We start from the raw sequence: 72,089 nt of genomic DNA, 5'->3' as shown, positions 1-72,089 counted from the left end.
ATGTGGCAGACAATAGAGGTCTAACCCCCCCACCTCTATTCAAGACAGTCAAGTACGTGTTTTGGATAAGGAGGCCGATTGGCACAAACTAGGCGTGAAGGAGGCCATCTACGTAAAAATGGAGAAGCCAAGCTTGAATAGAGGTGGGGCGGGGGGTTAGACATCTATTGTCTGCCACATACAATGCTGTCTTGACACCTTTTTCTGGGAAGTCTTTATCACCTACTGACTCCAATTAGGATAATGGAATCAACACCTTTGACCCAATGCTGGGTATAATTACCAGATGTTGATTCAGTTACATATTTATTCCCAGAATTTTTGTACAGTCACTCAAAACTGAGAAAGCTCGTTGGAAGAACGAGTGAAACGTTTTCAAGAAATCAACAGTACGTCCAGTTGCCTTGATTTATTCTTTACAGATATACCATGACCTGGATAAATGAGAACCTTCACAGACAAAGACAGCAAAAGTAAATAATGTCAGAGTGACACTGACACATATAGCTACAGGTAATTGCATGCTTGATAGTGTTTAAAAACAAGGTGCACCATCAGAATTATGCTTTTTAAAATAGAAAAGGTTCCAGAAACAGTTTGTCACAGGTTTTCAGACAAAAAAAGGCTGGTTTATACACAGAAAAAAAGAGTACTGTTCAGTAAGTACTGAACAGTACTCTTTTTTTCTGTGTATAAACCAGCCTTTTTTTGTCTGAAAACCTGTGACAAACTGTTTCTGGAACCTTTTAATAAATAGCCAGCACCTCATCTGCAGACAGCTGTTTGGGGGTGATTGCCCCTCATCATTGCAGAGCTGAGAATACTGGCTTAAGGCTGTCTGCAGATGAGATACTGGCTTATTTATTATCCAAGTCTCAAGGCCTAGTTAAAGGGTTGAACCTTGACTTATAGGATAGCTACCTTATATCTGGTGGCATTACAGGCAGAGCTTGCTAAGAGCTCATTTGTATCCCTCCTTTTCAGAATGCCAGAGGAGCATGTTTGGCATATAAGCCTCCTCACGCTAATTAAGGCAATCTCCACAAAGAAAGATAGTTACCCCCAAATCCTGACCTAGCCCACTCACCCAGTTAAGCCAGTACTCTCTGCACTGATGAGGGGCAATCGCCTCAAAACAGCTGTTTGCAGATGAGGTGCTGGCTTATTTAATATCTGAGTCATGTCTCAAGGCCTGTTTAATGGGTCAAAAATTGATTATAAGATAGTTGCCTTACATCTGGTGGCATCAGAAGCAGAGCTTGCTAAGAGCTGATTTGCATCCTTTCGTCCCTAATGATAAAATCTGACTCTCTACCTAGTAATTTAATCTTCCTAACTAAATATATCTTCTTCAAAATCCCTGCAAAACTCTAAAATGGTTGGCTTGTATATCTAATTGTTGGCAGACATGTCCTATTACATCAGGACTGAGCTCACAATGATGTCTGTGCTTTAGAGTTAGCACAGAGCATGACAGACAAGCCAATATTCTCTGTCCTGATTGGCAATTTGACTATAAGGCTGATGGCCCCGCCTAGGGTCATGTTATCCTCCATCTTCATCTTCCCTGCCGAGTTTCCCTCGTGTGTTTCCTAGTGTAATTTTAAAAGTAAAATGGCGAACGCCATTTTCGAAATTCATCCAAAGTGAATCGCCAAAACTCAGTATTTGTTTGGAAGAAGATTTTTTGTGAAATTTCAGACAAATCTGATTAGTTTAGAATCAATTTGCCACATATATTACAACATAACCAGGCAAGTTTCTCAGTCCTTATTGTGCGAAACTTATGTGATAACGTCTGACATGGAGACATGGCTACGTAGAATTTCTAACAGCCTGAAGACAGCTCAAGGACTTCTGCAACAAACAAAAATAATAATAATATGTGTAATATAATGATCTTAAGTAAAGCAATGAATCTACATTTTTCTATTTGAAAAAAATAAATAAAAAAACACTTTACAATACAGCGTACTGATTTCCTGTCACCAGGAAGGATATTTCTTATTATATTGGCATATTTTAATGCTTCGGTAACTGTACAAGTTCCAGTAACTGGACTTTGGTAAATTGTACCTGAACCGTCAAATAATAAAGCATTGCTTATTTTAACCACTTTATTCCTGGCAGGGGTATTAGCACTTTCCTGATTTAATAGTTTGACTGACAATATCTGCTTTATTATTCATTTATCCACCTTCATTTAGGATTTTTGTGGGAAGCAGCACTTCATTATTTCACCTCAAAACAATAAATAGCTGTATTTTTAGAAACCAATAAGAGAAATAAATGGACAAAAATTCAATACATTTTTATTGCTTTAAAACTTCTAATATTTCAGATGTCCTATATGTTTTACTTGCTTGTCCAATGAATGTTTTCCATATCTCTGAGATAAGGGCCCTACGGACTGAAGGGTTATACTAATGTATATCGCTGCTGTATGAATGATCGTTATGCTAGCAATGATATTTTGTACTGTATAAATTAATTACTCAGCCGACAATTAAGTAGTTGCTGGTTTGTTGGTTAAAGGGGTCATTCGGGAATTATTTAAAATGGCCACCATGAACATGTTCTAGAATGTGAACAGGACTGGTTGCCTCCACTTGCAGAGATGCCTAAGAAGGAAATGAGGTGGAGGCCTCACTACACTGCTCCACAATAAATGGTAAAGATGTGATCCTGTCTATGATATGTCATCATGGCTGAGCAGCCTGACAGGAAACTCACCAATGTGTAGTATATGCAAGTGCCAGAGCATAGTGTGTAATGAGGCTTCAACCCCTTAGGCACCTCTGCAAATGGAGAAAACAAGTCCTGCTCACATTCTCACATTTTAAGTCATTCCCAGAGAAGCCCTTTAATCATGGGCACACTAACAGGGGCCAATGATCTGGGTGCTTATTTCTGATAATTAGACCTGTCATTGATCCATGTCAAAGGGCTCTGAGCCATCGGTGTTTTATCACAGTTGATGCAACAAGCATTGCACTCCCATCATCTGCTAGAACAAACTGGGTAGGGAAGCATTGCGTCTGTTGGACTCCTATTGGTTCCACTTAGATTCGTTTAGAGGCCACATAGACGGATATAAACTATAATGAGCTAACTGTGTAGCCTCTGGAAATTAAATACAGCAGCACCAACAGGAACTGTAGGGGTAAAATACTTTTCTAAGCTCTACTGCCACTTCATTCTAGCGATCAGCAAATGGAATGATCTGCAAACATATCAGCCATTGACCATCCATAGATTACACATTGATGGCATGTCCTAGTGATGTCATTGCTGTAACCATGAAATACAGTGCAATCTGCAAGCAGGATGTTATTGAGCAGGAGGAGCTGAGCAGACAGATATAGATAGTTGTGTGGATAAAAATTCAGTAAATGTGTAATTTATACATATACAGTAAGTCTCTGCTTTTTCTGAGCTCAGTTGTACACAGGGATATCTATCAGTGACTGATAGCAATGCACAGGGGAGGACTTGAGTATAGAAAGGGCAAAAATTTTAATCAGTGGGGTCCAACTCCTGGCACCCCTGCCAATCAGATGTTTGAAGAGATGGATGGTGCTGTGCTTGGTAAGCCGTGAGGAGGTTGCAATGCTCACTGGAACACTGCAGCCTATACATACATATGATGGGCAAGGGTGCCAAACTTCCGACCTCAACTGATCACATACTAATAACCTATTCATCAGTATTAAAGGGGTTGTGCAAGGGTTTTATATTGATGACCTATCCTCAGGATAGCTCTTCAATATCTGAATGGTAGGGCTCCGACACCCCTGCCGATCAGCGCTTGAAGAGAAGGTGACGCTTCATGTAAGCGCTGCTTCCTCTTCATTACAGCTGCTTGGCACGGGTGCCGGGTATCAGACGCCTGCTGATCAGATATTGATATAAAACCCCTACACAATCCCTTTAAAAACTTGGACATCCCTTTTAATGAAATGCTCTAGCAAAGTAGATTCATTGGATTGCATATACTGTTGCTGGGCAGCAATGTGTTCATAACTGTGTACAACTGCATCAAAGGCCTTTTATCTAGCCAATCCAGTGCCCTGCTCTACACTGATCAGAGGCAAAACTTTAAGAGGTTGCCCTGCAGATAGTTATTTTTTATTATGGGAAAGATTTTGGTATTGGATTATATCCATTTTATTTAAAGGGCCAGACACTGATTTTATAGGATAGCCATCCAATAGATGGCACAAGAGAGCCGGCTTTTGACCTCCTACTTAAGGGTTTATTTGCAATGTGTACAGCTGATACATACACATACATTCGTATGCTACATGGGACATTCTTTCCTGGTTGATCTTGTGATAGAAGGCAAAAAAATTTCAACGTGACATCTCCGATTATCAAAACCAACGTGTATTCCGTTGGCATTATAAGCACAATACTGATCAGTCCGCCTCGGGTTCGGTCACGTCTACACGGAGCAACTATTCTCAGCATGCACAAGGATCGGCTTCAGCTGCTCCCATTGCGGCTCCATCAAAAACACCTATAAAACGGAAATATAACAATCTGGAGGACTCTAGGAGTGGGGAGTTAAAGGTAATTAACCTTTCAAATATCCAACTATCTAGATCTCAACTAGAGGTCTTATCATTGGGACTCTCTTATAGTCCTGTGTCCCTGTATGACAACTTTACAGCAATTAAAGATCCTTTTCTTTTTGCTAGAAAGCTTGTCTTCAGGAAACATTTTTCTAAATCGTGTTCTGATGATATCTTTACAGCCCCGCATGAACTGGAGGCGCTTTGAATATTTGAGGACCTACTGATGGAACAAGAGATGAGCGAGTCAAAATTTCCGGCATTTACTTGCAGTCGGCCGGTCACGTTTCCGTCCTTGTCACTCAGTCCAGCAATTGAGACGTTTGTTAAAATGGTGGTGAAGGAATTATTTTCTCTTCCCGCAAAGCGTCCATATGATAATCTAATCCATTCACAAAGATTGGCATTGAAAGAACAACAGGCAATGAAAAATGTGGTATTTAAACTGGCTGACAAGGGCGGAAACATGGTCGTGTGGCCTGTGGAGATGTATGAGGCAGAGGCGCATCGTCAATTGCGCGATATTGTTTGTTACAGGAGACTTACATCCAATTCTACCAGTAGTTTCCAGATGCAGATACAGGGTATTTTGACGGCAGCAGTGGAGTCAGGGACTATCAATAAGACCGTATTTCATGGCTTGGTGGTGAAACATCCAATTACCCCTACGTTGTATCTGTTACCTAAGGTCCACAAATCACCCTCCAAACCCCCTTGTAGACCAATAGTTTCAGGGTGTGGGGGGTTGTCTGAACCTATTTGTCGTTTTTTGGACTTTTACCTCAAGCCATGTGTCGAATGCTTACCGTCATATGTGCGTGATTCTACTGACGTGCTCAAACGTCTGGAAAGTGTCCAGATGGAAGGCGATATCTATCTCGCAACATGTGACGTGGAGTCGCTTTATACCTGCATTCGACACGAGCTTGGATTGAAAGCCTCCACTTTCTTCATGCAGATGAGGAACCTGTCACCTGATCTAATAGAGTTTTTATTGACTCTGTTGGATTTTGTTTTGACCCATAATCACTTCCTTTTTATAGATCGGTTTCTAAATTTACAATTGCGGGGAGTGGCGATGGGGGCGACTTGTGCGCCCTCATATGCCAATTTATTTATTGGCTTTTGGGAACGCGAGTATGTACAGCAGGCAATGGATGAAGCGGATGGTCAGGTTATATCCTGGATGCGTTTTATAGACGATACTCTTTTTATTTGGCAAGGGTCTAGGACAGCATTAGATTCATTCTTGATACAGCTTAATATGAATGATTGGAATATCAGGCTGACACAGACCATATCTCAACATCAAATGACGTTTCTGGATATTAACATCAAGACATTTGCAGATGGTACCCTGCTAACTGGAGTTCATCGTAAAGATACTGCCGTTAATGCTCTTTTGCATGCCTCTTCGTTTCATCCTCAACATCAAAAACGATCTATACCAATTGGACAGTTTTTGAGAGCTAAAAGATTATGTACAACAACAGAGGACTTTGAAGAGGAGTCAATGTTGCTTCGGCAACATTTTAGGCACAGAGGAAACCACCCTGTGGTTACTGAACGAGGGTATCAACGGGCCTTAAATACATCTCGCCAGACCCTTCTTACAACCAAACATGAGAAAGTGTCAGATAGTACATCTAATAGGACATGATCAGTCTGCATGATCACGGACTATAATGCACAATGGAATAACATCAGGAAAACCTTTGTGAAGTTTTGGCCGATTTTGCAGACTGACCATGTTCCTAACTCAGTGCTTACCTCGACTCCCACACTGGTGGCCCGACGCAGTAAAAATCTTAATGACATTTTGGTATATATTTTTTTATCTATTCATCACCCTTTTTGGTGTAATCACTTTTCTTTCACAGGTATTCAATTTTCTTTTCTTCCTCTTTTCATAGCATTACATATATATTTATGTGTAGGAAAGAAGGAAGCAAAGAAGAGTACTCTATTTTTCTTTGGTTTATTATGACATTTATATTGACTTATTATTTAATTGGTATATATATTTTTCCACAGGTATTTAACTATTTTCCCATTCACAGTATTATATATATATATAATTTCTTTGCACATGCTAAAACTTTCTTTTGTTTTGTTCCTTTTTTCCGTTGATAATTGATACAGTAGTTCACCCCCATAAAGAAGGATCCGGAACTATCAGGAAGGTTTGCAGACCCCTCAAACATTGGAGCGCTCCATTCGAATACCAGGTTGAAATCGTCTCAAGGAGCGATTAACCTGAACTCACCAACGGACAAATCCCGCAAGACTACTATCACATGGTACGGAAGTCTCGAGCAGACGCTAAACAGTGAGAGGAAGGCCGCACAGCGTGGAGAGGTGGCTAGAGAGCGAAATCTCCCACCCAGGAGGGTAAGAAAAACGACCATACCTTAATACCCCACTCCCCACCTGCAGCCTTACAACAAACAGTGTTGTGTGTTAACGTGTTTTTGAACCACACACCACCTAGTTGTGGAACTAGTACACAATTACCTTACCAACCCCGGACTATCGATTGTCCTTTTTGGGGAACATACCCTAAGGAGGATAATCATCTAATATAGAGCGTGTTCTCTTCATGGGTCTTATTATGTAGTTTGGAGCCATAGTGGTTTGGTGTAATACACCTTTCTACTGATGACCAATCAGGATTATTGCACTTTATAAATATATACCAGCAGTCCACCATTGGTCCTCTTGGTTTTTAATACTTTTATGTATTGTGACCTGTGTTTAATGTCTCTTGTGATTTGTGCCAATCATGTCTTGTTGTGATTTTCAAATAAAATTATGTTATTTTTTTTATTACTTCAGTATTATAAGTGTTTTTGTACTTTATTGACCCACTCCTTCTGGTTGTTTTTTTATGCTATAGTCAGGGGTGGGACTTTATTTTGGGCTATATATAGGTTTCTGATCTTGTGATAGAGGCAAGGAGATGTGATAAAATGTCTTCTGGTATCTCAGTGAAATGAGTTGGGAAGGGCATCGTCCTACCAGAAAGTTTCCCTGTAGGGTCTATGGCCAGTATGTCAATGGTCAAGTCATTGGACGATGCTGTACTTGGTGAGCTGTAAAGGGACAGCACGATCACTGGAGCACTGCAGCCTCACAGCTGATTGTCAGGGGTGCAGGACATCAGACCACCACCGATCACATACTCCTAACCTATGCTTAGGATAGGTCATCAGTATTGAAAATTCAGACAACCTCTTTAATTAAGAATCTTTCCCCTTATTGAAATCAATTGTCTTAGTATGCTTTCAACTTTTTGTTGCCTATAGCTTATAATAATTCATTTCTGGCTCTGCATGCATTGAATTCCTGTTGTGCTGAATTTCGGCTTCTTCATCTTAATAAGGCTATCTGCAGTGCGATGCAGAGGGAAGGAACGACGTAGCAACTTGAGCCTCTGTTGAGGTGGATGTAGGACTATAGTAGTTGACAATGCAGTCAAGCTGCAGTTCCTTAACATAGCTGTCCCTGCCAGAAGCAGTTAAGAAAATAAAACATGTGACGGGGGGCTTATTAACACAAATGTGTACTGTGGCCCGCAAGCAGCAGGTCCGCACTATACGGTCCTCGGCCATTTGTGTAACACATCACGGATGCGGACCCATTCCTGTGCGGAACAGAGGCACGGAACCCCATGGAAGCAGTTGTTCCATCACACGGATGTTGCTCACAATGCATGGAAGGGCCGTCACACGTTTGGAAATTTTTAGACCACAAATCCTGCTACTGAGGTTCTTTTCATAGATGCATGTGCATAGAATGCAGAGATTGACAGGGTTTACAGCAGTTCTTACAACCCATCTGTTTGGTTGTAGTCTTTGCCATTAAATAGACTAAGTTACTAAAACATAAAATACTTGCCTCCATATACATTGCTGCATTTTAGCAGAGTCATAAAGATCATAAATAGTGACCATATCTCCATCTAACGGAATGTAGTTCCTCGGTTTTAGCTGGACGTAATCATGTCAGTAAGGAGCATTGCAGTCCCCGGAAATTATTGGAATGAATTATATGCCACACAAAACCATTATGTTACAAAATCAATGTGCATCTTGAGATGCTGCAGATATCCCATACTCCACAGCCGCACAACCATGAAACTAAACTCTGCAGAGAATGCAGGCAACAAAAAGCCATTATTTTGTGATTCTCTCTATACTGTGGTGAATTGAATGATCAATAATGTTTGCTTTTCAAAGGCTGAGGAGGTCCTTTGAAGTTAACATCACAATCTGACTTCTTGATACAGTGCCAAAGACTGCAATATCTCCCAGGCGAGCTTCTGACAACTGAGCGCTGATAACTTACAGAGAGAAGAACAGGCCCATGGTTCATGGCAAGGTTTTAAAATAAAAAACAGACTGGTGATTCACTCATCTTCACATTATATATGTTGATGTGACTTGTTTAATATGTTTTATGTTTTCTTTGCAATTACCTTTGTGTTTATTTGTTTATGTTTTAACAATAAAATGGATACAGTAAAGTGTAACCTCCACTGTTTATCTCCTGTGGATAGCAATCTAACCTGGTCATGTGATGGGCACACAGGGGCCCGACCCATTACAAGCTCTGATAACCGTACTGTCACTGTACCAAACTGTACCCCCTTGTAACCATCACACGACCAGGACAGATAGTCATTGAAAGTAAATAATAATGGTTCCTATTGAGTGACTGCAGGCAGTTCTCTTATAATACGGAAAATTGCCCCAACCCTAATATTCTGGTCACAGCAAGCCTTTAACATTAGGGCCAAGGACATAAGTGCCTGGCAGAGAACAACATTTTAAAATGCATTTTGGAATTACTATCTACTGTAGTGATCCTGGACTATCAGGATTATTTACACCTCGTGGAAACTCTAAAAACTTATTAGGGGTCACTTATTATGGCTCGCCACATTTTGATGTAAAAAAAAATAAATCACATTCCTTCGTTTTTAGAATTTTGAGAAACCAGTGATGATTTCATGCTGTTTCCTACACTGGAGAGGGAGGGGGCAGTGTGTGTGTGTGTGTGGGGGGGGGGGGGGGGTAGTTGGCGCCAGAAAACTGGCATAAATGACGATTGGAATCTACTCCAGTCAGGGGCTGGAGTAGATTTTAATCTAGGCGCATGATCTGGCGTGCCTCCTCATAAATGAAGGGCATCCTATAGTCTTTGACAAATGACCCCCCATACTGTCACTGCTTTTTGTTGACCAAACCGTCTCTTTTAAACAGGTTGGGGTTTGTTGACTAAAAGGAAAGTGAAGGGGACCTTAACATGTGAGAATACAAAAATCTTGAAATCCCATTAATATATGCATTATTCTGATTAGTGGAACAAATGCTTGTTCCTCTAATGTGTTATCATTGTACTAGCATAGGCTCTGATAAATGACTTTATATTGCTGCATGCACCTACCTATGTGCAGTAGTTACTGACAGACTTGAACTCAATTGGTATCGTTACTTGCCTTGATACGTTTGTGCAGGCTTCTGGATTTCTAATAATAACATGCTTGTTGGTATCTCTGTGCATGTGCAAAAACCTCTGGCAATGCAGGGGCAGTGTACACTTGTGACTCCTTTTTACATCCTCCATGGACTTGCGCAGTAAGTTTCCTGCAGACTCCAAGTTGCAGCACAGTAAGGCCGCTTTCACAAAATCAGTGTTTGGTCATTTTGTGGCTAATGATTTCTATCAGTGATTGTGAGCCCAATCAGATGTGGCTCAAAACCATAGAACATATATAATACTTTAATGTATATACCTTATACCTTATCTCTGCGTAGACTCCACTCTTGGGTTTGCTCACAATTAGGGATGATCGGACCCGTGGATGTTCATGTTCGCCGGGTTCGGCCGAACTTCGGGTCAAAGTTCAGGTTCGGGACCGAAACTTGAACCCGAACCCCATTGAAGTCAATGGGGACCTGAATTTTGGTGCACTAAAATGGCTGTAAAATAGTCGTAGTAAGGGTAGAGGGCTGCAAATGGAAGGTAAGAGCAGGACAGTTGCCCTGCAAACAATTGTGGATAGGGAAGGCAGTGTAGGTGAAAGCAGCGGTGGAGGAGGAGGAGGTAACCAACACTTTTTGTTGTTTTTTATTTATTTATTTCCTAAATTTGGGAAGACCCCAAAACATTGGGAAATAGAAAAGAGAATGCAAAGAGAAAGTGCGCTGGAGTATAACAATGGCTGGGTGCAGCCGGTTTACATGTCTACTCAGCACAAGGTACGGACAAGTCCTGTGGGATCCATGCCTGGTTCATTTTAATGAACGTGAGCTTGTCCACATTGGGTGTTGAAAGGCGGCTGCGCTTGTCTGTGATTACCCCCCTCTGCCGTGCTAAACACACGTTCGTGATCGGAAGATACGCCCGTACAAACGCACGCTGGTAGACGTGCTGCTTATGGCATTCACACCTGACAGCGGGGGCTCAGTGGAAGCACAAGGCGAAGGCAGAGGACGAGGAGGAAGAAGTCGCCAACGCAGCTGGGGCAGGCCAGCACCTCCAAGGCATAAAGTGCAAGCTTAGGTCATGTGCCCAATTTGGAGACCCAGAAGTTGAATGGGGCAGACCCATCAGTCAGTACGTGTAGGCATGTGCACACGCACTGTTCCACCATGTTGGTAAAATGCTACCTCCTGCTAAGACGTTCCATATCAGCTGCTGGTGCTGGTTGTTGTAGTGTGCTGACAAAGCTTTTCCACATTTCAGCCATGCTAACGCTGCCTTTTGAGGTACTGCCGTTGCCCCTGCTGCGTTGGCGACTTCTTCCTTCTTCTCCTCTGTCTTGTGCTTCCACTGAGCCCCACTGTCCCGTGTGAATGCCATCAGCAGCGCGTCTATCAGCATGTGCTTGTAGTCGCGCATCTTCTGATAACACTTGAGCGACAGAATTAAGGACAGCACGTTGTCCTTGTAGTGGGGATCCAGCAGGGTGGCCACCCAGTAATCAGCACTGGTTAGAATGTGGGCAACTTGGCGGTCGTTGCGCAGGCACTGCACCATGCAGTGTGCCAGGCTGCCCAGAGGCAACAACAAGCTGTACTACAGTATGGGTATGAAAACATAGAAACATAGAATGTGTCGGCAGATAAGAACCATTTGGCCCATCTAGTCCGCCCAATATACTGAATACTATGGATAGCCCCTGGCCCTATCTTATATGAAGGATGGCCTTATGCCTATCCCATGCATGCTTAAAGGGGTTATCCCACCTTCTTATTTCCATGCCGTGGCTGCTCTTTCATGTTCGAGAAACTGCTCAGTCAGGGGGGGTTAACTGACTCCGCCTCCTTGTTTGGCGTGCGCGCTCCCGTGTGAGCAGGAAATCATTCGCTCAGCCGCCGCAGCTATAAGCGCAGGAGAACTAACAAGCGCGCAGGCGCAGAGAGTTCTCTGCAAAAAAAACACAGGACGAACTAAAGGAATCCACCGCGCAGGCGTGAAAATGCGCAAGCCCGAGAGTCAGGTCGGGCTGCGTAAAAAAAAAGAAGAGGATATCGCGCAAGCGCGACAAATGCTCCGATGTTGCTGGGGTGGCCGTAACCTATAACGACCGGCAGTAAACAAGGCTACAAAAGAAGGTCAAATATATAAAAAGGGAGGACGAATCTCTAATAACTTCTATTGGGTAAGTTGATACTGGTGTCAAAAACTACACATTTAGGCAGACTTCAAAAGATGGGATAACCCCTTTAAACTCCTCCACTGTATTTGCAGCTACCACTTCTGCATGCAGGAAGGCTATTCCATGCATCCAATACTCTCTCAGTAAAGTAATACTTCCTGATATTACTTTTAAAACTTTGCCCCTCTAATTTAAAACTATGTCCTCTTGTAGCAGTTTTTCTTCTTTTAAATATACTCTCCTCTATTACCTTGTTGATTCCCTTTATGTATTTAAAAGTTTCTATCATATCCCCTCTGTCTCGTCTTTCTTCCAAGCTATACATGTTAAGGTCCTTTAACCTTTCCTGGTAAGTTTTGTCCTGCAATCCATGTACCAGTTTAGTAGCTCTTCTCTGAACTCTCTCCAAAGTATCAATATCCTTCTGGAGATATGGTCTCCAGTACTGAGCACAATACTCCAAATGAGCTCTCGCTAGTGCTCAGTAGAGCGGCATGAGCACCTCCCTCTTTCTACTAGTAATTCCTCTCCCTATACACCCAAGCATTCTGCTAGCATTTCCTGCTGCTCTATGACATTGTCTGCCTACCTTTAAATCTTCTGAAATAATGATCCCCAAATCCCTTTCCTCAGATACTGAGGTTAGGACTGTATCACTGATTTTATATTCTGCTCTTGGGTTTTTACGTCCCAGGTGTAATATCTTGCACTTATCAACATTAAATTTTAGTTGCCAGATTTTTGACCATTCCTCTAGTTTTCCTAAGTCCTTTTCCATTTGGTGTATCCCTCCAGGAACATCAACCCTGTTACAAATCTTTGTGTCATCAACAAAAAGACACACCTTACCATTGAGGCCTTCTGCAATTTCGCTGATAAAGATATTAACCCCTTAAGGACTCTATTTCACCTTAAGGACTTGGCCATTTTTTGCAAATCTGACCAGTGTCACTTTAAGTGCTCATAACTTTAAAATGCTTTGACTTATCCAGGCCATTCTGAGATAGTTTTTTTGTCACATATTGTACTTCATGACACTAGTAAAATGAAGTAAAAAAATTATTTTTTTTGCATAAAAAAAGACCTAATTTACCCAAAAATTGGAAAAATGTACAAATTTCAAAGTTTCTGTTTCTCTACTTCTGTAATACATAGTAATACCCCCAAAAATTGTGATGACTTTACATTCCCCATATGTCTACTTCATGTTTGAATTATTTTGGGAATGATATTTTATTTTTTGGGGATGTTACAAGGTTTAGAACTTTAGAAGCAAATATTGAAATTTTTCAGAAATTTACAAAAACCCAATTTTTAGGGACCACTACAGCTCTGAAGTCACTTTGCGAGGCTTACATAATAGAAACCACCCAAAAATGACCCCATTCTATAAACTACACCCCTCAAGGTATTCAAAACTGATTTTACAAACTTTGTTAACCTTTAGGTGTTGCACAAGAGTTATTGGCAAATGGGGATAAATTTGAGAATTTCCTTTTTTTGCCTAATTTTCCATTTTAACCTATTTTTTCCAGTAACAAAGCAAGGGTTAACAGCCAAACAAGACTGTATCTTTATTGCCCTGACTCTGCCGTTTACAGAAACACCCCATATGTGGCCATAAACTACTGTACGGCCACACAGCGGGGCGTAGAGTGAAAGGTGCGCCGTTTGGTTTTTGGAAGGCAGATTTTGCTGGACTGGTTTATTTACACCATGTCCCATTTGAAGCCCCCTGATGCACCCCTAGAGTAGAAACTCCCTAAAAGTGACCCCATCTAAGAAACTACACCCCTCAAGGTATTCAAAACTGATTTTACAAACTTTGTTAACCCTTTAGGTGTTGCACAAGATTTAATGGAAAATAGAGATACAATTTCAAAATTTCACTTTTTTGGCAGATTTTCCATTTTAATATCTTTTTTCAAGTAACAAAGCAAGTGTTAACAGCCAAACAAAACTCAATATTTATGGCCCTGATTCTGTAGTTTACAGAAACACCTCATATGTGGTTGTAAACCGCTGTACCGGCACACGGCAGGGCGCAGAAGGAAAGGAATGCCATACGGTTTTTGGAAGGCAGATTTTGCTGGACAGTTTTTTTTGACACCATGTCCCATTTGAAGCCCCCCTGATGCACCCCTAGAGTAGAAACTCCAAAAAAGTGACCCCATTTTAGAAACTACGGGATAAGGTGGCAGTTTTGTTGGTACTAGTTTAGGGTACATATGATTTTTGGTTGCTCTATATTACACTTTTTGTGCGGCAAGGTAACAAGAAATAGCTTTTTGGCACCGTTTTTTGTTTGTTATTTACAACATTCATCTGAAAGGTTAGATCATGTGGTAATTTTATAGAGCAGGTTGTCACGGACGCGGTGATACCTAATATGTATACTTTTTTTTTATTATGTAAGTTTTACACAATGATTTCATTTTTAAAACAAAAAAAGTTTTTGTGTCTCCATAGCCTAAGAGCCATAGTTTTTACAGTTTTTGGGCGATTATCTCATGTAGGGTCTAATTTTTTGCAGGATGAGATGTCTGTTTTATTGGCACTATTTTGGGGTGCATATGACTTTTTTATTGCCTGCTATTGCACTTTTTGTGACGTAAGATGACAAAAAATAGCTTTTTTTTAACCGTTTTTTTTTTTTTACAGTGGTCACCTGAGGGGTTAACTCATGTGATATTTTTATAGAGCCGATCGATACGGACACGGCGATACCTAATATGTATACTTTTTTTATTTATGTAAGTTTTACACAATGATTTCATTTTGAAACAAAAAAAAATCATGTTTTAGTGTTTTCATAGTCTAAGAGCCATAGTTTTTTTTCAGTTTTTGGGCGATTATCTTGGGTAGGGTCTCATTTTTTGCGGGATGAGATGACGGTTTGATTGGCACTATTTTGGCGTACATGCGACTTTTCTGATCACTTTTATTACCTTTTTTGGGAAGTAAGGTGGGCAAAATTTCAATTTTCTCATAGTTTTTATTTTTTTATTTTTATGGCGTTCACCGTGCGGGGAAAGTAACATGACCGTTTTATAGATCAGGTTGTTACGGACGCGGCGATACCAAACATGTGTAGGGAATTTTATTTTTTTCATTTTTAATTAGTGATAAATGTGTTTTTTGATTTTCACTTTTTTTTCACTTTTTCTTACTTTTTTTTTACCCAGACCCACTTGGTTCTTGAAGATCCAGTGGGTCTGATGTCTGTATAATACAGTACAGAACCCTATATAGGGTTCTGTACTGTATTTTACTTACACTGAACAGATCTATGCTTTTAGCACAGATCTGTTCAGCACCATGGACAGCAGGACGCCTGAGAAGGCGTCCTGTTGCCATGGGAACCTTCCCCCGCTGCGAAGTTGTGGCCACAACTTCGCAGACGGGGAAGGGTAAGGACTGGGGCTCCCTCCCTCTGTCACCCCATCCTGTCGGGGGGCTGCAAAGGCACAGCAGCCCCCCGATGGGAGAGGGAGGGAGCCGCATCTTACTGTTAACTCTTTCCATACAGCGGTCCGTACGGAGCGCTGTATGGAAAGGGTTAAACGGCTGACATCCATTCACAGATGTCAGCCGTTTATACCAGGGTGTCAGCAATGTGCTGACACCCTGGTATACCCACTAGAAGCCAACGATTATTCGGCGGGAGGCGGGCGGGGGATCGCGATCCCGCCTGGCGCACTGCCCGCCTCCCACACCGACCGCAACACCCCCCCTGCACCTCCCACCAGGCTAAAATCATGCAGCGGTGCAGAAGGGGTGATACATATATATTTGTGCCACACTAAAGTTTCTGATCTGACCGCGGCGATCAGAAACAGCAGAAATCGCAACAAACCGCAGGTCTGAATTGACCTGCGGTTTGCTGCGATCGCTGATATGGGGGGGTCATATAACCCCCCCAAGCGTTGTGACAGGATGCCGGCTGAATGATTTCAGCCGGCATCCTGTGCGGATTAACCCCTGGGGCGCCACAATCTCAATTTAAACTCATGACGTACCGATACGTCATGGGTCCTTAAGGACTCGGGATCCATGCCGTACCGGTACGTCATGGGTCCCTAAGGGGTTAAACAATATGGGTCCCAGAACAGATCCCTGAGGTACCCACTGGTAACAAGACCTTGGTCTGAATATACTCCATTGACTACAACCCTCTGTTGCCTGTCCCTCAGCCACTGCCTAATCCATTCAACAATATGGGAGTCCAAGACCAAAGACTTAGTAAAGTCTAGATAAGCGATGTCTACTGCACCTCCTCCATCTATTATTTTAGTCACCCAATCAAAAAAATCAATAAGATTAGTTTGACATGATCTCCCTGAAGTAAACCCATGCTGTTTTTCATCTTTCAATCCATGGGATTTTAGATGTTCCACAATCCTCTCCTTAAAGAGGACTTTTCACTTGTATAAACTATGTGAACTGGGTATGCTGCCATATAGAGCGGCGCTCGGGGATCTCACTGCACTTACTATTATCCCCGGGCGCCGCTCCGTTCTCCCGTTATAGGCTCCGGTACCTTTGCTCCTTAAGTTATAGTAGGCGGGTCTTCCCTTGTCCTGTGGGCGTCTCCTTCTCCTAGGCTGCAGCGCTGGCCAATCGCAGCGCACAGCTCACAGCCTGGGAGGTTTTTTTCTCCCATTCTGTGAGCTGTGAGCTGCGATTGGCAAGGAGACGGAGACGCCCACAGGACAAGGGAAGACCCGCCTACTATAACTTAAGGAGCACAGTTACCGGAGCCTATAACGGGAGAACGGTGCGGCGCCCGGGGATAATAGTAAGTGCAGTGAGATCCCCGGGCGCCGCTCTATATGGCAGCATACTCAGTTCACATAGTTTATACAAGTGAAAGGTCCTCTTTAAGTATGGTTTCCATTAATTTCCCCACTATTGATGTCAGGCTTACTGGCCTATAGTTGCCCAATTCCTCCCTACTACCTTTCTTGTGAATGGGTACAACATTTGCTAATTTCCAATCTTCTGGGACGACTCCTGTTGCCAGTGATTGGTTAAAAAAAACTTTTAATGGTTTTGCTAGTTCACGCTGAGCTCTTTTAATAGCTTTGGGTGTATCCCATCAGGCCCCTGTGACTTATTTGTATTAATTTTAGACAGTTGACTTAGAACCTCTTCCTCTGTAAAGACACATGCATCAAAAGATTCATTAGTCTTCTTTCCTAACTGAGGTCCTTCTCCTTCATTTTCCTTTGTAAAAACTAAACAGAAGGTTTCATTGAGGCAGTCAGCTAGTTCTTTATCTTCTTCCATATACCTTCATTCTTTTGTTTTTAATTTGGCAATTCCTTGTTTTAGTTTCCTTTTTTCATTTATGTATCTGAAGAATGCCTTATCACCTTTTTTCCCTGACTGAGCTAATTTCTCTTCTGCCTGTGCTTTAGAAGCTCTTATAACTTGTTTGGCCTCTCTCTGCCTAATCTTATAAATTTGTCATCCTCGTTTTTTTTTTTTAATAATTCCTAAATGCTATCTTTTTGTTTTAAATGATTTTGGCCACTTCTGCTGAGTACCACAGTGCTCTCTTCCTTTTTTTGCTTTTACTGACAAGCCTAATGCAATTTTATCTTGCCTTCAATAGTGCCACTTTTAAGTAGTCCCATTTCTCCTGGACTCCAATGAAACTATTCCAGTCTGATAGGGACTCGTATACCACTAATCTAATTTTAGAAAAGTCCGTTTTTCTAAAATCTAAACCTTTCGTTTTTGTGTGGTGTGACTCAGTCACTGTACTTATAGTAAACCACACTGACTGGTGATCACTAGATCCCAAGCTTTCCCCTACAGTAATATCAGATACCAAATTCCCATTTGTGAATACTAAATCTAAAATAGCCTCCTTCTGGGTTGGCTCCTCCACTACTTGCTGTAGAGATAATCCCAGTAGGGAATTTAGAATATCTGTACTCCTGGCAGAACTAGCTATTTTGGTTTTCCAGTTTACATCTGGAAGATTGAAGTCTCCCATAATGATAACTTCCCCTTTCAATGTCATTTTAGCTATTTCCTCAACTAGTAGATCATCTAATTCTTTGACTTGGCTCGTGGTCTATATATCACACCTTATGATTATCAAGCTGCAAGGTAGCCCAAACTGACTCTAAATTGTTCTCGCTAACTTGTATCAAATTAGATTTTATGCTATCTTTCACATACAGGGCCACCCCTCCTCCCTTCTTGCCTTCTCTGTCTTTCCTGTATAGAGAGAACCCTGTTATTGATATATGCCAGTCATTACTCCCCTTGAACTACGTCTCAGTAACAGCCACTACATCTATATTCTCAGATGCCATTATTCCCTAGACTGTGAGCATTTGTAGACAAGACTCTGAGCTTGTCATTTCTTAACCTTTGTGCTACTGGCCTCTTCTGGCATTGTTCCGGGGGACAGTTGGACTGCTAGATTATCACTCGTTTGCCCCCCTTTCCTAGTTTAAATGCTTCTTAGCAAATACTTGGAACTGTTCACCGAGGACATTCGTTCCCTTTAGAGAAAGATGCAAACCATCTTTCTTGTACACTTCTTTTCCATTCCAACAAGAGCTAACATGAGACACAAAGCCAAACCCTTGGTTCAGACACCATTCACCAAGCCATACATTGAATTCCTTAATGCGCATCTTCCTGTCATGCTGAAGCCTATGCAGAGGCAAAACTGCAGAGAATAAAACAGTTGATGCAACCTCCCGTACATCCTTTCCAAGTGTGTGAAAAGCTTCTTTCACCTTTGAAACCTCATTGCAAGCCAGATCGTTTGTCCCAAGATGGAGAATAACATCCACTTTCCTTTCCTGCTTTGCTTGCCTAACAATATTAAGGATCCATCGTCTATCCCTGCTAGCGGTAGCACCAGGGAGACATCTAACAACACCATTCTCCTCAAACTTCACACCTCTTATGATGGAATCGCCCACCAACAGCTGCTTAGTATCAATCCTCACCTTCTCCTTTTTGTCTTTGGCTGCAGTCTTACATACTTTAGGCATGGGAGATGATTGTTTCTCATCCACTGTGCTTGATCCATCCTCCATGTTGCTCTTGCACTCTGAAAGTGCTGCAAATGAATTATGGAGAGCCACAGACAGTGGGACATGCCTTCTATCCACAACTCTCAGTCTACCAGAACCTACAGTAACCCATCTTCCATTTCTAGGGGGCCTCTGTGGCAGTGGCATTGCAATGTTCTCAGCCTGAGTTTGTTTAGTGGTTAATTAAAAAATCTCATATTTCAAAAAGGTAATTTCCTGCTGCATTATGGAGAGCTGTCTACAGATCAGACAGTATCCAAACCTCTGAAGAGTGGAACCTGAAATAAAAGCACAAGAATTCCTGCACAGAACCAGGTCTGCCATTGTAAAGAGGGGAAAGATTTTAAACAAACAAATCTTACTTGTTTAGATTGTATCCACCTCCAGATTACCTCCTGAGTATCTCCTGAATATCTCCAATGCTCTTGTAGATCAGCTCTTGGTAAAGCAGTCTTGGAAAAGCAGCATAGTGTTTAAAGACAACATAGTGTTCAAGCAGGACAACGACCTGAAGCATACATTGAGAGTGGTGAAGAAATGGTTCAATGACAATGAAGTAGAGGTGCTGGATTGGCCCCCACAGTCCCCAAACCTCAACCCAATCAAACACCTGTGGGTAGAGTTGAAGAAAAAGCTGTATTCGTACCCAAGTGAGTCGACCAGCATGCACCAACATTGGGAACATGTAGAAGAGACCTGGAATCATATTTCGGTCGAGACATGCTTGAATCTGATCATGAGCATGCCCAGAAGAATTCAGGCATAGAAGACTTATCAATAAACTGCAGTCATTGAGCATGGACTCCCATATTGTTGAGTGGATTAGGCAGTGGCTGAGTGACAGACAACAGAGGGTTGTAGTCAATGGAGAACATTCAAAACAAGGTCATGTTACTAGTGGGGTTCCACAGGGATCTGTACTGGGGCCAATTTTGTTTAATATCTTCATAAGTGATATTGCAAAAGGCCTCGATGGTAAGGTTTGTCTTTTTGCTGATGACACATAGATATGTAACAGGGTTGATGTTCCTGGAGGGAAACGCCAAATGGAAAAGGATTTAGGAAAACTAGAAGAATGGTCAGAACTCTGGCAACTGAAATTTATAGTGGATAAGTGCAAGATAATGCACCTGGGGCGTAAAAACCCAAGGGCAGAATATAGAATATTTGAGACAGTCCTGACCTCAGTATCTGAGGAAAGGGATTTAGGAGTAATTATTTCAGAAGACTTAAAGGTGGGAAGACAATGTAATAGCGCAGCACGAAATGCCAGCAGAATGCTTGGATGTATAGGGAGAGGTATAAGCAGTAGAAAGAGTGAAGTGCTTATGCCGCTGTACAGAACACTGGTGAGACCTCACTTGGAGTATTGTGCGCAGTACTGGAGGCCATATCTCCAGAAGGATATAGATACTCTAGAGAGAGTTCAGAGAAGAGCTACTAAACTAGTACATGGATTGCAGGATAAAACTTACCAGGAAAGGTTAAAAGACCTTAATATGTATAGCTTGGAAGAAAGAAGAGACAGAGGGGATATGATAGAAACTTTTAAATACATAAAGGGAATCAACTCGGTAACGGAGGAGAGCATATTTAAAAGAAGAAAAACTACCACAAGAGGACACAGTTTTAAATTAGAGGGGCAAAGGTTTAAAAGTAATATAAGGAAGTATTACTTTACTGAGAGAGTAGTGGATGCATGGAATAGCCTTCCTGCAGAAGTGGTAGCTGCAAATACAGTGAAGGAGTTTAAGCATGCATGGGATAGGCATAAGGCCATCCTTCATATAAGATAGGGCCAGGGGCTATCCATAGTATTCAGTATATTGGGCAGACTAGATGGGCCAAATGGTTCTTATCTGCCGACACATTCTATGTTTCTATGTTTCTATGAAAGGCAAAGGTGGATTTACAAAATACTAACAAAATAATAAAATAAAAAAATTCATAGCTTATCATATGCTAAATAGTTGCCACTTAATCCAATTTATTTATGAGATAGCCAAGATGGTTGTCTATAAAATGGTGGTAGTCTCATGTTTGAAGCTGTAGTGGATGGTGAGATATGGAGCCTGAAAGTCAAAAGTTCAAAACAACGTTACCCTTTTGCTCATCAGTATAAAATTATTGGTGTCTATACACATTTCCATTAAAATATTGCCCTATAACGTGATTCTTTTGAATGTGTCCTACATACATCATCACTAGAGATGAGTGAATCGAATCCCACAAAGTGGAATTCAATCCGAATTTCAGGATAAATTTGATTTGCCTGAAAGCCAAATTTCCTCATGCTTCATGTTAGCAAATCAATTTTACCTGAAATAGTGTAAAAAACAAAAAAATGCATACTTACCTCCTTCATTTGCTCACCATAGCCGCCATCTTGATTGAAGATCTCGGCCAAAATCCCATGTGTTGTAACCATTGTCGTCACCACGCCGGCCGGCGTGATGACGTAATCTTGTGCTACACAAGATTTTGCTCCAGATCTTCAAGCAAGGTGGCGGGGGCCTGTCACGAGCAAATGGAGGTGGTAAGTTTGATTTAAAAAATGTTATGTTAATTTCACACTGTTCTTACACTCAGATGCTGCAATCATTTATGAACACAGCATCTGAGGGGTAAAATGACGGGGGGCAGCAGCTCCCTATCATTGCACCTGCTACTTACAAAAAAATTTGTCAAAGTAATTCGTCACGGAGTGAATTTTTTTTAAAATTCGGCGAATCAACCGAATCAAACTTTTAAAAAATTCGCTCATTTTTAATCATCACCTTGAAAGGAAAAAAAAATAAATCACCCTAAAAACAAAAAGTGATAGTTGTGTTAACATTTCATCACTGTATTGTATACTGTTACACTGCATCTGTCCATTCATTCATCCTCACTGAGAAACAAAGAATAGCATACTAGGCTGTCTCCCTCTTCCTCTATCAGAACTGATTAGTGCCTGAACCATATTTCTTAAAACAATTCAGCAAACCTGAAATTAACCAAATCTTAAATGCTTTGTGTAATGCCCCAGAGTGGTATTACCACCTTTTCACCTCGTTACCGCCTTTATTGGTTAATCTCATATCATCATGTGTATTTATTTCAGGTCCAAAACAATGTGCATTTCCCATTTTGCAACTGTTTATGTTATGTAATGTACCTGGTTCACCAGCAGGTGGCAGCAAGCATGGCAGAGCTACAGTTAGAGAGAATTGAACCCTTCTTTCCATTCTAACTCTCCCTCTAAGGAGGGGAAGGGCCTAGTTAGTTAGAAGCAGTCTAGCTTACCCCCTGCTAGGAAAAGGAAGCAAGGGCTGGGCACGTTGCCGTTGGACCTGCCCCAGCTAAGCAAGGCAAGCCAGCTAGAGCACCTTCAGCTCTGCTGGACATGGAGGCCACAGCTTAAAGCCTCAGATGCCAGGAGGAGTTTTTCCTGGACAATTCTAGAGACGGAGCAGACTACAAAGTGAAGTACAACATAAAGAAGAAGCTGAGTTCTATAGCCAGCCTGTCAGTACAGCAGCTCAGAGAGCAACAGATGTAGCAGTGACGAGTAGTGATGAGCGGCAGGTGCCATATTCGATTTTGACGAAATTCGCGAATATTCGATAGAATATTAGTTTTATATTCGTCGAAATCGAATATTCGTCATTATTTTTGTTATTGCGATTAATATGCGATTTAAATAATCGCGTATTGCGATTGTAACTTAAAGGCTACTCTCCTATTGGAATAGCAATGCGATTAATTCAAGTTATAATAATCGAATTTCGATTTTAACTTAAAGGCTACTCTCCTATTGAAATAGCAATGCGATTAATTCAAGTTATAATAATCGAATCTCGATTTTAACTTAGCACTGCTATATTCCATATTCGTTAATTCTAGCCTATTCGATTAATCTAACTTGAATTAATCGAATTGCGATTTCAACTTGGACCTGGTTTACTATGGTTGGCTTGGTAGAATTAGCGAATATGACGAATATATTCATTATATTCCACAAAACGAAGATAACAAAGTATTCTGCATCTTCGTTTTAGCTACCTATTAGTCAACTTCGCTAATTCTAGCAATCATATAGGAAAGTTTACTATAGAGACAGCTAAGTTTAATTCGCTATGCGATTATATGACTGCTTTTTAAAAATAAAAAAAATTGAATAATACCTGATAATTATTATAATTATTCTATTTATAAAAAAAAGCTAAGTAATATTATTGCATAGCGAATTAAACTTAGCTGTCTCTATAGTAAACTTTCCTATATGATTGCTAGAATTAGCGAAGTTGATGAATAGGTAGCTAAAACAAAGATGCAGAATACTTCGTTATCTTCGTTTTGTGGAATATGACGAATACGATCGTTATATTCGTTTTGTGGAATATGACGAATACACTCGTCATATTCGCTAATTTTACCAAGCCAACCATAGTAAACCAGGTCCAAGTTGAAATCGCAATTCGATTAATTCAAGTTATAATAATCGAATTTCGATTTTAACTTAGCACTGCTATATTCCATATTAGGCTAGAATGAACGAATATAAAATATAGCAGTGCTAAGTTAAAATCGAAATTCGATTATTATAACTTGAATTAATCGCATTGCTATTTCAATAGGAGAGTAGCCTTTAAGTTAAAATCGAAATTCGATTATTATAACTTGAAATAATCGAATTGCGATTTCAACGTAATTCTCAAATCCGACAGTACATTCTAGTATATGGAGACGTTCCCATGGTGATGGGGACGCTCCATGAGAACGGAAGTCGGCAGAAGCGGCAACGGGCACTGACTGGAGCAGCCAGGAAGCCAGGAATCCAAAGGACAGGTAAGAACAACTTTAGGGAAGTGGGAAAGAAAAAAATATAACAATAAAAATAAAAAATAAGAATATTTGAAATATCGAATTTATATCACTATATTCGAAATATTCGCGAATTAGCGAAGTGCCGATATTCGCGAAAAAAAATTCGATATTCGAATATTCGCGCTCAACACTAGTGACGAGTTTGCCTGACACAGTTTTAATGCTAAAGCCATCTGGGACCAAGATAAAGTCTGTAAATTGTTTGGAGAAACGTTTATGCCAAGTAAACCTGTTATTGAACTTCATCACAAAGTCTGGACTCAATTTATTGTTCATCCCCAAGTTAACTAGCTCCCTTATTTGCTGCTTCGGAAGACAACGCCTGGGGTCCAGCGTATCCAGGTAGGAGCACCCTGACACATACAAAACAGTCAACTTCCATTCCTACACCTGGGTACCACCAAAAACACAATTTCTTAAAAGAACTCTGTCCTGTTGTTGCTTCACTGCAACTGGCGTCACAAATATTTCTTAAAGGGATCCTTTGCTGCTGTCGGATGATGCATTTGTTTATCTCTAATGCTTAACAGTTAACCCCAGTATACTGAGGGTAGGCAGCAGGGAAGGGAAGTGGGTGCCGTCACCCCAAAACACATCCACTTACAGCCTCATGCATTCAGATGTACGGTGCAGTGATATAGTCGTGTGCATAGGTCCAAACTTTTGAATACTAGAGAAAAAGGAGGTAGAAATATTCTCATTTCCCACGATGACCTTTTACCTCTTGAGAAGTTTGCTGCTTCACATGGTGACATTTTCTGTGGCCACCTCAGTTCTCCTTCAGCCTGAATCCTCAAATTAACCTATTAATCAAGTGACAGAGAATCAGATGTAAATGTGGAAGAGAATATCTAGGTATAATTTATCAATGTGGCTTCACACAAATGTGCAAATGTAGACAGAGCGAATAAAACCAGTGTTAAATATTGCACAGATGGCTTTTTCGGGAATAAATATGCTAGAAAAGGTTGCAAAATAAAAGCTGAATTCAGTGAAGATCGAACAGATGAAGTGACAGATCTTCACCGAGTCAGTAGTAAAGAAACTATACAAGGCTGGGACATTTCATGTTTGTTACAGATTAATCAGGACTCGGTGACTAAATGTTCTTTCTGGGATAATTATCTAAACTACATTGAAAATTTAACAGGAAAAGTCATCACATATTACATATTACACCATAAACATATGCGACTAGAAAACAAGCCGGCTTCCTGGATATAAAAGGGAATCTGTCACCAGCGACCTCACAATCCCTTTTCTCTCAGATGCAAATTGGGTTCTTGGTGCAATAAGGGCATCATTATTGCTCTCGTTGCACCCAAGCTCGGCTCCTTTCTGTGGCCAGCCCCTCCCTCACTGCTTTGTTTGACAGGGCCAAGCAGTAGCAAAGCAGCGAACAGGGGCTGGCCACTGAAAGGATCAGAGCTTGGGTGCAACAAGAGCAATGGTGACACCCTCATTGCACTAAAGCCCTAATTTGCATATGAAGAAAAAGTATCATTACTTAGGAATAAATCCTCAGATCAACATAAGAAAAACAGCATTTTATTCAGATGAAATAGAGCTAACAGTTTGATTGGGAGGTTTCTGAACCATTTAAGGCCTCTTGCACACAAACGTATTTTCTTTCCGTGGCGGTTATGTTTTTTTCCGCAGAAGGCACCCCGTGTGCATTCCGTTTCTGTATTTCTATATTTCCGTTCCGCAAAAACATAGAACATGGGAATATCCTGTGTGTATCACCAGTGTTATTGTACAACTGGGATAAGTAGTGCACATAACCAAATATCACAGTGCAGCACAATATACTGCCCCAACAGAACCAAATATCACAGTTCAGCACAATATACTGCCCCAGCAGAACCAAATACCACAGTGCAGCACAATATACTGCCCCAACAGAACCAAATACCACAGTGCATCACAATATACTGCCCCAACAGAACCAAATACCACAGTGTAGCACAATATACTGCCCCAACAGAACCAAATATCACAGTGCATCACAATATACTGCCCCAACAGAACCAAATACCACAGTGTAGCACAATATACTGCCCCAACAGAACCAAATACCACAGTGCAGCACAATATACTGCCCCAACAGAACCAAATATCACAGTGCAGCACAATACACTGCCCCAACAGAACTAAATACCACAGTGCAGCACAATATACTGCCCCAACAGAACCAAATATCACAGTGCAGCACAATACACTGCCCCAACAGAACTAAATACCACAGTGCAGCACAATATACTGCCCCAACAGAACCAAATATCACAGTGCAGCACAATATACTGTCCCAACAGAACCAAATATCACAGTGCAGCACAATACACTGCCCCAACAGAACTAAATACCACAGTGCAGCACACTATACTGCCCCAACAGAACCAAATATCACAGTGCAGCACAATATACTGTCCCAACAGAACCAAATATCACAGTGCAGCACAAAATACATCCCCAGGGGAAACCAAATACCACAGTTTAGCACAATATCCTTCCCCAGCAGAGCCAAATACCACAGTGCAGCACAATATACTGTCCCTACAGAACCAAAATATCACAGTGCAGCACAAAATACATCCCCAGCGGAAACTAAATACCACAGTTTAGCTCAATATAGTGAACCAGGGAAAACCAAATACCACAGTGCAGCACAATACTCTGTCCCAACAGAATCAAATATCACAGTGTAGCACAATATACTGCCCCAAGGAAAATCAAATACCACAGTGCAGCACAAATTACTGCTCCAGCAGAACCATATAACACAGTGCAGCACAATATACTGCCCCAGCAGAACTAAATACCACAGTGCAGCACAATATACTGCTCCAGCAGAACCAAATACCACAGTGCAGCACAATATACTGCCCCAGCAGAACCAAATACCACAGTGCAGCACAATATACTGCCCCAACAGAACCAATTATCACAGTGCAGTACAAAATACTTCCTCAGCGAAAACCAAATACCACAGTTCATCACAATTTACTACCTCAGCAGAGTTAAATACCACTGTGCAGCACAATATACTGCCTCAGCAGAACCAAGTACTACAGTGTAGCACAATATACTGCTGCCTCCACAGCAGTATTCAACTGTATCACCATCCTGAAGGTGGCGATACAATTGAATTCAAGAGGGCACCTGTGGCCTCTGGTCAGGTGCATAAGTACCTGATGTACCTATCATTAATTGCAGCCATGAGGAGGGCTCAGCTGTCCCCTTCCCTATGGGCATCTGCCCACCAGGAAATTTCTCTGTGGGGTCTATGGCCAGTCCACCCCTGTCTACCACAGGTGTATAAACTGTGGGGCACATTTATTAAGTCCTGTTTGTCAGCTTTTAGCTTAGCGAAGCAGAAACAGGCTCCGCTAATTCTGGCATAGTAAATGGTTACATGGTACCCATGTGCTATGCCAGCATTTAGCAATGTCTGCTCCTGCCCATGCTCCTGTGCTGTGGTCCCATTCATAAACTGTAGAGCCCTCCATACATGCAGAGGGAATGGTGTGCTTTAGGAAGGGAAAAGTCTATTAAAAAAATAAAATGTTATGGCATTTGGGACATTTTACCCAGAAATGTATCAAAAGTTTAAAAAAGTCAAATAAATGTACCATATTTTGGGTGGGCGAATCCATATAGCTCAAGATAACATCAGTGTTGAAGAAATGCTTGTATGGATGCTGCCCCAAGTTAAAAGCAGGTCATCCATGCAGCATCCACACTACACCATGAATTATCTGAAGAGTTTACAAATTGAAAAGTATCTTTCCTCTCATGAAGACACAAACAAATTTCCTAAAGATGGTGACTATTTCGACCTATTTTGAGAGGACCATGGGAAATCAGGGTCACTTAATGTTTCACACACAATTTCTGAATAAGTGTTCCTCAATTTAAAAGGGGTTGTCCGAATAATTTTTTTGTTCTTTGTATGTTTCTAACTAATCAAATGTAAGGGGTTTACAATCACTTCATCTGCAGTGGCTCCTTTCTCAGATTTCACTGAGGGTCACATGACCTGTGATGTCAGCTTCTCTCTCCCTTCTCTGATGATGTTTTGTGCACAAGCCTTGGGAGCAGGTCTGTGTCTGTGCACAAAATGTCACTGGCCACATACCCTGCACTGCCACCTGCTGCTGGCTGCCCTGTGTCTCCCTCCTAGTGCATTCTTTAGCAAAGTTTAACCCCTTCCACCATCAGCAGCACAGATTCAGAGCTAGAGGCTTTGCTGAGCAGCTGCAGGCAATGAAGAGACACAGGATCTGCCCTCTGCATCCTGTAGACACTGAGCTTACAGACTGGAGGAGTTCTGCAGAGCATTGCACAAGAACAGGTAGGGGGAATATCCTGTGTGTATCACCAGTGTCATTGTACAACTGGGATTTGTAGTCCTACACATACAGCACTGTTATTCACTCCCTTTGCAGAGCAGGGGGAGGGCCAGTCTTTTTTGATGCCCAGAAATATTCATAAAGAAAACCTCAGAGATTGTTGTTAAAAAGAACTAAGGCCAGAAAAGAATGAGGGAAATTAGGAAATAGAATTTTGCCTAAAACTTGATTAGCTCATGTATATATGGCTGACCATCATATTTGCAGTGCTATTTTATTTTTTTACATAACTCCCCAACCCATGTCACCTCTTATTCAAGAATAAACAGTATCTTAAATTTAAGTGTTAAACCTTTATGCCTTTGTTACCTTTCTTAGTATATACTAAAACACAACAGATTTTTCTTTGGTTCAGTTCCATTTATGTGAATGGGGTTGTTTTTGGCACATGTAAATCCTGCCTGGCTTACATAAACCCATTAGATAGGAATATACACAAGAAAGTACAGCATAATGAAAGTAAATTTGTACTGCCGGTATGTTTTTCTAGTATAGGAAGAAACAAATGTACCAATAGGGAACCGATCCCAAAGTTTGCGCATCCCTAAAATATCAGTGACATCCAGTGTACTTTTTCCGTAGACGGTGTCCGCTGCAGACAGTTAAATTATCCGTGCCACATCTCCAGTTTAAAGTGTACGTATCCAAAAAATATCTGTGACATCCAGTGTACTTTTTGAATAGACGTGTCCACTGCAGACGGTGAGATTAGCTGCACCACATCTCCAGTGTAAAGTGTGCGCATCCAAAAAATATCTCTGACATCCAGTGTACTTTTTCAACAGACAGTGTCCACTACGGACAGTGACTTTACCTGTGCCACATCTCCAATGTAAAGTGTGCGCCTAAAATTTTTATCTGTGACATACAGTACACTTTTTACGTAGACGCTTTGGACAGTGACATTACCGGTGGTATCTCTCCTGTATAATGTTTCCTCATCCCAAATACCTGTCACATTCCCTGTAATTTTTTATGAGCCGCTGGTGACAGCATTGACATTATCTGTGGAATATCTCCTGTGTGACGTTTCCACATCCCAAATACCTTTTTTAATTTTTTTTGCGCATACACTTCCAAATCCTACGCTACTGCACGTATGACATAGTATCAAGCAAATATCACAGTTAAAATGAAGAAGGCGAGCAGTAAGGGACAGGGAAGTGGCGGTGGGACGCAGAGGCGGTGGCCCTGGGCGTGTGAAACTGTGCCTGCTGCCAGAGCACAAGAAAAACAGTCATCCACGATACCTAGCTTCATGTCCCAGTTTGCAGGGTGACACAGGACACCACTCTTGAAGTCAGACCAGGTGGTCGGTTGGATTGCAGCAGATAATGCTTCCAGTCAGTTAAGCACCACCCTGTCATCCACCAAGTCCAGCCTTCATACTCCCTCCTCCCACCATGGAGAGTCTGGCCAAACAAGTGATCCCAGACTCGGATATTCCGAGGACCTTTTTTCCTCTCCATTCTTTTCTCCTTTCGCCAAGCACGCTTGAAGAGGGACAGATCTTGTACCCTGATTCCCAAACTCTTGAGCATCCACAGTCTAAAGAAGATGACGGTGGGGAACGGCAATTACTGTTTAATGAGGTGGATGATGGTAAGACACAGTTGCCAATAACTCAACGGCAATTACTGTCCCAAGAGGTTGAGGAAGAGGATGAGACACAGTTGTCAATCACTGAGGTTGTGGTTAGGTCAACAAGTCAGGAGGATGAGCACAGTGAGGAAGTGGAAGAGGAGGTGGTGGGCGATGAAATCACTGACCCAACCTGGGAAGATACAAAGCCATGTGAGGACAGCAGTACAGAAGGGGAGGAATCTGCAGCACCGCAACGGGCTAGAAGAGGCAGTGGGGTGGCAAAAGGGAGAAGGCAAGCCACACTAGACAGACCCGCAACTGTTCCATGGAACACCCCCTTGAGGAAATCTCCCTTGCCAAGGGGTAGGTGTTCCGCAGTCGGGTGCTTTTTGAGGAAAGTGCATACGACAAAAGAATTGTAATTTGCAACCTGTGCCATACAAAAATGAGCAGGGGCGTGAAAACTAGAAACCTCACCACCACCAGCATGATCTGCCACATGGCATCAAAGCACCGTAATATGTGGGTCAAATGCCTCGGTCCACAATCAGTGTATGCGGGTCACACCACTGCCTCCTCTTCCCTGATGTTACGTGCTGGCCAATCCTCTGCCTCCCGCCCTGCATTTGGACCTTTGCAAGCACCATCAGCGACCACATCCATTTCGATGTCCCAGCGCAGCATCCAAATGTCCTTACTCTAGGCATTTGAACACAAGCGCAAATACCCAGCCACCCACCCACCCACAGGCAATAGCACCAAATGAGTAGCTTTTCAAATTACTGGCCCTGAAAATGTTACCATTTATGCTTGTGGATAGTGTTGATCACGAATATTCGAATTTCGAATTTTTATCGCGAATATAGGTACTTCGAAAATTCGCGAATATTTCGAATATAGTTATATATATTCGCAATTTCGAATATTCGAATTTTTCCGATTTTTTTTCCGAATTTTTTTTTTTTCTTTCCGATTTTTTTTTTTTAAATCAGTTCACATGATCCCTTCCTGCTTCTAGCTTGTGGGCCAATAAGAAGGCTGCAATATACTTGACTTTAGGAGTAGTGATGCACGATTTTTTTTTCTTGAAAAAATCGGCAAGGTAATGATTGTGTAATATGCAAAATTTCGTAATTCGAATTTTCGGATTCAAATTTTTATTGCGAATTTTTCAACTTTTAGACAAAGATTATACCACTATATTAGCTAAATTGCTCTATATTCGTTTTTTCGAATATTCGCTATATTGCTATATATTCTTGTTTTAGAATATTACAAATATTCGAAAAAACGAAGTTATAGCAATATAGCGAATATTCGAAAAAAACGAATATAGAGCAATTTAGCTAATATAGTGCTACAATCTTTTTTGTCTAATAGTTGTAATTTTTTTCTCATCTGAAGTTCAGATTGGAAAAAAATTACAACTATAAAAAAAAGATTATAGCACTATATTAGCTAAATTGCTCTATATTCGTTTTTTTTCGAATATTCGCTATATTGCTATATATTACGAATATTCGAAAAAACTGTTATAGCAATATAGCGAATATTCAAAAAATCGAATATAGAGCAATTTAGCTAATATAGTGCTATAATCTTCTTTGTCTAATAGTTGTGTTGAAAAATTCGCACTAAAAATTTCGAATCCAAAAATTCGAATTACGAAAATTCGCATATTACACAATCATTACCTTGCCGATTTTTTTGCAAGAAAAAAAATCGCGAATTTTCGAATTTTCGAATATTCGCCGAATATTCTAAAAATATTCGCGAAATATCGCGAATTCGAATATGACCCCTGCCGCTCATCACTGCTTGTGGACACTCAGGCCTTCTGCAGCCTGATGTCGGCGGCTGTCCCATGTTATGCAATCCCCAGCCGCCACTATTTTTCAAGGTGGGCCGTGCCCGCTTTACATCAACATGTCTCCCGTAACATCACATCACACGTGCCCTGACCAACGCAGTTACTGGGAAGGTCCACTTAACCATGGACACATGGACAAGTGCATTTGGCCAGGGACGCTACATTTCCCTGACAGAACACTGGGTGAATAATATGGAGGCCGGGGGCGAGTCGTTCCCTGGGATGGCACAGGTGCTACTGACGCCAAGGATTGCTGGCCCTACGTCGATCAGGCTTTCCGCCACCACCTACGTTAGTGGCTCCAACCCCAACTTCTCCTCCTCCACTTCCACCTCCGAATTATCCACATTCAGCACCAGTCAGTCATGAGTCTGTAGCTGAAAGCAGTGTAGCACTGCAGTGGGGAAGCGGCAACAGGCTGTGCTGAAGCTGATATGCTTAGGGGACAAACAGCACACCGCCGCAGAGCTGTGGCAGGGGATAAAAGACCAGACTGACCTGTGGCTCTCGCCACCCAACCTAGAACTAGGCATGGTTTTGTCTGATAATGGCCATATCTTGGTGGTGGCTTTGGAGCTCGGCAAGCTCAGACACATCCTATGCCTAGCTCCCATCTTAAACTTAGTGATTCAGCGGTTTCTCAAAACGTACCCCAATTTGCATGAGCTACTGGTGAATGTGCACCGCTTGTGTGCACATTTCTGCAAGTCATTGACAGCTTCAGCCGGTCTGTCAACGCTGCAGCAGCGCTTGAAATTGTCAGCTCACCGGCTGTTGTGCGATGTGAGCACGCGCTGGAACTCCACGTTCCACATGTTGGCCAAGCTTAGTGAGTAGCAGAGGGCAATAGTGGAATACCAGCTGCAACATGGTCGTTGCCTTTCCAGTCAGCTTCCACTATACATGCAACACGCCAGACCTGCAGGGTATGACGAAGTGAGGTCACAGTTATGGGCAATCGAGGGTACTCACTATATTTGCGGAACCCTGGGCAGGCGCGTGGCAGTGAAGGAGAGGTAGACACAGTTCCTCTGGGGCACGCTCTGTAGATAGGGACCAGGCCTGATGGTAGTTGAGGTGCCCTGGATGTTACAGGTATTTTGTGTGCCTGGGGCAAGGTCCCTGTGGTAATTCGTGACGCCAGTGCCTTTGGCCGGTGGCACGCCGGTTGGTGGTTGGAAAGATGAAGGTACACAAGTATGCAGTGAACCAAACATAAACTTTACTGAACAATCCAACTTTGTACAGCAGGGAGTAGTACAGTCTCTGTATTATTACAGTTCCACAAGAAGGGGCTTATTCACAAATATGGCAGGCAATAGTCATGCAAGTTACACTGAGGGTAAATTCCACAAGCACTCAGCAGCAGGTTGTACTTTGACACTGTCCTTTCTAGAACTCCTACTCTGGCTTGATATCTCCCAAGGCCCGGATGCCTAAAAGGGTGGCTTATATCCTTGGTTATCTCCTTCCTCAGGTATTATACTGCTTGCAATGGTTTCTAAGTTCCTCTGCCTATCAGGGGCACTTGGCTTACCCTGGGATGCCTCCTCCCATCAGGTGGATAACTGTCGGTTTCTCCCAGGAGGTTGAATCCTGCAACTGGGGTATCTCTTCAGAGCTAACTTAGGCTCTCTTGTTCTTCAGGCAAGCTGGAGCTTCTCAACAGCCTCCTGGACATCACTAGCAGCCTGGGCTATCCAGCTGCATGTCAGGAGCAGGCTTCTTAACCTGTGTCTTCTCAGACTCCTGGCTCTGCACTCCCTCCCCCTGTCTGGGCCTGGACATTTATACTAGGGGCTCCCTATCTCCCTCTAGTGTCTGGGATGTCTAACTACACCCAACTAGGCCTGCTGCTGCATTAGACAGGGGTACATTGCATATAACAACACATTAAAACATACATTAAATGCAGAATTAAATATGACATTTCTGTTCCTTGTGAGTAGGAGTAACGCGCACACCAATTGACCCTTGTGTAGTGCCCACCCATACCTAGTGGGACACTACATACCCCCACGCTATAACGTTGCCCGTCCTCGGCGCAACATGGAGGGTCCCTGCACAGCTGGATACTGCACCTGTAATGAGGACAATAAAGCAAAGCAGGAAAACACATCTACATTTGCAAAATATACATTATATGTATACATATATTAGGCAGTTCCACTGGAATAGGAGCAAGTAATGGTGAAAAGGGGCGTCGTTCTCTTCTCTCAGGATAACACAATGGGAACAGGGGCGCTGACCTGGCACAGCGTAACCAATAAACCAGGATAGTCCATAAGTGCAAATTGTCCATGAAAAATGTAAAACATTAAATAACAATTCTTTGGAGGCTCAAAGCATATAAAATGAGTCCGTACCCAGGTTTTTTTCTTTTCGTTCATTCCACAGCTAAGTAGAGATATAGGACCTTTAGGAATCATAGCAAGAATCACAGAGGCTCGCACGAGGTGGAGTCCATCTCTGGGCACAATACTTTAAAACAATAGCAAAATCTCAGAGGCTCATGTGCATTTGAGTCTATCCCTGGGCCCAATTCCTTTAAATTCCAGTTGCATAATAAAATGACAGCACATAAAATAGTCCACATTATTTAAATGGCATACACATAGAAATAAGTGCTGTAATACCCTTAATCAACCTGAAAAGGGGGTTAAAGGGTTAAGAGGTGCAACATGAAAACAGGCACAACTGGGTTTTCACTCTGAGAAAGCAGGCAGGAGGTCCTGTAAACAAGATGGCCTTGCTGCACGTGGTATTTTCAGTGGCTCACCGCCTCCACTGAGCCGTGGGTAACTGGCAGCAGCAACAGAGGGCCAAAACAACGAAGGACTCCTGTCCTGAAAGGGTTAACTCTTCTTTAGGATCCCTTGGCAAAATAAAGCACACATCAAGGGCCTAGCAGGCCAATTCACAGGGGCATATCATATTCACTTTGCATTTCAGTGGTGCTCCCTGGCTCCATTTGTATATTGGGCCTGTACTGAGGTTCAATCGATGGATGTGCCCACAACACAGTATTGGGGGGCAACTGCAACATAAACGGACCCCTAATAGGTATAGGCCCCATAGGCCTAGGGGTAATCACAGTCGCTGACCTCACCGGAGCAGGCATTACAATCGTGGGCTGCTGCACTGGCCTGGGTACCGCTGCTGCAAGCGGTCCGGTGGGTCCTTGGACGACTGGCTCTGTGCGCCGGTGCACAGCATATGAGGATCCCACCGCAGGTGCCGGTACTAAGCAGGGACGACTGGCAGGGACAGGTACTCTCACCTTTGGCCCGGAGACGTCCGGGTCCTTACGTTGTAGGCCAGGTGGAGTCCGGATCCTGGCGGTGGCAAGCTGGCGTAGCTCCCGCAGTTTCAGCTCCAGCCGCACGATCTGGTCGTCCAGGCTTTCGGAGTCGGGATCGCTGGTCTCCGCTGTCGTTGTCGGCACTTGGGCGGTGGGTGATTCGTCCTGCGCAGCCGCTGCAGGCTCAGGTGAGGCGTCCGCTTTCCTCCCTCTGCGGATATTCTCCAGGGCAGCTTTAAATCTCTCTGCATCCTGAAGCTCACGGACAGTTTTCTCCCTGCGAGGCAACTCAGGTGAGGGCCATGGGCTAACCCTCTTCTCTACCACTGTCGGCTGCCAGAACACATTTGGGCCAATGAAAGAGCCCCGTTCTTGGAAGGCGTGATGGGCCGGTCCTGGAGAGCATTCAGATTCACGCTCGCAGCCAGGGTTGTCCTCCGGAGAGCGCACAGACTCACGCTCGCAGCCAGAGTAGTCCTCATCAAAGTCCCAGTCCTCTGTCTTCTTCTTAGGACGGGACACGGCAGTGGCGTAGGGGCCTCGCAGGCCCTCAGCAGGGGTAAATTCAACCTCCTCTCCCTCGCGGAGGTTGTGTAGACGTTCTGGGAGGTAACTCCGCTTGACGGACCTCCTGTTGACATATAAGTCTCGTCCAGTCAGGTAGTCTTTAATGAAACCGAAGCCTCGGTCCTTGTCAAAGGCCACAACCAACCCCATCCTCCTTTCCAGGCGGGGTTGTGTGTCAGTGTGGCACTCGTGAACGGTCTTTGCCAGTTCTTCGTAGTAAATCTTGGTTTTGGTTGTCTTCTTTATGGCGGCCTCCCGGATCTCTGCCATCAATGCGGACCACTTGAACGAGGGCTGGAAGAAGTCTCTCCAGGAGCCATAATAGGTCTCCGGTTGCGTCCTCTGTGGCGGGCAGGCGGGTCTCTCCGGTCCCGGAGAGTAGGCCGGTGGAGCGTCCTCTTGCTCTACACCAGTCACATCCATGTTTAATAAGTCAGGCGCGGACATAGCAGAAAAGTCCTCACTCCTCAACATGCTCGATCCTTCTCTGGAGAGCGACAGGGTGGCGCCAATAAGTTCAGACAGATCCTCCCATTGCACTGGGAGGCCGCCCCCCAGGTACTCCAGTATGGGGGAGGCGGAGTCCATCACAGCAGACATGCAAATGTCCATACAGGGCGGTGGCGCCAGCATACAGCCTTCCCGCACTTTTAGCAGAAGGCGCCAATTTTTACCGCCAATTTAAGATGAAGATGACGCAGCAAACAATTTCAAGCAAGCTCAGCGGCCATCTTTGAGCAAAATAGCTGTCTATTCACTGACAGCAAGCGGTGGCTTAAATAAGTAGAAAACAGTCCATACAATGCTATTTTCACACCGCAATCAGTACAGTTCACTTTGGCCCAGCAATTTTCAATAAAACAATTGGGGCATGTCACTTTAAGACGATTTTCAGCACACAGTTTTTAAATCCACTATGGCGCAGGAATATTCGTATCCTGTTCGTGACGCCAATTTATGCAACACGCCAGACCTGCAGGGTATGACGAAGTGAGGTCACAGTTATGGGCAATAGAGGGTACTCACTATATTTGCGGAACCCTGGGCAGGCGCGTGGCAGTGAAGGAGAGGTAGACACAGTTCCTCTGGGGCACGCTCTGTAGATAGGGACCAGGCCTGATGGTAGTTGAGGTGCCCTGGATGTTACAGGTATTTTGTGTGCCTGGGGCAAGGTCCCTGTGGTAATTCGTGACGCCAGTGCCTTTGGCCGGTGGCACGCCGGTTGGTGGTTGGAAAGATGAAGGTACACAAGTATGCAGTGAACCAAACATAAACTTTACTGAACAATCCAACTTTGTACAGCAGGGAGTAGTACAGTCTCTGTATTATTACAGTTCCACAAGAAGGGGCTTATTCACAAATATGGCAGGCAATAGTCATGCAAGTTACACTGAGGGTAAATTCCACAAGCACTCAGCAGCAGGTTGTACTTTGACACTGTCCTTTCTAGAACTCCTACTCTGGCTTGATATCTCCCAAGGCCCGGATGCCTAAAAGGGTGGCTTATATCCTTGGTTATCTCCTTCCTCAGGTATTATACTGCTTGCAATGGTTTCTAAGTTCCTCTGCCTATCAGGGGCACTTGGCTTACCCTGGGATGCCTCCTCCTATCAGGTGGATACTGTCGGTTTCTCCCAGGAGGTTGAATCCTGCAACTGGGGTATCTCTTCAGAGCTAACTTAGGCTCTCTTGTTCTTCAGGCAAGCTGGAGCTTCTCAACAGCCTCCTGGACATCACTAGCAGCCTGGGCTATCCAGCTGCATGTCAGGAGCAGGCTTCTTAACCTGTGTCTTCTCAGACTCCTGGCTCTGCACTCCCTCCCCCTGTCTGGGCCTGGACATTTATACTAGGGGCTCCCTATCTCCCTCTAGTGTCTGGGATGTCTAACTACACCCAACTAGGCCTGCTGCTGCATTAGACAGGGGTACATTGCATATAACAACACATTAAAACATACATTAAATGCAGAATTAAATATGACATTTCTGTTCCTTGTGAGTAGGAGTAACGCGCACACCAATTGACCCTTGTGTAGTGCCCACCCATACCTAGTGGGACACTACATACACAAGTGAGGAGTGGGCATGGATGTCTGACCTCTGTGAGGTTTTAAGAAACTTTGAGGAATCAACACAGATGGAGACTTTTCATCTCTCATTCCTCTGGTGGAGGGGATGAGGAAAACGGTGCAATACCAGAAGATCCTTGTTGAAAAATTGCCATCAAAATTTTCCATCTGACAACACTGGCGGCAGAGTCCGTGGTTCTTTGGCCATCCGAGGAGGGCAGACAAAGGGAACACAAAGCAGTTCCAACAGAGGCAGGGCAACACTCTCCAAAGCCTGGGACAGCTTCATGACACCCCACCAGCACCCTCACCCTGATGCGCGGCCTAGTGTCATAAGGAGGGAAAACTTTCGGAAGATGGTGAATGAGTACATAGCAGACCATGTCAGCAACCTCAATGATCCCTCAGTGCCTTACAACTACTGGGTGTCCAAGCTGGACATGTGGCACGAACTGGCACTCTACGCCTTGGAGGTGCTGGCCTGCCCTGCCGCCAGCATTTTGTCTGAGCGGTTATTTAGGGCTGCTGGTGGCATAATAACAGATAAGCGTATGTGCCTGTCAACTGAAAATGCAGGTTGACTCATATAAAAATGAACAAGGCCTGAATTGACCATGACTTCTCTACTCCGCTAGAGGAAAGCGGCTGAACATAAAGGCACTTTAAATATAGCTTTTATGGTGTATTGAATACACTGTTTTCACATGCACCCCTTCCACCACAAACAAGGGTATATGGTTGAATCTTCCTTTTCTCATCCTCCTCGTCTATCATATCAAAATGCTTATTTGTCGCATATAATGCCCTCGCATATATTCCCTTCCCATATAATGTTTTACAGGGTGAACTCGCATATAATTTTTTTAGAGGGTCAACTGACCAGCCGGCCCTCACCTACAATGTTTTACAGGGTCAGCTTAGCTGCAGGCCATCGCATATCATTATTTAGAAGGTCAGCTCACCAGCAGGCCCTCACCTGCAATGTTTTACAGGGTCAGCTCACCAGCAGGCCCTCGCATATAATTTTTTAGAAGGTCAGCTCACCAGCAGGCCCACACTGAATTATATCTAATAGGTAATTTGCACGCATGCTGCCTTGCTTGGAAGTGGTAGCCGTAGCTGTTTCTCAGGCTCCCTCTCCACAATCAAACCCTGATTCCCTGTTACCAATGGTCACCGTGGTTCTCGCTGAAAAAAACATCGAAAGTTGATAGGGCAGACATCCAAATGGATCGTCGCCGTCACGGGTACGTGCGATCCGGCCAAGGTTATCTAGAGTCACCAAAGCAGCAGAAGGCCCTCACCCATAATGTTTTAGATGGTCAGATCAGCAGACCCTTACTTCAACTGTTTTTGAAGGTCACCAGCAGGCCATCAATAATAATTTTTCAAGGCTATGTATGATGCCCTCCTTTACGTGTAACAAAGGGTGTAGGGGGTCCCACTACCTGAACAATTGTACCACAATGTGAATGAGGCCCTCCTTTATGTGATATACAGGTTGTATCCGAGTGCCTCTTCCTTGTAATTTTTGTCAGCACTTTATATACAAGTAAATATACAGGAAAGAATGTTTCCTAACAATTTTTCCTCTAAATTCGATTTTTATCTTTGGTTTTGTGCGTATTATTGTCAGTCTGTAAAAGTGGTGTACTACTCAGACAACATCGTTTCCAGCAGCGACCTGGGAGTCCAAGATGCATCCAGACATCCTCCCCATGCTGTTCCCGAACCATTTTGGTGGTGTTTCCATCAATTTTTGACATTTTTCTATGAACCAGGTACTCTCTCCTCTTCAGAACAGGGGGTGCCTAGTTTAATGCTCGGGATCTCCCAATGACTTCCATTATACTCGGGTGCTCCGTAGAGCACTGAAGCATCCCGATGTGTTCGGCCCGAGCACCAGAGCACTATGGTGCTTGATCAACACTACTGATTACCCATCTCAAGCATCTTACAGTACTTTACTCATACCTGGAAGCACTGTAATGTCACTTTCCACCTAGAATACCTCCTGGAAATACACTTCCTTGGTAATATAATGTGACAATATTTCATTAGCTATGTATTATAAATCACTATAACATACCCCATCGTTTCCTATTAATATGGCAATATGTTCCCAGACCAGCATTTGGCATGTACTGTACGGCAATGTTTGTCTTAATTTTCACCCCCCTCCTGGTTCCTCTATGAACTATTGTGGTTTCCGAAGCCAACCAGCCTAGACCTCTTGCTTGTGTGGCATCTGCTCCCTGTGACTTTGTAATGTACTGTCAGCGGGGTACAGTACATGTGGTAATGTTGTTACATAAACTGTAATGCTCAATCTGTTTCACTGCTAATATTCCTTTTAATTAACGGAAGTGTCAGATATCCAGCATGCACAGGCGGAGGCTGACATAAATGTTTAAAAATGTTGCTTGGAAATGCAGAAGTGTAACAAGTAGGGAACAACTTCTGATATGAAGGAGAATGCACAGTAGGAGCTACAGAACTACTGTAAGATTTACGAAGGTTAAACATGAGATGTGTCGCTCATCATATTAAAAATTCTGACTTTTACGAGTGTGCTTGTAATCCAATGACTCAAACTGAGATGCTAAAATGGAAAGCACAAAGCAAAATAAAACAGTTGATGTACAGAGAGAACATACAATCTCTATGTAAATGTTGCCCTGCAGGGGCAAACACTGGGTTTTTAAAGGTTTTTAAGTGCAAAAGACCCCCAATTGTACAAACCTTGCAGCTTTGTACACAAATTATATAATGTACTTTTAGTGGATTGTGATAGCATTCTGGTCATACTCACGGTGGTCTAGAGAAGTTTAGGAGCTAATACCCAATAATTCTAGTGGTCTAAGGTGAAGAAGGGGAGCTGATAGATATCGATGTACATTATACAAGAGTTAATATCTAATAGAGATGAGCGAGCCTCTCAAGATTTGGTTCGGTTTAGGTTCGCCAAATTGGCCAGGTAGCAGGATGTTTGCTGCTTGATGTACGTTAGCAACTGCTCGCCTGTATAGCCACTCTCACCCAGGCTGATCGACTCTGATACCGCATGGCAGTGCATGACTTGACACATGTGATAGGAGGGAGGAGGAGTGAGAGCAATGTTGCACCCTGCTGCTAATAGAGGAGGAGGATAAGTGTCTGCTGTGGGAGCCAGCTGGATAACATCGTTGGGGGGTGGTGTCAAAAGTACCTGGCCATGTTGCTCAGATGCTGCCTCTCCACTTCAGCAAAAAAACTTGACCTAGTGGGCCGTGAGAGATATTTATTGTCCCTGCCCGTAAAAGCTGCTCCAGGTGTCCACTGCGAAGCTTGATGCATAGCGAGAATCGCAAGTAGTGGCCCGCATTCTCTGCCACATGAGAGTACAAGGCTCTACTACAATGGTACTACAGTGACTGCACTGCCAGCAACGTGGCCACATGGGGGTTCAGCTTGTAGACAAGCTAATTGCTGGCTGAGAAAAGTTTATTCATGGCCAAACAGCACCTTGATCCAGCTCCCAGGTCCTGTCGATAGCGCTGCCCCCATCATTGTACTCTTCAGATGCCTTGTTCATACATGATCACGGCATCTGAGTGTAAAATTAACAATAAAAAAAATTTCAATCAAACTTACCACCTCCATTTGTTGACGACGGACCGGCCGCCTCCATCTTGCTTGAAGATCTCAGGCGAAATCCTGTCCGGCCAGTGTGATGATGTAGTCTTGCGCCGCCCAGGATTTTGCCCGAGATCTTTAAGAAAGATGGAGGCTAGCGGCCCGTCGCTAGGAGGAAAGCTTAAATTTTTAGTTTTTTTATACTATTTCAGGTTAAATGGATTCGCTGACACGAAGCACGAGGAAATTCGGCTTCTAGGCGAATCAAATTTATCCTGAAATTCGGATTGAATTCCACTTCGTGGGATTCGATTATCACGGCCTTTGGTGTGCCCTGTGACACTTATGCCACGCTTGCTGTTGCCTGTGACAACGTGTTGCTGTTTCAGCATGCGGGGGCAGTGTCACGGCGTTTATGGCCGTGACATGGTTGCCTTGCATGTTGTTGCCTGCGGCAACGTGTAGCTTTTTATGCTGGTGTTTGCATTTCCCCTTTCAGTTGTTTCCTCCTCTGTCCGGTGCTGTAGGGGTTAACCACCTTGTTGGGCGTGGTCACTAGGTGCGTCATCTTACCTGTGGCTAGAGGCCAGGAGTCAGTGGTACGCTGGAGTTATGCTCCTGGTCTTCATATTTCATCTCCCAGATTGAGGGCATCCTAGTGGGACATCGAGGTCTCCAGCAATGTCTTCCTTCCCTTACATGTGTTGTATGTTTGGTGTGGGGTAATGATTTGGTGTGTTGTTTATGCAAACGCCGGTACAATCGCGCATACACAGCGCTCCATCGCGAACGCTCAGGTCTGAACCCAGCGTTAGGGCTAGGTATAGGGATGCATTAGGAGATTACCTGCTCCCTTATCCTTCTGTTCAGGCCTTGTTGTTTTCCTTATGACCCAGTCATCGTACGGTGGGGGTTTTTCTCTACTTCCCACCGTGACATCGATTTGCTCATCTCTAGTACTCATGTATATACTCGTTTTAATAATTTCAACAACCCCCAAAAACAATTTGATTGGAACCGTGTGGAGACAGAAATAAACAGATACAGATTTAGGCCTCTTTCACACGAGCGTGACGGATTAGGTCCGGATGCGTTCAGGATGTGTTCAGTGAAACTCGCACCATTTTGCAAGCAAGTTCAGTCAGTTTTGTCTGCGATTGCGTTCAGTTCAGTTTTTTCAGCGCGAGTGCAATGCGTTTTGATGCTTTTTTCACGCACGTGATAAAAAACTGAAGGTTTGCAAACAACATCTCCTAGCAACCATCCGTGAACAACGCATCGCACCTGCACTTGCTTCCGAATGCAATGCATTTTTTCACGCAACGCAGAACTGATGCATAAAAAAACCCTTATGTACACAGACCCATTGAAATGAATTCAGTGCGGGTGCTATGCGTTCACGTCATGCATTGCACCCGCATGGAAAACTCACTCGTGTGAAAGGGGCCTTAGGCCTAAATTTGTTATCACTCACAAATATTTTTGTGCACTAACCTGTGTATTGATGTTGTAATCACATATATGCTGGTTTTAACCCCTTAAGGACTTATAACGTATTGGTACGGCATGTTTCCCGAGTCCTTAAGGACCCATGACGTACCGGTACGTCATAACTTTAAAACTAGATTGCAGCACGGCGGGGGATAATAGGAACAGGATGACCGCTGAAATCATTCCCCCGTATCGGCGATCGCAGCAAACCGCAGGTCTATTGAGACCTGCGGTTTGCGGCTTTACCCGCGGTTTGCAGCAGCGATCGGCGGTGCCATCGGGTCCCCATGCGGCTGTAGTGGGGACCCGATGGCATGGAAGGCAGCGCAATGCCTAAAGAAGGTATCGCGCTGCCTTCCGGTGACGAGCCTGTGAGATCCAGCCCCCTGGATCTCACAGACCGGAAGCTGTATGAGTAATACACACAGTATTACTCATACAGCCAATGCATTACAATACATGCATTGTGAAGGATTAGACCCCCAAAAGTTCGAGGCCCAAAGTGGGACAAAAAATAAAGTGAAAAAAAAGTTTTAAAAATAAAGTTTTCCCCCCCAAAAAGTTTCAAGTAAAAATAAACAAAAACGTCATTTTCCCCAAATAAAGTAAAAAATAGGGGGGGAAGTATACATATTAGGTATCGCTGCATCCGTATCGACCGGCTCTATAAACCTATCACATGACCTACCCCCTCAGATGAACACCGTAAAAAAAAAATATAAAAACTGTGCTAAATAAACAATTTTTTTGTCACCTTACATCACAAAAAGTACAACAGCAAGCGATCAAAAAGGCGTTTGCCCACCAAAATAGTACCAGTATAACCGTCACCTCATCCCGCAAAAAATGACCCCCTACCTGAGACAATCGCCCCAAAAAATAAAAAAACTATAGCTCAGAATATGGAGACAGTAAAACATCATTTTTTTTAGTTTTTAAAAAGCTGTTATTGTGTAAAACTTACATACATAAATAAATAAAAAAATAATACATATTAGGTAAAGCTGCGTCCGTATCGACCGGCTCTATAAAAATATACCATGACCTAACCCCTCAGATGAACACCGTAAAAAAATTTCACCTTACATCACAAAAAGTGTAATAGCAAGAGATCAAAAAGTCACACGCACCCCAAAATAGTGCCAATAAAACCGTCATCTCATCCCGCAAAAATCAGACCCTACCCAAGGTAATGGCCCAAAAACGGAAAAAATTATGGCTCTCAGACTATGGATACACTAAAACATGATTTTTTGGGGTTCAAAAATGAAATCATTGTATAAAACTTACATAAATAAAAAAGTATACATATTAGGTATTGCAGCATCAGTGACAACCTGGTGTATAAAAATACCACATGATCTAACCTGTCAGATGAATGTTGTAAATAACAAAAAAAAAACGGTGCCAAAACAGCTATTTCTTGTTGCCTTGCCTTACAAAAAGTGTAATATAGAGCAACCAAAAAATCATATGTACCCTAAACTAGTACCAACAATATTGCCACCCTATCCAATAGTTTCTTAAATGGGGCCACTTTTTGGGAGTTTTTACTCTAGGGGTGCATCAGGGGGGCTTCAAATGGGACATGGTTTAAAAAAAAACTGTCCAGCAAAATCTGCCTTTCAAAAACCGTATGCATTCCTTTCCTTCTGCGCCCTGCCGTGTGCCCGTACAGCGGTTTACGACCACATATGGGGTGTTTCTGAAAACTACAGAATCAGGGCCATAAATATTGAGTTTCTGTTTGGCTGTTAACCCTTGCTTTTTTACTGGTAAAAATGGGATAAAATGGAAAATTTGCCCAAAAATTTAAATTCTGAAATTTTATCTCCATTTGCCAATAACTCTTGTGGAACACCTAAAGGGTAAACGATGTTTGTAAAATCAGTTTTGAATAACTCCAACAAATAAGGCCTCATGCACATGGCCGTTGTTGTGGTCCGCATCCGAGCCGCTTTTTTTGTGGCTTGGGTGTGGACCCATTCACTTCAATGGGGCTAGAAAAGTTGCGGACAGCACTCCGTGTGCTGTTCACATCCGTTGCTCCGTTCCGTGGCCCCGCCAAAAAAAAATAGCATGTCCTATTCTTGTCCGTTTTGCGGACAAGAATAGGTATTTCTTCAATGGGCCGCAAATTGCAGAAGGCACACGGGCGGCTTCCGTTTTTTGCGTATCCACTGTTTGAAGAACGCAAAAAATGTAACGGTCGTGTGCATGAGGCCTAAATTGGAGCCATGTGTAGACAGAAATAAATGCCATGGTGATGGATCATTTAATGGACCATGTGATGAGTGCAGTGACATCACCAAAGGTCCTTTTTCCCAGGTTCTCAAAGAAGACGAAAGAAGAGAAGCTGGGCTGCGCGAACAAGTGGATGAGGTGAGTTTAATTTTTATTTATTTTTTAAACCCCTCCCTCCCTAATTTACTTAGCATTCTGTAATAATAATGCTATTATTTTCCCTTATAACCATGTTTTAAGGGAAAATAATAAAGATCGGGTCCCCATCCTGATCATCACCTAGCAACCATGCGTGAAAATCGCACTGCATCCGTATTTTCACGCAGCCTCATTCACTTCTATGGGGCCTGCGTTGCGTGAAAAATGCACAATATAAAGCATGCTGCGATTTTCACGCAACGCACAAGTGATGCGTGAAAATCACAGCTCATGTCCACAGCCCCATAGAAATGAATGGGTCCGGATTCAGTGCGGGTGCAATGCGTTCACCTCACGCATTGCACCCGCGTGAGAAAACTCGCCCATGTGAAAGGGGCCTTAGTAAAAGTTAATCAGTAAGTTATGTGTACCCCAAAATTGCCTGGTCATTAAGGATCAAAACAGGCTGGTGACTCAGGGGTTAACTATTTGGTGATATATTATTATACTGTTTATGATTATATAGTTATTATAGGGGTTTTAATATTTTCATTTTATATAATAAACAGGTTCAAAATTCTTATAGAATTTTTTATTTAGGCTTGGGCTGCACCTAGACATGTTGTAGCACTTTGATTGATACTAGCGGTAGTATAGGCAATTAGGCTTCGGCTACACCTAGACATGTTGTAGCACTTTGATTGATATTAGCGGTACAAACTGACTTGTTTGCAACTTTGTGCACAGCAGCTGTCACTTAAACATTCTACAAAAAGTCTAGGTGTAGACCCAACCTAAGGCCTAATGCACAAAACAGCATTTTAGGTTAAACTGGCACTTGATACTGGCACATTGGGGGGGGAGATGTCACTATGTTACTGGCACATGTGGGGGGCGGGGAGATAGGCACTATGATACTGGCACATGTGGGGGGGGGGAAGGAGATAGGCACTTGATACTGGCACATTGGGTGGGAGATGGCACTATGATACTGGGACATGGGGGGAGAGAGGCACTTGATACTGGCACATGGGGGGGTTTAGCACTTGATACTGGCACATGGGGGGGGTTTGGCACTATGATACTGGCACATGGGTGGGAAGGAGAGAGGCACTTGATACTGGCACATTGGGGGAGAGATGGCACTATGATACTGGGACATGATGGGGGGGCATCTATGGGGTCCCTTTTTACTGGCACATTATTGGGGGCACTATGGGGGCATCTGCTGAGGCCACAAAGAAGGGGTATTTTATATGGGGGGCTCTGTGTGGTACTAGTATTATCAGGGGCTTTATCTGTTTCTGCAGTATAATATTGGAGAGCACAGTGGCACAGTATTGGGGGTGGTAGGATGATCTGTCCAAAAGATGCGAGAATGATGGAAAAGTAGTAAACTAAGATTTTGTTTGTCAAACTGCAGAGACGAGAAATGGCTGAATAATGGTGGTCTGATCTGAAGGTCTGAAAGGAGAAGATGAGGAAAGAGAACATCTACATCAAAGAGACGTCACTGGATGTTAGAGGTATGTGCGCTGTATTACCCTGTATTTCCAATTTTTTCTAATCCAAATCCGAATACTTTGTTAAAAAAGGACTCTTTATTTTTTCATATTAAAAGAATATTGAGTTTGGATTACTTTGTTTCTTACACCGTTCACACAATTCTTATGTACAGGATTCGAGATTTAAAAAAAATTGGATTCGTCCCACCTAACTTTAAAGTAAAGTTCTTTGATTTTCTTAGTTCTGACCCAATTGGATGGGATAATGGTCTACTGTAGTGTTTCCCTACCAGGATGCCTCCATCTGTTCCAAAACTACATTTCCCAGCATGCCCTGACAGCCAAACGCTGTCTGTGCATGCTGAAAGTTGTAGTTTTGCAACAGTTGGAGGCTTCCTGGTTGGGAAAAGCTGGTCTATAATATGAACAATGGGGGTTCTATAAAAGAGCTATTGTGGGGAAAAGTTCATATTCGTGTTTACACACGTGTTTTAAAATGAATGCTTTCCCCTTTTATAAACAAGTAAATAATGACGCAATGCTGTGGGGCTGGTGTGCAACTTTTTCCAGGGCTGGTTTTTAGCCCTGTTGGTAAATTATTCTCATAAGTTATTTTCAGCTCAAAGGAGCTGTGGATCAAAACCAAAGAGCAGTTGCACATCTATTCATGATAACTAATCCGAGAGTAGGCTTGGCTCCTGAATTTGGCTCATAATAAGTGATGTAAATAACTGACCAAATAACAGAAGTGTGAACTCCACTTTCCAGATCTATGTTAGTGTCAGGCCTAATTTATCGGCGTTGCCTAACTGTGAATGGCCCAATATCCAAGTAGTGGCCCCCATAATTGTGGGGAGGGTGTCAGCAGTAAGGGCTCATGCACACAACCGTGCGTTTTTTTGCGGTCCGGAATAGGACATGTCTCATAATTTTTGCGAGGTCACGGAATGGAGCAATGGATGCGGACAGCACACAGAGTGTTGTCCGCATCTTTTGTGGACTTATTAAAATGAATAGTCCTGTATACGGATCGTATACGGAAAAAAAATACGGTCCCTATACGGAATGCAAAAAACGTTTGTGGGCATGAGCCCTAAGGCGGTGATGTCAACAAGGCCAAACAGGGACACTAGTGGCCCTGTAACAGACTGGTAAGGGTGGCAACAGCATGAAGAGTCACAATAGTGGCCCCTAACAGAATGGTGAGGGTGGCAACAGCATGAAGAGTCACAATAGTGGCCCTGGAACAAAGTGGGGAGGGTTGCAACAGCAGTGGCATTAACCGCACAAGTTAGTGGCAGATGGCAGGAGCAGATGGCAGTAGAGGCAGCAGACATGTGGCATCTGGAGGGTGGCGCATCAGAATAGTGGCAGCAGCATATCGCCAGAAGTAACAGGCTATTTGTTACAATGCTCCAGTGTGGCAGCACACTACAGTCAGATCATTACTGTCAGAATGATCTAGTGCAGTGATGGTGAACATTTTAGAGATCGAGTGCCAAAACTGCAACCCAAAACCCATTTATTTATCGCAAAGTGACAACATTTAACCTGAATACCAATACAGTATATCTTCCATGTACTTTATCATTTAGCTATAATAGCCTGCCTACATTCAATGCACTCTCTGTGCTGTTCATAGTGCGCCCTGCGTTGATGAATGTCAGGAAAAGTCTAAGGCATATTGGTACACCATAGACTTTTTTCAGGGTGTGGGTCCCCACAGAGAGGGCTCTGAGTGCCGCCTATAGCACCCATGCCATAGGTTCGACACACCTGATCTAGTCTGTTACATCAGGCACTCGTGTCTGGAAATCCTGGTTGATCTACACCTGTTTCATCTTTATAAAGGTTAGTCTCTAAACATTTTGTGTTAAAAGGTTCTCTTTGGGGTAACTATGCCACCTGCCGCACTAAACACCCACTCTGATACCAGACTACTGGCCAGGCAGGAAAGCTTTCCCAGGGCAAACTCGGCCAGTTGCAGCCACAATTCAAGTTTGGCTGCCCAGTAGTCTGGGGATATTGGATCTGGGGTGACAGGGTGCAGTCCAAGTATGCCACCACCTTCTGGTTCAAGTTCTGCTCCATGTCCTGCTGCTGTGTTAATTCTTCAGTAGGCTGAAGAAAACTGCTCATCAGAGATTTAAGACTTAAGTTGCTTCTGATGGAGCTGGTGCTGCTTCTGCCCTCCCAACTCCTCCAGCATTCATAGCAGTGGAGTGTGAGCTCAGAGGGTCCCCCCGGATAGACCTTTGTGAGGATGGGTGATGGCACATATAGGCAGCGACCAACCAACTACAAAGGATGTCTTGATAGTAGTTGAGTTTGTCATCCCTCTCAGAAGGTGTAAAAAAAGGCCCCCATTTTGGACCGGTAGCGAGGGTCTAACATTGTTGAGAGCCAGTAGTCATCCCTCTGCTGAGTGGATAATAATGCGTTTGTCACTACACAAGTAACTCAGCATGCATCTGGCCATTTGCACAAGGGACTCTGAGGGACTCCCTGCCTCTATCTCCACTGCATACTGCCATTGTTGGTCGGGATCATCTGCGTCGTCCGTCTTTGTCTTCACCCTCTAGATCCTCATGCTTCTCGTGGTTCTCTCCTGTTGCTTGGAAAGATAAATCACCTAGTTCTGTATAGAATTCTTGGGTGTTAATTTCCTCCTCCTCGTCTTCATCCTCCTCCTGTGCCAGTTCAGCTTCCACAGAGCTCAGGTGGCCATGAGATGTAAGCGCCACATCTTCTGTTCCCCAGTCAGATTTATCAGCATCTGCTCCAGGATGTGAAGGAGTGGAATGACATCATTCATCCTGTAGTCCTGGCAACTGAGAAATAAAGCGGCCAAAGGGCCCGAGCAAAAAGCAGGTGTTGCGCATTAGCTGTCACTGTCGAACATCAAGGTTACATCCGGGAGTATTCCTGTCTGCATCATCAAAACATAGGTCACAGGTTTCCTCTGCTCATACAATCGGTCCAATATTTGGAGCGTGGAGTTCCAACGTGTGGAAACTTCGCATATGGGGTGATGTAGGGGAACACCATTCTGCCTTTGCAGCTCAAAGAGGATGTGTTTTGCCCAGTAAGAGTGGCTGAAGTGCATGCACAGTTTACTTGACATTTTCAGGACATCTTGCAGCTAGGTGGAAGACTTCAGGTACCGGGTGACAACCAGATTGAAGACGTGCGCCATGCAAGGTGCATGGGTCTTCCCTCCCTGATGCAGCGCAGACAGAATGTTCTTCCCATTATTGGTGACCATGGATCCTATTTCTAGCTGGCGAGGAGACCGCCAGGATGCGATTTCTTGATTGATGGCGCAGAGCATTTCCTCCCTGGTGTGACTGTTTGCCCGGGCTGACTAGATGAAGAACCGTGTGACAATGCCATGCTTTGCATAGGTGCTATGCTGGAGGACTACTCTGAACTGTGCCTACAGTGAAGGCTGAGGACAATGTGGAGGATAAGGAGGCAGAGGACAACATTGGTGCAGAAATCCAATGATTACAATGCAGAGACGGCATTGCCATCAACTAGCAAAGTTGATGGTGTGCTTGGGCCAGAACCACATTTACCCACTGGGCTGTAAAGGACATGTATTGTCCTTGCCCATAGTTACAGCTCCACACGTCAGCGCTGGCATGAACTGTAGCAGACACTGACAGGTTCAAAGGATGGCCCACTTTCTGCTCAACATATGTGTGCAGGGCTGGAACAACTTTTTTAGAGAAGAAATGACAGATTATGACTCTCCACCTTTGGTAGGCACAAGCCAATAGTTCTCTGAAATGTTGAGTCCATGATATAAAGAGGGAGGGACTGTAGTACCAAGAACGTAGGCAGGTGCACTGGATTAGTGCCCGCATACTGTTGTCTCTTTGCAATCACCTCTGCAATTGATTGCTGGTGAAACATGTGGTAAGGACTAGGAGGAGCATCAGAAGCAATAGATGAAGGGAAAGAATGACAGCTTCCTTCTGCTGAGGTTGAGAAGCCCTGACTGCTGGTAATGACGTGCGAGCCGCTGGGAGATGCAGTGGTTGGTGCATCAGGCAGTACTACTACATTAGTTCATGGTTTTCCCAGGCCACTATATGGTGACACTCCATGTGTTGACGCAGGGCCACGGTGCCAACATTAGCACCATGACCGCGCTTCATCTTCTGTCCACATTTCCTGTATACCATCACGCTAACGTCCTCCAACGACTTGATAAAAAAATTGCATCACTGCTGAGTATGGCATTTTACTTCCACCACTCCGTGCTGACTGCCTGACGCTGCCTGGCACGGCTAGTTGTTTCCTGACAGGTAGGCTCCTGAGTAGAGATGGCGGCAATTTCACGGCAAACTTTGCTCATTCGCGATTCGCCAAACATGCGAACATATGGTGATATTCGCATGCGTCATATTTTTTTGCATAGTGCCGAACTTTGACCCATGACACATCCATAAGGTGGGACAGAACAGCCAATTGAGACATTTCAGCACATGGACATACCCCCTACCCTATAAATAAACCCGATCTGGCTGCCATTTTACATAAAGTCTTTTGCCAGTGTAGGGAGAAGTTGCTGTGTGGAGCAGGGACAGACTGTTAGAGAGACACCAAACGCTAGCTAATAGGGCCACAAAAGTCCTTTTAAGGACTGGTATAGGTGTGCTATTGATAGGTGTGACATACTGAGGGGTGTGATATACTTATAATATACTTTCTAACATAGAAAGCATATTATAGTGCATTGGTATTGTGCAGCAGTTGTGTGCGGTTCTGCTGCGATACTGCAGCTGTACAGAGGGACAAACGCTATTGGAACAACTAATTGCAACTGGTGTGATATACCAGTTGCCCCCCACAAAAAATGATTGATGCAGGGGTGTGATACACCTATAATATACTTTCTATATAGTGCATTTTTATTGTGCAGCAGTCGTGTGCGGTTCTGCTGCGATAGTGCAGCTATACAGAGGGACAAACGTAACTGGAATAACTAATTGCAACTGGTGTGATATACCTGTTGCCCCAAAATAAACTGATTAAGGCGTTTGATATACCTGCTTCCAGCAAATACTCATTAAGGGGTTCTATATACCTGCTTCCACAAATACTGCTCTTCTATAGGGACTTTGCCACAGGGTAATTTTGAAAATGGCAGGCAATGAAAGAGGTAGGCCATTCAGCAGGGTTGGTAGGGGTTGGGCAGGTGCACCAGGCCGGAGCCTAAGTGGGAAGTTGGAGAAGGTGCATGCGATTACGTCAAAGGGCGCACCAGAGTTGGTTGAGTGGCTCACTCAGCCTTCTGCTTCTGCACCCTCCTTATCCTCTGTATCTGTACCCTCCTCACTCTCTGGTGAAAAATGTATATCCAATGACCATCTAATATACTTCCAGCCACATAATCACTTGTTCTTTTCTGTACGTTGAATGAATAATTTTTGGGGCCTGTACTCCACTGGCCTGAAGTAAAATTGTTATCCAATGACCGTCTAATATACCTCCAGCCACATAATCACTTGATGTTTTCTGTCCAGTGAATGAATAATGTTTGGGGCCAGTAGTCCACTGGCCTGCAGTAAAATTGATATTGATTGACCGTCTAATATACCTCCAGCCACATAATCAGATTTTTTTTTTTGTTTGTTTTATTAAGACAAATCTTGTACATAGACAAAGTATACAAGAGTAAATATGACTTTTCGTTATATATTTGCAATGTACTTTCTGTCTCCATTTTTACATAATTTTGTAATGTCGAGAAAAGAGAATATAAGTTGTCTAATGTACAATATATAGTAACTCTAGTAAAAGTTGAGAACTTATGCAAAAGAAATAAAAGAAAGGAAAATAAAAGGACTCTTGTTTGTCTTCTTACATATTACATAGTTGTGAAGCATCGAAAAACTTTTACAGTATAAACAGGCATCATTAACACGTTGTGTGGGTTCTGCTACCTTTAAGATGTCAGTTTCTTTATTCCTCTCGCCTCTCCTCCTGGCACAGCTGTGACTATGAAGAAAGTGAAGTAAAAGAAAGATGTCTCTTTGTAATCCATGGCCCCAATCCCTCTCAAAAACATTGACCCCCTGATTTTTCATGACCAAAATCCTTTCATATCTGCAAGTCTTATCTATTCTGGATGTAATCTCTTGTATGGTAGGTATTATTGGCGATTTCCAATGTTGCTCTTATTGGAGCCCAATGGGCAAGATTGAGATTATTTTGTATGCTCTCATATGGAACTGCTTCCAGTTCTTGACCGAAAAAGTGACCATAGCTGGTACATCTCTAGGGATCAATTTTTTTGTAGAAAGGGAGGCTATCAATAGTGATTTCAAAGAGGCTTACGGGACACTAGATTGTTCCATTTGCACCCAACTAAGGGATGCAATTGTGACACTTCTGCAACAGTGACACCTGTGTAGCTAGGAAGGAGTCATATACTGTATATGTGGCAACCCTATTCCACCTCTGTATTTATGCTTGTGTAGTATTTGAGCAGCTATTCTGCATTTTTTCGATTGCCAGATATATTTGTTTGATAGCTATTTGGCTTTTTGGAAAAAGTTCTGAGGCGGTACAATGGGTATAGTATGAAAGAGATATAGGAGTTTGGGTAAAATCGACATTTTGAATGCTGCTATGCTCCCAATCCAGGACACTTCCAGGGAGGAGTAGTGGTTAAGTTCTTGTTCTATGGATTTTGTTAATGGGAGATAGTTAGCTTGATATAAAGATTGTATTGAGGGGGTCAAATGCACTTCTAGGTATTTTATATGATTGGAAATACAATCAAATGTGTATTTATGTTTAAGATTACTGTGCATGCGAGCTTCCAGATTAAATGGGAGTATTTGGGACTTTTCAAGGTTTCATTTATAAAATAAAAGTTGTCAGAATTTTAAGATTGTATCGAAAGACACTTGAACTGAATTATCTGGATTTGTCAAGGAAAGGATCACATCATCTGCAAATAGCGATATATTATGTGTGCAGGATCTCACCTGTATGTCCTCAACCTCCCCATTCTGTCGGATTGCCTGGGCCAGCTGCTCAATAGTGAGTGCAAATATTAAAGGGTATAATGGGCCTTCACTGTAGGCACAGTTCAGAGTAGTCCTCCAGCATAGCACCTATGCAAAGCATGGTATTCTCACACGGTTCTTCATCTGGTCAGCCCGGTGCCATTTGTTATCTCAAAGGGGTCCGACAATATGTTATTTGGCAGAACTCTAGCTGAACGAGCTGTATATAAAGTCTTGATGGCCTCCATGAGATAGCCGCTGAAACCCATGCGGCCCATCACCGAGAAAGCAAACACCCAGTTTATCCAATCAAACGCATTTTCAGCATCCATAGCCACTAGTAATGCCGGGTGTTGGACTTCTCCAGATGATCAATAATATTTAAAAGGTGTCTAGTGTTGTCTACCCCTGACAAATCCTGTTTGGTCTGAGTGAAAAATATTAGAGATAATGTTAGATATTCTAGAAGCTATGATTTTGGAAAATATTTTAATATCCGTGTTAAGAAGAGATATTGGGCGGAAGTTTTGGGGGGAGTTAGGATCCTTCCCGGGTTTAGGGAGGGTCACTATAGTGGCCAGTAACATTTCTTTGTTAAAGACACCAGTCTCGATCACCTCTGTAAATATGTTGAGCATATGGGGGGGATAGTATTTTTTTTATAAGTTTTAAAATACGTATTAGAGAAGCCATCAGGGCCAGGCACATTCTAAGATAAGAGATTTCGTGTAGTATTTGTTTATTCGTTTTTTTCTCCATTATTGGAGATTTCAGTTTATCAAGTTGTTCTTGGGATAGCTTCGGGAGAGAAAGTTTGTTTAAGAAGGATGTTATCTCTGAGGATGAAGGAGGAACAATTCTGTTGGCCTCTAAATTATATAAGGAAGAGTAATACTCTCTGAATCGGTTCACTATATCTTTAGAATCGCATAAGTTATTGGAGCCTGAAACATGAAACAGGTAAGGAATTCTAGTCTTTTGGGTTCTTTGCTTTTAATTGTTTAGCCAGGAGTTTTCCACATTTATTATTTTGGGAATAATATTGGGCATTTCTGCTGCACAGTTGCTTTTCGTACGAGTATAATAGGCATTCAATCAATGACATTCTCAGGTGACGTATCTGTTCTAGAAACTGAGGGGAAGGCATCTTTTTGTTGAGAGCTTCAATAGTTTGAAGTTTTTGATATTTGTCTGTAAAATGCTTTTCCCTTTCTTTTTTAGCTTGATGTCCCAGTTTGATAAATACCCCTCGAACTGACGCTTTGTGGACATTTCAAAGGGTTGTATGTTTAGAAACTGTTCCTGCATTCAGTTAAAAGAACTCTGCCACAGCCGTCTTGATCTCCTCTTTATAGGAAGGGTGGGCCATCAAAAAGGCATTATCCCTCCAAAGAGACACCCTCTGAGAAGAATAATACCTCTCTGTCAGGGTCATAGTGATAGCAGCGTGGTCTGACCAAGTACAGTGCTGCCCATAATTATTCATACCCCTGGCAAATTCTGACTTAAAGTTACTTTTATTCAACCAGCAAGTAGTGTTTTGATTGGAAATGACATAGGTGTCTCCCAAAAGATAATAAGACAATGTACAAGAGGCATTATTGTGGAAAAAAAAAACATTTCTCAGCTTTTATTTACATTTAAGCAAAAAGTATCCAGTCCAAAATTATTCATACCCTTCTCAATAATCAATAGAAAAGCCTTTATTGGCTATTACATCAATCAAATGCTTCCTATAATTGCAGACCAGATTTTTGCATGTCTCCACAGGTATTTTTGCCCATTCATCTTTAGCAATGAGCTCCAAATCTTTCAGGTTGGAGGGTCTTATTGCCATCACCCTGATCTTTAGCTCCCTCCACAGATTCTCAATTGGATTCAAGTCTGGACTCTGGCTGGGCCACTCCAAAAAGTTAATGTTGTTGTCTGCTAACCATTTCTTCACTTTTTCTCACACTTTTGCTGTGTGTTTTGGGTGATTGTCATGCTGAAATGTCCACTGGTGCCCAAGGCCAAGTTTCTCTACAGACTGCCTGATGTTGTCGTTGAGAATCCTCATGTATTGCTCTTTTTTCATGGTGCCGTTTACTGTGATTAGATTCCCTGGTCCATTGGCTGAAACCCCCACCCAAAGTATTAGGTTCCCACCACAATGTTTGACGGAGGGGGGGGTGGTGTTATTTGGGTTGAAGGCTTCTCCTTTTTTATGCCAAATGAAGGAAACATCATTGTGACAAAACAATTCAATTTTTCTTTTATCTGACCATAACACAGAAGACCAGGAATCTTCTTCTTTGTCCAGATGACCTCTTGCAAAGGCCAAGCAAGCTTTTGTGTGCCTTATCTGGAGAAGTGGCGTCCTCCTTGGTCTGCATCCGTGGAACCCAGCAGTGTGCAGTGTCCGTTGGATTGTCTGCCTTAAGACATTGCCACCAGCAGAGCCCAGATTCACCAGGATGGCCTTGGTGGTGATCCTTAGATACTTTTTCACCTCTCTAACTATCCTCCTGGCCAGCACAGGTGTCACTTTTGGCTTCCGACCATGTCCTCTGAGATTTTCCACAGTGCGGAACATCTTGTAATTTTTAATAATACTTTGCACTGTAGCCCTTTCCTGACTTGTGAGCAGCCACAATGCGCAGCCGCAGGTCTTCACTGAGCTCCTTTGTCTTAGCCATGACTGCACAAACCAACTGCAGAGAGCTGCTGTTTTTCACCTGTTGAGTTGATTAAAACAGCTGTTCCCAATTAATCAGGGTAATTAGGATGCTTTAGAACAGCTTGGACTATTTGGAATGGTATAGAACGTTTGATTTTCCCACAGGCTGTGACAGTTTGTGAAGGGTATGAATAATTTTGGACTGGACACTTTTTGCTCAAATGTAAATAAAAGCTGAGATTTCTTTCCCCCCCACAATAATGCCTCTTGTACATCGTCTTATTATCTTTTGGAAGACACCTATGTCATTTCCAGTCAAAAAATTACTTGCTGGTTGAATAAGATTTGCCAGGGGTATGAATAATTATGGGCAGCACTGTATGTAATCGACTCTATCGTGGATGAGGAAACACTCTGGAGCAGGGACCTCCCAACCAAAGACAAATCTATCCTAAAATAGGTATTACAGGTGTGTGAGTCAAATGTCTAGTCTTTTTCAGATCCATGTTGTATATGCCATATGTCATACATTTGTTGCTTGTGTATTAAAGTCCCTAGCATGTCAGTATGCCAATAAGATGTAGATGTAGTATCCCATGTGTCATCTGGAATTGTATTAAAGTCCCCACAAATTATTGTATGTCCTTGTTTGAATTTGTTCACTTTTTGAAACACCTTGTTCAGGAAGCGTACTTGTCTGCAGTTGGGGGCATAGAGAGTAACTAGCATATATTTAATATTGTTGATGGAACCTACAAGTATAATGTATCTCCCCTCGGGGTCAGTGGTAAGGAAAATCAGGGAAAAGGCTATAGTGTTTCTAATGGCTAGCAAAACTCCTCTTTCCTTCTTTTCAAAATGTACCTGAAATATCTGTGAGTAGTGGGGGTGCTTGAATCTAAGTGCATCCTGAAGTGTTATGTGAGTTTCCTGAGCACAGAATATGTCTGATTTCAGGGACATCGCCTCTTTCCACACATTTATTTGTAAGGACTATTAAGTCCCTTACCACTGAAAGAGGTTATCTTAAATACCATTTTGTATAAACCAAAAGCTTTAATGAAGCAACAGGATAAAGGCATGCTGGAGAAGTCGAGAGGGTCTTCTGAAGGAGTCAGAGAGTGTGCCTGGAGGAGAAGGAGTAGCTATAAATAAGAAAAAACAAGATGCATAAACTGAAACAGATCATCAATCAGGTATATGATGTAACAGGATCTACCTGTCAGGTGGAGCTTAACAGGTGTCTCCCGGCAGGTAGACATCATGTTATGTAGGGTGGTTTTAACAGACCAACAAGAAAAAAGGAAAACTCACTGCAAACTTTCACAGTGGTGCACAGTTGCACAAAATAGCAGCAGAATCATATATGACTTAAAGTGACCAGGTTGCTACTAAGTTCTTGAAGCTTCAGGTAGGTAAGAACCTCTTCCATTCAGATCTCATTTTGGCAGGTGGGGATGATGGATTCAAGTCTACTTGGCTGACTGTAATGTCCCATCCTTTAAGAATCCGAACTCCGTCTCTCACCGTAGATATCACAAAAGTTTTGTTGTTACGGATGATGATGATTTTTACAGGGAATCCCAATCTATATTGAAGGTTGTGCTCCCTTAATGCTACAGTTATTGGCAAAAGTTGTTTTCTGAGTCTCAAGGTAGTTGCCGAGAGCTCTGCAAAGATCTTAACTGATTGGTATGAAGCTGGTAACTCCTTTGTCTTGCGGGCTGCGATCATGGCCCCCTATTTAAAGGGAACCTGTCATCGGGATTTTCTGTATAGAGCTGAGGACATGGGTTGCTAGATGGCCGCTAGCACATCTGCAATACTCAATCCCCATAGCTCTGTGTGCTTTTATTGTGTAAAAAAAACTATTTGATACATATGCAAATTAACCTGAGATGAGTCCTGTCTCTGAGATGAGTCCAGCGTGAAGGAGCCCAGCACCGTCCCGCAACCTCAGAATCTCCTCCTTGCTCCCCGACGTCAGAAAGCTAGAGCGCCGTAATCTCGCGATGCGCGATCTAGCGTATGCGCAGTGTCGTCATAGTGTTCCTTCTCTGTGCTCGCATCAGCCTAACGGAATGAACTGCACATGCGCTAGCTCGCACATCACGAGATTACGGCGCTCTAGCTTTCTGATGTCGGGGAGCAAGGAGGAGATATTGAGGATGCGGGGTGGTGCTGGGCTCCTTCACGCTGGACTCATCTCAGCCATCGTGATTGAAGATCTGGCAAAAAATCTCACAAGGTCTGTGATGACGTCATCTTGTCGACCGGCGTCGTGAGGTCATACGTCACCGCACATGGGATTTTGTGTGAGATCTTCAAGCAAGATGGAGGCCGCTGGCTCCTTCCAAGCAAATGGATGAGGTATGTATGATTTTATCTTTTTTTACACTATTTCAGGTAAGATCGATTCGCTATCACAAAGCATGAAGAAATTCGGCTTTGCGGACTTCGATTTGCTCAGTACTAATGATGATGATGCCCCTTTTTCAGCAGGCTCCCACGTGCATTTGGATACATCATAATCCACTACTGTCTGTTCGTCACTTATGTCACCCTCACCAGACTCATGGACTGCTCGCAACAGATACTCCCACTCCCACCCGGCTGTCATCATTGCTGGTAGCACGCGCAGCGGACCACTCCTCCAAGACTGTGCTGGCCTGTGCCTGCTGACTGTCTTTACTAAGCTCGTACTCACTGAAAAGCGTAGGAGAGCCGGCAGCATGCATTACTTCCTGAGCAGCATAAGAAAAGAGGTAGTTGCAGGACAGATGAGGGCAAAGAGGTTGTTCTTGGGCCATGCCAACTAAGTGTGGTGTCAGATGAATCCACCGATTCCTGACTGTGTGTACCTGTTGTCATCTGAGATGATGTTGAAGAGCCAACCATTACAGTTCAGCTAGATTGTTGGTCAAAACACGATCGCTTGATGACAGTGGCAGCTCTGGCCTGTTGCTGCATCTGCTGCTACTACCACCCCTTCTTCTGCTGGCTACAGCAACATATTTTTCACTGCCTGTTTCTTTTGAGGGCCCAGGCAACTGTCTGTTGGTCATAGTGTACAGTAACTGAATCAGTAATGTAACTATGTAGCCAAGTGTGAATGGCGTAACAGGTGAACTATATAACCACGCCTATATATTAGATTGCCTGTTTACACGGAGTCTGACACACAGTAAGTGTATGTATGACAGAATAGATTAAGTATTAATGAAAAAGCTAGTGCACTAGATAAATGCACCTATATATTACACCGCCTGTTGACAATGAGTCTGATGCACAGTAAGTCTATGTATAACTGAACAGATTATTAATGGCACAGTAGGTGAACTAGGTAAACGTGCCTATATGATAGACTGCCTGTTGAGACTGAGTCTGATGCACATTAAGTCTATGTATAACAGAACAGATTAGGTATGAATGGTGCAGCAGATGAACTAGATAAATGTGTCTTTATATTAGACAGCCTGTTTAACAATGAGTCTGATGCACAGTAAGTTTATGTATAACTGAACAAATTAATTATTAATGGGGCAGTAGATGAACTAGGTAAATGTGTCAATATATTAAACCGCCTGTTGAGACTAAGTCTGATGCACAGTAAGTCTATGTATAACAAAACAGATTAAGAATGAGTGGTGCAGCAGTGGAACAAGATGCACAGGGAGATTACACTGAGTCCCTGCAGTCTCTTTATGCTCCCCCTAGAGAGTTTAAAAACTAAAAAACTTAAAAGCTTTCTAAAACACTGTCCCTTATGCTTGCTATGTGTCTCGAGATGTGGCTTTTATAGGGCTGTAACATCACATTTCATTTCATTTTTTTGGGTGATTTTTTTTGTGGCCCTTCCACAAATTATACATCAAGTCCTATTCTGGTCCTCATTTGGAAAAGTATAGTCATATCTATTGATTGGTGTAATATAAATGCAGAGTGCATGCGGAAGGTGTCCATATTTTGCGGATTTGCAGTTTGTGAACCAAAATGGTGACACGGTGATGTGCTTAATGCTTAAAGACCAGGACGAGAATGTTCGTCCTAAATGGACAATACTTTGCGCCCCAGGATGAGCATTCTTGTCCTGCGGTCCTTCCTCCTCCCCACAGGCGGTGCCACGATCAGCGGCAGAGATCCGGCTGTTACTGACAGCCGGATCCCTGCTGCATACACCAGGATCAGTGATAATGCCGGTGGATTTACCCCTCATATGCCACGGTCAGTGCTGATGTTACGGAAGGTGTACAGGAAGCAAGACAATGCAAAATGAATATATGACTCACTGGATCCAAAACTAAGGAACAAAAAGGGAGACCCCTGCATCAGACCTGGCTCTCTCCCTTACTGCTCAGCCTATGCCATAATCCCAATGGTGGATGATCGCATATCCTCGTACCTCGACTATATAACACCTGAACACCCTACAATAGTGAAGGGACACGACCACTGGCTCCCTACACTAGACACGGAGGGAGTCAGGGTCACCTGGGATCCAGCAAACAGTAAATCACAAATGAATGTACAACACTTAACTTGTAGAAGACGAGGAAATAGGATCAGCATGCACACACACTCCAGGAAGCTGTATAAACCGCACACTAATGCATTATGGGGAGGAATTTAAAGGGATGCAATCAGTCCAACTACATGACAGCTGAGAGAGGCTAACGAGATGAGGAACTGACAACCAAAAACAAAGAAAACTCAAGGAGGAGGTTCTGAACGGCTTCTGTCAGAGCTTCTCAGCTGTCTGGTTGTGACAGTACCCCTCCCTCTACGAGTGGACTCCGGACGCTCAGAGCCCACCTTCTCAGGATGGGACCTATGGAAAGCCCTGATGAGACGAGTGGCCTTAATGTCCGTCACTGGGACCCACATCCTCTCCTCAGGACCATAACCCTCCCAATGAACGAGGTACTGGAGAGAACCGCGGACAAGACGAGAATCCACAATCCTAGAGACCTGAAATTCAAGATTCCCATCAACCATAATCGGAGGAGGATGCAAAGGCGATGGTATAATGGGTTGAACATAAGGTTTCAATAAGGACTTATGAAAAACATTATGGATCTTCCAAGTCTGAGGAAGATCAAGACGGTAGGCAACAGGATTGATGACAGACAGGATTTTGTAAGGCCCAATAAACCTAGGACCCAACTTTCAGGAGGGAACCTTCAATTTGATATTCTTGGTAGACAACCACACCAGATCACCAACATTCAGGTCCGGACCAGGCACACGTCTCTTATCTGCCACACGCTTATATCTCTCACTCATGCTCTTTAGATTATCCTGAATCTTTTGCCAAATAGATGACAAAGACGAGGAGAATCTGTCCTCATCAGGTAAACCAGAAGACCCCTCTCCCGAGAAAGTCCCAAACTGCGGATGAAACCCATATGCACCAAAAAATGGTGACTTATCAGAGGACTCCTGACGACGGTTATTTAAAGCAAACTCAGCAAGGGACAAAAAAGAACACCAATCCTCCTGATTCTCCGCCACAAAACAGCGCAGATATGTCTCCAGATTCTGATTGACGCGCTCTGTCTGGCCATTCGACTGCGGGTGGAAAGCAGAAGAGAATGACAACCGAACCCCCAAGCGAGAACAGAAAGCCTTCCAGAATCTGGAAACAAACTGCGTGCCCCTATCAGAGACTATGTCTGAAGGAATACCATGCAATTTGACAATGTGATCAATAAATGCCTGCGCCAGCGTCTTAGCATTGGCAAACCAGGAAAAGGGATGAAATGCACCATTTTGCTAAAACGGTCCACCACCACCAGAATCACAGTCTTCCCCGAGAAACGAGGCAGGTCCGTTATGAAGTCCATGGACAGATGTGTCCAAGGACGGGAAGGAATGGGTAAGGGAAGGAGAGGACCTGATGGCCGTGAATGAGGGACTTTGGCACGAGCGCAAGTCTCGCAGGCTGCCACAAAACCCTCAACCGACTTACGAAGCGCAGGCCAACAGAATCTCCGAGCAATGAGATCCACTGTGGCTCTTGCCCCCGGGTGCCCAGCAAGGACCGTATCGTGGTGTTCCTTAAAAATCTTGTGTCTTAAAGAGGCACAAACAACCTCCTAGGAGGACAAAGATGAGGAGCCTCTGACTGGGCTGCCTGCACCGCTGCCTCCAATTCAGGAAAAAGAGCAGAGACCACCACACCTTCAGCCAAAATGGGACCCGGGTCTTCATAATTCCCACCTCCCGGAAAACAACGTGACAGGGCATCTGCCTTCACATTCTTAACCCCAGGGCGGAACGTGACAACAAAATTAAACCTTGAAAAGAACAAAGACCATCTGGCCTGTCTCGGGTTCAGACGCTTAGCTGACTCCAAGTAGGCCAGATTTTTATGGTCAGTAAACACGGTAATAGGGTGTCTGGCTCCCTCTAGCCAATGGCGCCATTCCTCAAAAGCCAACTTGATGGCCAACAATTCCCTATCTCCCACATCGTAATTTCTCTCTGCGGAGGAGAGTTTCTTCGAGAAAAAGGCACACGGTCGCTATTTGGCAGGAGAGGAACCCTGAGACAAGACCGCCCCCACACCCACCTCAGAAGCATCAACCTCAACTATGAAGGGTAGAGAAATATCAGGTTGTACCAAGATGGGAGCGGAAGCAAAACTCTCCTTGATATTAGAAAAGGCCTTATGCGCCTCTACAGACCAGGAAGAAAAATCTACCCCCTTTCTGGTCATATCAGTGAGTGGTTTAACAATAGAGGAATAATTCTAAATAAACTTCCTGTAATAATTGGCAAAGCCTAAAAAACGCATCAGCGCCTTCTGATTCTCAGGAAGCTCCCACTCAAGCACAGCGCGGACCTTCTCGGGGTCCATGTGAAAACCAGAAGCGGAGAGAAGAAACCCCAGAAATTGAATTTCTGGAACCGCAAACACACATTTTTCCAGTTTCGCGTATAATTTATTCTCCCGCAGGATGAGCAAGACCTGACGTAAGTGTTCCTTATGAGTTTTGAAATCAGGAGAAAAAATCTAAATGTCATCCAAATACACTAATGCAAATTTTCCCATTAAATGATAAAAAATGCTGTTCACGAAATGCTGAAAAACGGCTGGGGCATTCATCAAACCAAAAGGCATAACCAAATTCTCAAAATGGCCCTCAGGGGTATTGAAGGCCGTCTTCCATTCGTCTCCTTCTCTGACCCTGACCAGGTTGTATGCCCCTCTTAGATCTAACTTGGAAAAGACTTTAACCCCAACAATCTGGTTAAACAGGTCAGGGATCAGAGGAAGCGGATAAGGGTCACGAATAGTGATACTGTTCAGCTCCCTGAAATCCAGACAAGGTCTTAAAGAACCATCTTTTTTGTTAACAAAGAAAAAACCAGCGGCAACAGGTGACTTCAAGGGTCGTATGTGTCCTTTTCTCAGACTCTCAGAGATATAAGCACGCATAGCGACTTTTTCAGGTTGGGAGAGGTTGTATAAACGAGATTTAGGCAGCTTGACGCCTGGGATGAGATTAATAGGGCAATCGTACTCCCTGTGCGGGGGCAAATCCTGAACTCCACTCTCAGAGAAGACATCCGAAAATTCAGAGAGAAAAGGTGGTACAGTCTTAGTAGAAACCTCAGAAACAGATGTCGTGAGGCAATTCTCTCTGCAAAAGTCACTCCAACCATTTATTTGCCTCGCTTGCCAATCAATGGTGGGGTTATGTTTAGTGAGCCAGGGTAGCCCCAACACAAGAGGAGTAGGTAATCCGCTAAGGACGAAACATGCTCTCTAGCGCCACCCTGGCAGGCAGGACAAAACGGGAACTACAAGCAAACGGAAAACCTTCAATTTCCGCCTCAACCCTGCCAATAGTAACAGATGGAACATTTTTAAAAGATTTTTTCCTTTTTGTTTCTTTATTACTCCCAGAAAACTGGCTGAATCTCCTAGAGGGACAAACATTTGCCAAATGATTTATACTTCCACAACAAAACAAAACCTTCACATGCGGGCTGAATCTTCTATTGTCAGAGGCAATCAACCCCAGCTGCATGGGCTCCTGCTCAGAAGGGGCTGACAGCGACTGAGACCCCTGCGCACAGAATGAGACCGCTGCACTGTCCTGGGACTGAGTATGACAGGAAGGAGAGATCTCTCCTCTCTCTCTAAGACGCCTGTCAATACGAACGGCCTGAGACATAGCAGAGTCCAAGGAGATAGGCCTCTCATGAAAGGCAAATGCATCTTTCAATCCCTCTGAAAGACCATGGCAAAATTGACTTCGGAGTGCAGCATCATTCCAACCAGTATCAGCTGCCCATCTCCGAAATTCTGAGCAGTATATCTCTGCGGATTGTTTACCCTGGCATAACAGACGTAGTCTAGACTCAGCCAAAGCAACACGATCCGGATCATCATATATCTGACCCAGGGCTAAAAAGAATTCATCCACTGAACGGAGAAGCCGTGCCCCCACCGGCAGCGAAAAAGCCCACGACTGAGCATTACCCCTGAGCAGCGATATAATGATCCCCACCCTCCGTTCCTCATCACCAGAGGAATGGGGAAGAGGGCGAAAATGGAGTTTGCAAGCCTCTCTGAAACGCACAAAATTCTCACTACCCCCGGAGAACGTATCTGGGAGCGAGATCTTAGGCTCAGAACAAACTCCATGAACGCAAGCTGAACCGGTCACTAGAAACTGAGAAAGAGTCTTACGGAGATCAGCTACCTCCAATGAAAGACCCTGGAAGCGTTCAGTAAAAAGTGAAACCGGATCCATGCTTGAGACGGTTTTGGCGGTTTCTAATGTCAGGGAAGGTGTACAGGAAACAAGACAATGCAAAATGAATATGACTCACTGGATCCAAAACTAAGGAACAAAAAGGGAGACCCCTGCATCAGACCTGGCTCTCTCCCTTACTGCTCAGCCTATGCCATAATCCCAATGGTGGATGATCGCATATCCTCGTACCTCGACTATATAACACCTGAACACCCTACAATAGTGAACGGACACGACCGATGGCTCCCTACACTAGACACAGAGGGAGTCAGGGTCACCTGTGATCCAGCAAACAGAAAATCACAAATGAATGCACAACACTTAACTTGTAGAAGACGGGGAAATAGGATCAGCATGCACACACACTCCAGGAAGCTGTATAAACCGCACACTAATGCATTATGGGGAGGAATTTAAAGGGATGCAATCAGTCCAACTACATGACAGCTGAGAGAGGCTAACAAGATGAGGAACTGAAAACCAAAAACAAAGAAAACTCAAGGAGGAGGTTCTGAAAGGCTTCTGTCAGAGCTTCTCAGCTGTCTGGTTGTGACAGGCAGTGGTAGGGACCCAATGGTTGCCATGGCAGCCCCAGGCTATTCCAAGGCCTTGGGGCCCGGCATGTACGGAGGCCTATGAGGCCCAGCCCCGAGGGTGGGTCTCATAGGCAAATTCAGTGTATTACACTGTATAGTACACTGATAATTAGGGATGAGCGAACTCGAACTGTATAGTTCGGGTTCGCACCGAATTTTGGGGTGTCCGTGACACGGACCCGAACCCGGACATTTTCGTAAAAGTCCGGGTTCGGGTTCGGTGTTCGTCGCTTTCTTGGCGCTTTTGTGACGCTTTCTTGGCGCTTTTTGAAAGGCTGCAAAGCAGCCAATCAACTAGCGTCATACTACTTGCCCCAAGAGGCCATCACAGCCATGACTACTATTGGCATGGCTGTGATTGGCCAGAGCACCATGTGACCCAGCCTCTATTTAAGCTGGAGTCACATAGCGCCGCCCGTCACTCTGCTCTGATTAGCGTAGGGAGAGGTAGCGGCTGCGACAGTAGGGCGAGATTAGGCAGATTAACTCCTCCAAAGGACTTGATTATTGATCGATCTGCAGCTGTTTTTAGGCTGCCCAGACCGTTTGTCAGTCACTTTTTTCTGGGGTGATCGGCGGCCATTTTGTGTCTTGTGGTGCGCCAGCACAAGCTGCGACCAAGTGCATTTAACCCTCAATGGTGTGGTTGTTTTTTGGCTAAAGCCTACATCAGGGTGAAGCTGTCACACCAAGTGCATTTAACCAGCAATAGTCTGTTTATTTTTTGGCCATATACTACATCAGGGGCAAGCTGCGCCTGTCACCAAGTGCATTTAACCCTCAGTAGTGTGGTTGGTCAAGCTGTCACACCAAGTGCATTTAACCAGCAATAGTCTGTTCATTTTTGGCCATATACTACATCAGGGGCAAGCTGCGCCTGTCACCAAGAGCATTTAACCCTCAGTAGTGTGGTTGGTCAAGCTGTCACACCAAGTGCATTTAACCAGCAATAGTGTGGTTATTTTTTGGCCATATCCCAGTCTAATTCTTTCAGTAAATCTATACCTGTCACCCAGCGCCTAAATACTAGGCCTCAAATTTATATCCCGCTAAATCTGTCGTTACTGCTGTACTGTTCTGGCTGGGCAAGTTATTTAGTGTCCGTCAAAGCAAATTTTTTGTTTTGGGTTGAAATACAATTCCCAATTTAGCAATTTCCTAATTTTGTGGTTTCTGCTGTATCAGAGCTATTTGAAATCTATCCCTAAAAGGGTATATAATATTCAAGGTGCACATAGGGTCATTCAGAATAACTTCACACACACGCTACTGTGCATTTCCAAGTCTAATTCCGTCAGTAAATCTATACCTGTCACCCAGCGCCTAAATACTAGGCCTCAAATTTATATCCCGCTAAATCTGTCGTTACTGCTGTACTGTTCTGGCTGGGCAAGTTATTTAGTGTCCGTCAAAGCACATTTTTTGTTCTGGGTTGAAATACAATTCCCAATTTAGCAATTTCCTAATTTAGTGGTTTCTGCTGTATCAGAGCTATTTGAAATCTATCCCTAAAAGGGTATATAATATTCAAGGTGCACATAGGGTCATTCAGAATAACTTCACACACACGCTACTGTGCATTTCCAAGTCTAATTCCGTCAGTAAATCTATACCTGTCACCCAGCGCCTAAATACTAGGCCTCAAATTTATATCCCGCTAAATCTGTCGTTACTGCTGTACTGTTCTGGCTGGGAAAGTTATTTAGTGTCCGTCAAAGCACATTTTTTGTTCTGGGTTGAAATACAATTCCCAATTTAGCAATTTCCTAATTTAGTGGTTTCTGCTGTATCAGAGCTATTTGAAATCTATCCCTAAAAGGGTATATAATATTCAAGGTGCACATAGGGTCATTCAGAATAACTTCACACACACGCTACTGTGCATTTCCAAGTCTAATTCTGTCAGTAAATCTATACCTGTCACCCAGCGCCTAAATACTAGGCCTCAAATTTATATCCCGCTAAATCTGTCATTACTGCTGTACTGTTCTGGCTGGGCAAGTTATTTAGTGTCCGTCAAAGCACATTTTTTGTTCTGGGTTGAAATACAATTCCCAATTTAGCAATTTCCTTATTTAGTGGTTTCTGCTGTATCAGAGCTATTTGAAATCTATCCCTAAAAGGGTATATAATATTCAAGGTGCACATAGGGTCATTCAGAATAACTTCACACACACACGCTACTGTGCATTTCCAAGTCTAATTCCGTCAGTAAATCTATACCTGTCACCCAGCGCCTAAATACTAGGCCTCAAATTTATATCCCGCTAAATCTCTCGTTACTGCTGTACTGTTCTGGCTGGGCAAGTTATTTAGTGTCCGTCAAAGCACATTTTTGTTCTGGGTTAAAATACAATTCCCAATTTAGCAATTTCCTAATTTAGTGGTTTCTGCTGTATCAGAGCTATTTGAAATCTATCCCTAAAAGGGTATATAATATTCAAGGTGCACATAGGGTCATTCAGAATAACTTCACACACACGCTACTGTGCATTTCCAAGTCTAATTCTGTCAGTAAATCTATACCTGTCACCCAGCGCCTAAATACTAGGCCTCAAATTTATATCCCGCTAAATCTGTCGTTACTGGTGTACTGTTCTGGCTGGGCAAGTTATTTAGTGTCCGTCAAAGCACATTTTTTGTTCTGGGTTGAAATACAATTCCCAATTTAGCAATTTCCTAATTTAGTGGTTTCTGCTGTATCAGAGCTATTTGAAATCTATCCCTAAAAGGGTATATAATATTCAAGGTGCACATATGGTCATTCAGAATAACTTCACACAAACGCTACTGTGCATTTCCAAGTCTAATTCTGTCAGTAAATCTATACCTGTCACCCAGCGCCTAAATACTAGGCCTCAAATTTATATCCCGCTAAATCTGTCGTTACTGGTGTACTGTTCTGGCTGCGCAAGTTATTTAGTGTCCGTCAAAGCACATTTTTTGTTCTGGGTTGAAATACAATTCCCAATTTAGCAATTTCCTAATTTAGTGGTTTCTGCTGTATCAGAGCTATTTGAAATCTATCCCTAAAAGGGTATATAATATTCAAGGTGCACATAGGGTCATTGTAAATAACTTCACACACACGCTACTGTGCATTTCCAAGTCTAATTCTGTCAGTAAATCTATACCTGTCACCCAGCGCCTAAATACTAGGCCTCAAATTTATATCCCGCTAAATCTGTCGTTACTGCTGTACTGTTCTGGCTGGGCAAGTTATTTAGTGTCCGTCAAAGCACATTTTTTGTTCTGGGTTGAAATACAATTCCCAATTTAGCAATTTCCTAATTTAGTGGTTTCTGCTGTAATAGAGCTATTTGAAATCTATCCCTAAAAGGGTTTATAATATTCAAGGTGCACATAGGGTCATTCAGAATAACTTCACACACACGCTACTGTGCATTTCCAAGTCTAATTCCGTCAGTAAATCTATACCTGTCACCCAGCGCCTAAATACTAGGCCTCAAATTTATATCCCGCTAAATCTGTCGTTACTGCTGTACTGTTCTGGCTGGGCAAGTTATTTAGTGTCCGTCAAAGCACATTTTTTGTTCTGGGTTGAAATACAATTCCCAATTTAGCAATTTCCTAATTTAGTGGTTTCTGCTGTATCAGAGCTATTTGAAATCTATCCCTAAAAGGGTATATAATATTCAAGGTGCACATAGGGTCATTCAGAATAACTTCACACACACGCTACTGTGCATTTCCAAGTCTAATTCCATCAGTAAATCTATACCTGTCACCCAGCGCCTAAATATTAGGCCTCAAATTTATATCCCGCTAAATCTGTCGTTACTGCTGTACTGTTCTGGCTGGGCAAGTTATTTAGTGTCCGTCAAAGCACATTTTTTGTTCTGGGTTGAAATACAATTCCCAATTTAGCAATTTCCTAATTTAGTGGTTTCTGCTGTATCAGAGCTATTTGAAATCTATCCCTAAAAGGGTATATAATATTCAAGGTGCACATAGGGTCATTCAATTCAGAATAACTTCACACACACGCTACTGTGCATTTCCAATACTAATTCCGTCAGTAAATCTATACCTGCCTAAATACTAGGCCTCAAATTTATATCCCGCTAAATCTGTCGTTACTGCTGTACTGTTCTGGCTGGGCAAGTTATTTAGTGTCCGTCAAAGCACATTTTTTGTTCTGGGTTGAAATACAATTCCCAATTTAGCAATTTCCTAATTTACTGGTTTCTGCTGTATCAGAGCTATTTGAAATCTATCCCTAAAAGGGTATATAATATTCAAGGTGCACATAGGGTCATTCAGAATAACTTCACACACACGCTACTGTGCATTTCCAAGTCTAATTCCGTCAGTAAATCTATACCTGTCACCCAGCACCTAAATACTAGGCCTCAAATTTATATCCCGATAAATCTGTCGTTACTGCTGTACTGTTCTGGCTGGGCAAGTTATTTAGTGTCCGTCAAAGCACATTTTTTGTTCTGGGTTGAAATACAATTCCCAATTTAGCAATTTCCTAATTTAGTGGTTTCTGCTGTATCAGAGCTATTTGAAATCTATCCCTAAAAGGGTATATAATATTCAAGGTGCACATAGGGTCATTCAGAATAACTTCACACACACGCTACTGTGCATTTCCAAGTCTAATTCCGTCAGTAAATCTATACCTGTCACCCAGCGCCTAAATACTAGGCCTCAAATTTATATCCCGCTAAATCTGTCGTTACTGCTGTACTGTTCTGGCTGGGCAAGTTATTTAGTGTCCGTCAAAGCACATTTTTTGTTCTGGGTTGAAATACAATTCCCAATTTAGCAATTTCCTAATTTAGTGGTTTCTGCTGTATCAGAGCTATTTGAAATCTATCCCTAAAAGGGTATATAATATTCAAGGTGCACATAGGGTCATTCAGAATAACTTCACACACACGCTACTGTGCATTTCCAAGTCTAATTCCGTCAGTAAATCTATACCTGTCACCCAGCGCCTAAATACTAGGCCTCAAATTTATATCCCGCTAAATCTGTCGTTACTGCTGTACTGTTCTGGCTGGGCAAGTTATTTAGTGTCCGTCAAAGCACATTTTTTGTTCTGGGTTGAAATACAATTCCCAATTTAGCAATTTCCTAATTTAGTGGTTTCTGCTGTATCAGAGCTATTTGAAATCTATCCCTAAAAGGGTATATAATATTCAAGGTGCACATAGGGTCATTCAGAATAACTTCACACACACGCTACTGTGCATTTCCAAGTCTAATTCCGTCAGTAAATCTATACCTGTCACCCAGCGCCTAAATACTAGGCCTCAAATTTATATCCCGCTAAATCTGTCGTTACTGCTGTACTGTTCTGGCTGGGCAAGTTATTTAGTGTCCGTCAAAGCACATTTTTTGTTCTGGGTTGAAATACAATTCCCAATTTAGCAATTTCCTAATTTAGTGGTTTCTGCTGTATCAGAGCTATTTGAAATCTATCCCTAAAAGGGTATATAATATTCAAGGTGCACATAGGGTCATTCAGAATAACTTCACACACACGCTACTGTGCATTTCCAAGTCTAATTCCGTCAGTAAATCTATACCTGTCACCCAGCGCCTAAATACTAGGCCTCAAATTTATATCCCGCTAAATCTGTCGTTACTGCTGTACTGTTCTGGCTGGGCAAGTTATTTAGTGTCCGTCAAAGCACATTTTTGTTCTGGGTTGAAATACAATTCCCAATTTAGCAATTTCCTTATTTAGTGGTTTCTGCTGTATCAGAGCTATTTGAAATCTATCCCTAAAAGGGTATATAATATTCAAGGTGCACATAGGGTCATTCTAAATAACTTCACACACACGCTACTGTGCATTTCCAAGTCTAATTCTGTCAGTAAATCTATACCTGTCACCCAGCGCCTAAATACTAGGCCTCAAATTTATATCCCGCTAATTCTGTCGTTACTGCTGTACTGTTCTGGCTGGGCAAGTTATTTAGTGTCCGTCAAAGCACATTTTTTGTTCTGGGTTGAAATACAATTACCAATTTAGCAATTTCCTAATTTAGTGGTTTCTGCTGTATCAGAGCTATTTGAAATCTATCCCTAAAAGGGT

The sequence above is a fragment of the Bufo gargarizans genome, chromosome 3 (assembly GCF_014858855.1).
Source record: "Bufo gargarizans isolate SCDJY-AF-19 chromosome 3, ASM1485885v1, whole genome shotgun sequence".
In the NCBI taxonomy this organism is placed as follows: Eukaryota; Metazoa; Chordata; class Amphibia; order Anura; family Bufonidae; genus Bufo; species Bufo gargarizans.
This window is presented reverse-complemented; position numbering follows the sequence as displayed.